The sequence below is a fragment of the Amia ocellicauda genome, chromosome 15 (assembly GCF_036373705.1).
Source record: "Amia ocellicauda isolate fAmiCal2 chromosome 15, fAmiCal2.hap1, whole genome shotgun sequence".
Taxonomy (NCBI): Eukaryota; Metazoa; Chordata; class Actinopteri; order Amiiformes; family Amiidae; genus Amia; species Amia ocellicauda.
The window spans coordinates 10034300-10095247 of NC_089864.1; the positions used below are offsets into that span (position 1 = coordinate 10034300).

At 46.4% G+C, this 60948-nt stretch overlaps 2 protein-coding genes across 2 annotated transcripts; both read left to right on the forward strand.

The window, feature by feature from the left end:
* The first annotated feature begins 47591 nt into the window (after positions 1–47591).
* Positions 47592–50461, forward strand: LOC136771870 (troponin I, fast skeletal muscle-like). Its single transcript, XM_066724421.1, has 6 exons — positions 47592–47663; positions 47983–48114; positions 48552–48641; positions 49202–49378; positions 49555–49654; positions 49880–50461. The coding sequence occupies exons 2-5, from the start codon at positions 48010–48012 to the stop codon at positions 49648–49650; spliced, it is 468 nt and encodes a 155-aa protein (XP_066580518.1). The 5' UTR covers positions 47592–47663; positions 47983–48009; the 3' UTR covers positions 49651–49654; positions 49880–50461.
* A 1827-nt stretch (positions 50462–52288) lies between these two features.
* bpgm (2,3-bisphosphoglycerate mutase) lies at positions 52289–57940 on the forward strand. The gene is made up of 3 exons (XM_066724140.1): positions 52289–52391; positions 53281–53929; positions 54892–57940. Exons 2-3 carry the CDS (start codon positions 53329–53331, stop codon positions 55068–55070), a joined length of 780 nt encoding a protein of 259 aa, XP_066580237.1. The 5' UTR covers positions 52289–52391; positions 53281–53328; the 3' UTR covers positions 55071–57940.
* Positions 57941–60948: the final 3008 nt, after the last annotated feature.

Sequence of the window (60948 nt, forward strand, 5' to 3'; positions counted from 1 at the left end):
AGACAAACCCTAAACAGCCACCTGGACACAATGCAACCATCAAAGACGCACCATACACAGCCACCTGGGCATAACGCCACCACAAAAGATGAACCCTACACATACACCTGGGCACACCACCACGACCAAAGACGAACCCTACACATCCACCTGGGCATAACACCACCACCAACAAGCTAAGCAGCCACCTGGGCACAACAACACCAAAGACACACCCTAAACAGCCACCGGGGCACAACTCCACCACCAATAAGCTAAACAGCCATCTGGGCACAACACCACCAAAGTCGAACCCTATACAGCCACCTGGGCATAACGCCACCACAAAAGACACACCCTAAAAAGCCACGCGGGCACAACACCACTACCAACAAGCTAAGCAGCCACATGGGCACAACACCACCAAAGACACACCCTACACAGCCACCTGGGCATAATGCCACCAACAAAGACACACCCTAAAAAGCCACCCAGGCACAACACCACCACCAATAAGGAAAACACACACCAAGGCACACCACCACCAAAGACACAACCTACACAGCCACCTGGGCACAACAACACAAAAAACGCACAATATACAGCCACCTGGGCACAACAGCACAAAACAGGCACAATACACTGCCATCTAGAAACAACACAACAACCAATAAGCAAAACAACCATCTGGGCAAAACACCACCAAACACACACCCTACACAGCCACCCGGGCACAATGCCACCATCAAAGACGCACCCAACACAGCTACCTGTGCACAATGCCACAAAACACACACACTAAACAGCCACCTGGGCACAACGCCACCACCAAACACACACCCTACACAGCCACCAAACACCACAACCAACAAGCTAAACAGCCACCTGAGCACAACGTCACCACCAAAGACACACCCTGCACATCCATCTGGGAACAACACCACCACCAAACATGAACGCTAAACAGCCACCTGGGCACAATGCCACCATAAAATACACACCCCAAACAAACACTGAACACCACCACAAATAGCTAAATAGCCACCTGGGCACAACACCACCCACAAAGACACACCCTACATAGCCACACGGGCACAAGGCCACCATGGAAGACACACCCTAAAGAGCCACCTGGACAAAACACCACCACCAAAGACACACCCTACACATCCACCAGGGCACAACGACACAACCAAAGACAAACCCTACAAAGCCACCTGGGCATAACACCATCACCAAAGACACACCCTACACATCCACCAGGGCACAACGACACAACCAAAGACGAACCCTACAAAGCAACCTGGGCATAACACCATCACCAAAGACGCACCCTGCAAAGCCACCAGGGCACAAGACAACCACCAATAAGCAAAACAGCCACCTGGGCACAAGACCACCAAAGACACAACATACACAGCCACCTGTTCAAAACACCACCAACAATACGCTAAACAGCCACCTGGGCACAAAAACACCAAAGACAACATACACAGCCACCTGGGCACAAAGACACAACCAAAGACAAACCCTACACAGCCACCTGGGCATAACTCCACCACAAAAGATGAACCCTACACATCCACCTGGGCACAAAACCACCACCAAAGACGCACACTACAAAGCCACAAGGGCACAATGTCACCACCAACGACAAACCCAAAACAGCCACCTGGGCATGACGCCACCACCTAAGACACACCCTACACAGCCACCTGGGCATAACTCCACCACCAAAGTCAAACACTACACAGCCACCTGGGCATAACGCCACCACAGAAGACACACCCTAAGCAGCCACGCAGGCACAATATGACCACCAACAAGCTAAGCAGCCACCTGTGCACAACACCACCAAAGACACATCCTACACAGCCACCTGGGCGCAACAACACAAAAGACTCACAATACACAGCCACCTGGGCAAAACAACACAAAACAGGCACAATAAAAAGCCATCTGAGCACAACACAACAACCAATAAGCAAACAAGCCACCTGGGCAAAACACCACAGAACACACACCCTAAATAGCCACCTGGGCACAACGCCACCACCAAACACACACCCTACACAGCCAACTGGGCATGAAGCAACCACCAAAGACACACCCTAAACAGCCACCAAACACCACCACCAATAAGCTAAACAGTCACCTGGGCACAACACCACCAAAGACACAACATACACAGCCACCTGGGCATAACGCCACCACCAAAGACACACCCAACACAGCCACCTGGGCATAACGCCACCACAAAAGATGAACCCTACACATCCAACTGGGCACAAAACCACCACCAAAGACGCACACTACAAAGCCACAAGGGCACAACGTCACCACCAACGACAAACCCTACACAGCCACCTAGGCACAACACCACAACCAAAGACAAACCCTAAACATCCACCTGGGCATAACACCACCACCAACAAACTAAGCAGCCACCTGGGCACAACAACACCAAAGACACACCCTAAACAGCCAACTGGGCATAACTCTACCACCAAAGATAAACCCTACACAGCAATCTGGTCATAACGGCACCACAAAAGACACACCCTAAGCAGCCACGCAGGCAAGACACCACCACCAACAAGCTAAGCAGCCACCTGTGCACAACACCACCAAAGACACATCCTACACAGCCACCTGGGCGCAACAACACAAAAGACTCACAATACACAGCCACCTGGGCACAACAACACAAATCAGGCACAATACAAAGCCATCTGAGCACAACACAACAACCAATAAGCAAAAAAACTACCTGGCACAACACCACCAAAAACATACCCTAGATAGCCACCTGGGCACAACGCCACCACCAAACACACACCCTACACAGCCACCCGGGCACAACACCACCAAAGACACACTCTACACAGCCAACAAGGCACAACGCCACCCACAAAGACGCAGCCTACAAAGCCACCTGGGTACAAGACCACCACTAAAGACAAACCCAAGAAATCCATCTGGGCACAACAACACCAAAGACAAACCCTAAGCAGCGACCTGGGCACAACAACACCAAAGACACACCCTACACAGCCACCTGGGCACAAAAACACCACCAAAGACACACCCTACAGAGCCACCCAGGCAAAACGCCTCCACGGAAGACACACCTTAAAGAGCCACCCGGGCACAATGCCACCACCAAAAACACAATCTACAAAGCCACCTGGACACAATGCCACCACCAAAGCCATACCCTAAAAAGCCACCTGGGCATAACACCACAACCAATAAGGTAAACACCCACCTAAGCAAACCCCAACCAAAGACACACCCTACACAGCAACCTGGGCACAATGCCACCGCCAAAGACACATCCTACAGAGCCACCTGGGCATAACGCCACCACAATAGACGAAACCCTACACATCCACCTGGGCACAACAAAACCACCAAAGACACACCCTAAGCAGCCACGCAGGCACAACACCACCACCAACAAACTAAGTAGCCACCTGTGCACAACACCACCAGAAACACACCCTACAAAGCCACCTGGGCACAATGCCATCATCAAAGACACACCCTAAACAGCCACCTGGGCAAAACACCACCACCAAAGACACACCCTACACAGCCACCTAAGCATATCTCCACCACCAAACACACAACATACACATCCACCCAGGCACAACACCACCACCAATAAGGTAAACACCCACCTAGACACACCACCACCAAAGACACACCCTACACAGCCACCTGGGCACAACAGCACAAAAAAGGCACAATACACAGCCATCCAGAAACAACACAACAACGCATAAGCAAAACCGCCATCTGGGAACAATGCCACCAAAGACACACCCTAAAAAGCCACCCAGGCACAACACCACCATCAAAAAGGTAAACACCCACATAGGAACACCACCACCAAAGACACAACCTACACAGCCACCTGGGCATAATGCCACCAACAAAGACACACCCTAAAAAGCCACCCAGGCACAACACCACCACCCAAAAGGTAAACACCCACCTAGGCACACAACCACCAAAGAAACACCCTACACAGCCACCTGGGAACAACAACACAAAAAACGCACAATACACAGCCACCTGGGCACAACACCACCAAACACACACCGTAAACAGCCACCTGGGCACAACGCCACCACCAAACACACACCCTACACAGCCACCAGGGCACAATGCCACCACCAAAGAAGCACCCTACACAGCCACCTGGGAACAATGCCAAAAATCACACACCCTAAACAGCCACCTGGGCACAACGCCACCACCAAACACACACCCTAAACAGCCACCTGGGCATAAAGCAACCAACAAAAACACACCCTAAAAAGCCACCCAGGCACAACACCACCACCAAAAAGGTAAACACCCACATAGGCACACCTCCACCAAAGACACAACCTACACAGCCACCTGGGGATAATGCAACCAACAAAGAAACACCCTAAAAACCCACCCAGGCACAACACCACCACCAATAAGGTAAACAACCACCTAGGCACACCACCACCAAAGAAACACCCTACACAGCCACCTGGGCACAACAACACAAAAAACGCACAATACACAGCCACCTGGGCACAACACCACCAAACACACACCGTAAACAGCCACCTGGGCACAACGCCACCACCAAACACACACCCTACACAGTCACCCGGGCACAATGCCACCACCAAAGAAGCACCCCACACAGCCACCTGGGCATAAAGCAACCACCAAAGACACACCCTAAAAAGCCACCAAACACCACATCCAATAAGCTAAACAGCCACCTGGGCACAACGCCAACACAAAAGACACACCCTACACAGACACCTGGGCACAACGCCACCACCAAAGACGAACCCTACACAAGCCACCTGGGCACAACAACACAAAAAACGCACAATACAGAACCACCTGGGCAAAACGCCAACACCAAAGACACACCCTAAGCAGCCAACGGGGCACAATACCACCAAAGACACACCCTAAACAGCCATCTGGGCACAATGCCACAACCAAAGAAACACACTACACAGCCACCAGGGCACAACGCCACCACGGAAGACACACCCTAAAGAGCCACCTAAGCAAAATGCCACCACCAAAGACACACCCGACACAGCCAACAGGGCGCAACGCCACGATCAGAGACACACCCTACACATCCACCTGGGTACAACACCACCACCAAAGCCACAACATACACAGTCAACTGGGCAAAATGCCACGACCAAAGACGAACCCTACAAATCCACCTGGGCATAACACAACCACCACAAAGCTAAGCAGCCACCTGGGCACAACAACACCAAAGACACACCCTAAGCAGCCATCTGGGCACAACACCACCAAAGACAAACCCTACACAGCCACCTGGGCAAAACACCACCACCAAAGACACACCCTAAACAAACACCGGGGCACAACACCACCACCAACAAGCTAAGTAGCCACCTGGGCACAACACCACCAAAGACACACCATACACAGCCACCTGGGCACAACAACACCAAAGACAAACCGGACACAGCCACCTGGGCACAACACCACCAAAGACACACCCTAAACAGCCACCTGGGCACAACACCACCAAAGACACACCCTAAACAGCCACCTGGGCATAATGCCACCAACAAAGACACACCCTAAAAAGCCAAACAGGCACAACACCATCACCAATTAGCTAAACAGTTACCTGGGCACAAGAGCACAAAAGACGCACCTTACACAGCCACCTGGGCACAAAGCCACCATCAAAGACACACCCTACACAGCCAACTGGGCATAAAGCAACCACCAAAGACACACCCTAAACAACCATCAAACACCACCACCAATAAGTTAAGCAGCCAACTGGGCACAACACCACCAAAGATACACCCTAAACCGCCACCAGGGCACAATACCACCAAAGACACAATACCACCAAAGACACACCCTAAACAGCCACCTGGGCACAATACCACCATCAAAGACACACCCTACACAGCAAACTGGGTATAATGCCACCGACAAAGACACACCCTAAAAAGCCACCCAGGCACAACACCACCACCAAATACACACCCTAAACAGCCACCGGGGCACAACACCACCACCAAACACACACCCTACACAGCCACCTGGGCATAAAGCAACCACAAGTGATAAACCCTACACAGCCATCTGGGCAAAACACCACCACCAAAGACACACCCTAAACAGCCACCAGGGCACAACACCACCACCAACAAGCTAAGCAGCCACCTGAGCATAACACCACCAAAGATACACCCTAAACCGCCACCTGGGCACAATGCCACCAAAGACACACCCTAAACAGCCACCTGGGCATAAAGCAACCACCAAAGACACACCCTAAACAACCATCAAACACCACCACCAATAAGTTAAGCAGCCAACTGGGCACAACACCACCAAAGATACACCCTAAACCGCCACCTGGGCACAATACCACCATCAAAGACACACCCTACACAGCAAACTGGGGATAATGCCACCACCAAATACACACCCTGAACAGCCACAGGGGCACAACACCACCACCAAATACACACCCTGAACAGCCACAGGGGCACAACACCACCACCAAATACACACCCTGAACAGCCACAGGGGCACAACACCACCACCAAACACACACCCTACACAGCCACCTGGACACAACAACACCAAAGACACACCCTAAACAGCCACCTGGGCATAACTCCACCACAAGAGATAAACCCTACACAGCCACCTGGGCAAAACACCACCACCAAAGACACACCCTAAACAGCCACCAGGGCACAACACCACCACCAACAAGCTAAGCAGCCACCTGAGCACAACACCACCAAAGACACACCCTAAACCGCCACCTGGGCACAATGCCACCAAAGACACACCCTAAACAGCCACCTGGGCAAAAAGCAACCACTCAAGACACATCCTAAACAGCAAACAAACACCACAACCAATAAGCTAAACAGCCACCTGGGCAAAACACCAACACAAAAGACACACCCTACACAGACACCAGGGCAAAACGCCACCACCAAAGACGAACCCTACACAGCCACCTGGGCACAACAGCACAAAAAACGCACAATACAGAGCCACCTGGGCAAAACGCCAACACAAAAGACACACCCTAAACAGCCACCAGGGCACAACACCACCACCAATAAGCTAAGCAGACACCTGGGCACAACACCACCAAAGACACACCATACACAGCCACCTGTGCATAACTCCACCACCAAACACACAACATACACAGCCACCCGGGCACAATGCCACCATCAAAGACGCACCCTACACAGCCACCTGGAAATAAAGCAACCACCAAAGACACAACCTAAACAGCCAACAAACACCACAACCAATAAGCTAAACAGCCACCTGGGCACAACGCCAACACAAGAGACACACCCTACACAGCCACCTGGGCACAACAACACAAAAGACGCACAATACACAGACACCAGGAAACAACAGCACAAAACAGGCACAATACAAAGCCACCTGGGCACAACACAACAACCAAAAAGCAAAACAGCCACCTGGGCACAACAACACCAAAGACACACCATAAGCAGCCACCTGGGCACAACACCACCAAAGACACACCCTAAACAGCCACTTGGGCATAACTCCACCACCAAAGACAAACCCTAAACAGCCACCTGGACACAACACCACCACGAATAAGCTAAGCAGCCACCTGTGCACAACACAACCAAAGACACATCCAACACAACCACCTGTGCACAATGCTACCATCAAAGACACACCCTACACAGCCACCTGGGCATAACGCCACCACCAAAGACGAACCCTACACAGCCAAAAGGGCATAATCCCACCACCAATAATGTAAACAACCACCGAGGCACACCAACACCAAAGACACACCCTAAACAGCAACCCGGGCACAACACCACCACCAACAAGCTAAGCAGCCACCTGTGCACAACATCACCAAAGAAACACACTACACAGCCACCTGGGCACAATGCCAACATCAAAGATGCACCCTACACAGCCACCTAGGCACAACACCACAACCAAAGACAAACCCTAAACATCGACCTGGGCATAACACCACCACCAACAAACTAAGCAGCCACCTAAGCACAACAACAACAAAGACACACCCTAAACAGCCAAATGGGCATAACTCTACCACCAAAGACAAACCCTACACAGCCACCTGGGCACAACACCACAACCAAAGGCAAACCCTAAACATCCACCTGAGCATAACACCACCACCAAAGACGAACCCTACACAGTCACTTGGGCACAACAGCACAAAAGACGCACAATACAGAGCCACCTGGGTAGAACACCACCACCAAAGACACAACTTACACAGCCACCTGGGCATAACACCACCACCAACAAGCTAAGCAGCTACCTGGGCACAACACCACCAAAGACACACCCTAAGCAGCCACCTGGGTACAACAACACCAAAGACAAATCCTAAACAGCCACCTGGGCATAACTCCACCACCAAAGACAAACCCAAAACAGCCACCGGGGAAAAACACCACCACCAAAGACACACCCAAAACAGCCACCGGGGCACAACACCACCACCAATAAGATAAGCAGCCATCTGGGCATAACTCTACCACAAAACATAAACCCTACACAGCCACCTGGGCAAAACTCCACCACCAAACACAAAACATACAGAGCCACCTGGGCACAACGCCACCACCAAAGACACACCCTAAACAGCCACGCGGGCACAACACCACCACCAACAAGCTAAGCAGCCACCTTGGCACAACAACACCAAACACACCCTAAACCGCCACCTGGGCACACTGCCACCAAAGAAACATCCTAAACAGCCACCTGGGCACAACAACTCCACCAAACACACACCCTACACAGCCACCCGGGCACAATGCCACCATCAAAGAAACACCCTAAACAGCCACCAAACACCACAACCAATCAGCTAAACAGTCACCTGGGCACATTGCCAACACAAAGGACACACCCTACACAGACACCTTGGCACAACGCCACCACCAAAGACGAACCCTACACAGCCACTTGGGCACAACAGCACAAAAGACACACCCTACACAGCTACCTGGGCATAACGCCACCACCAAAGACGAACCCTACACAGCCACAAGGGCATAATGCCACCACAAATAATGTAAACGACCACCGAGGAACACCAACACCAAAGACACACCCTGAACAGCAACACGGGCACAACACCACCACCAACAAGCTAAGCAGCCACCTGTGCACAACATCACCAAAGACACACACTACACAGCCACCTGGGCACAATGCCAACATCAAAGATGCACCCTACACAGCCACCTGGGCACAACACCACAACCAAAGACAAACCCTAAACATCCACCTGGGCATAATACCACCACCAAAGACGAACCCTACACAGTCACTTGGGCACAACAGCACAAAAGACGCACAATACAGAGCCACCTGGGTAGAACACCACCACCAAAGACACAACTTACACAGCCACCTGGGCATAACACCACCACCAACAAGCTAAGCAGCTACCTGGGCACAACACCACCAAAGTCGAACCCTACACAGCAATCTGGTCATAACGGCACCACAAAAGACGCACCCTAAGCAGCCATGCAGGCACAACACCACCACCAACAAGCGAAGCAGCCACCTGTGCACAACATCACCAAAGACACACCCAAAACAGCCACCGGGGCACAACACCACCACCAATAAGATAAGCAGCAATCTGGGCACAACACCACCAAAGTCGAACCCTACACAGCAATCTGGTCATAACGGCACCACAAAAGACGCACCCTAAGCAGCCATGCAGGCACAACACCACCACCAACAAGCGAAGCAGCCACCAATGCACAACATCACCAAAGACACAACCTACACAGCCACCTGGGCACAATGCCGACATCAAAGATGCACCCTAGACAGCCACCTGGGCAAAATGCCACGACCAAAGACACACCATAAAAAGCGACCCAGGCACAACACCACCACCAAAGACGAACCCTAAACATCCACCTGGGTATAACACCACCACCAACAAGCTAAGCAGCCACCTGGGCACAACAACACCAAAGACACACCCTAAACAGCCACCTGGGCATAACTCCACCACCAAAGACAAACCCTACACAGCCACCTGGGCAAAACACCACCACCAAAGACACACCCTAAACAGCCACGCGGGCACAACACCACCACCAACAAGCTAAGCAGCCAACTGGGCACAACACCACCAAAGACACCCTAAACCGCCACCTAGGCAAACACCATCAAAGACACACCCTACACAGCCACCCAGGCACAACGCCACCACCAAAGACACACCCTACACAGCCACCAGGGCACAACGCCACCACGGAAGACACACCCTACACAGACACCTGGGCACAATGCCACCACCAAAGACGAACCCTACACAAGCCACCTGGGCACAACAACACAAAAGACGCACAATACACTGACACCTGGGCACAACAGCACAAAACAGGCACAATACAAAGCAACCTGGGCAAAACACAACAACCAATAAGCAAACAGCCACCTGGGCACAACACCACCAAAGACACACCCTACAAATCCACACAGGCACAACACCACCAACAAAGACGCAGCCTATAAAACCACTTGGGCACAATGCCACAACCAAAGAAACACACTACACAGCCACCAGGGCACAACGCCACCACGGAAGACACCCTAAAGAGCCACCTAAGCACAATGCCACCACCAAAGACACACCCGACACAGCCAACAGGGCGCAACGCCACCATCATAGACACACCCTACACATCCACCTGGGTACAACACCACCACCAAAGCCACAACATACACAGTCAACTAGGCAAAATGCCACGACCAAAGACGAACCCAACACATCCACCTCGGCATAACACCACCACCAAAGACGAACCCTACAAATCCACCTAAGCATAACACAACCACCAACAAGCTAAGCAGCCACCTGGGCACAACAACACCAAAGACACACCCTAAGCAGCCATCTGGGCACAACACCATCAAAGACAAACCCTACACAGCCACCTGGGCAAAACACCACCACCAAAGACACACCCTAAACAAACACCGGGGCACAACACCACCACCAACAAGCTAAGTAGCCACCTGGGCACAACACCACCAAAGACACACCATACACAGCCACCTGGGCACAACACCACCAAAGACACACTCTAAACAGCCACCTGGACACAAAGCCACCATCAAAGACACACCCTACGCAGCAACCTGGGCATAATGCCACCAACAAAGACACACCCTAAAAAGCCAAACAGGCACAACACCATCACCAATTAGCTAAACAGTTACCTGGGCACAAGAGCACAAAAGACGCACCTTACACAGCCACCTAGGCACAAAGCCACCATCAAAGACACACCCTACACAGCCACCTGGGCATAAAGCAACCACCAAAGACACACCCTAAACAACCATCAAACACCAACACCAATAAGTTAAGCAGCCAACTGGGCACAACACCACCAAAGATACATCCTAAACCGCCACCTGGGCACAATACCACCAAAGACACACCCTAAACAGCCACCTGGGCACAACACCACCAAAGACACACCCTAAACAGCCACCTGGACAAAAAGCCACCATCAAAGACACACCCTACACAGCAAACTGGGTATAATGCCACCAACAAAGACACACCCTAAAAAGCCACCCAGGCACAACACCACCACCAAATACACACCCTGAACTGCCACCGGGGCACAACACCACCACCAAACACACACCCTACACAGCCACCTGGGCAAAACAACACCAAAGACACAACCTACACAGCGATCTGGGCACAATGCCACCAAAGACACACCCTAAACAGCCACCTGGGCAAAAAGCAACCACCCAAGACACATCCTAAACAGCAAACAAACACCACAACCAATAAGCAAAACAGCCAACTAGGCAAAACACCAACACAAAAGACACACCCTACACGGACACCAGGGAAAAACGCCACCACCAAAGACGAACCCTACACAGCCACCTGGGCACAACAGCACAAAAAACGCACAATACAGAGCCACCTGGGCAAAACGCCAACACAAAAGACACACCCTACACAGCCACCTGGGCATAACTCCACCACCAAACACACAACATACACAGCCACCCGGGCACAATGCCACCATCAAAGACGCACCCTACACAGCCACCTGGACATAAAGCAACCACCAAAGACACAACCTAAACAGCCAACAAACAACACAACCAATAAGCTAAACAGCCACCTGGGCACAACGCCAACACAAGAGACACACCCTACACAGACACCTGGGCACAACGCCAACACAAGAGACACACCCTACACAGCCACCTGGGCACAACAGCACAAAACACGCACAATACAGAGCCACCTGGGCACAACGCCAACACCAGAGACACACCCTAAAAATACACCTGGGCACAACAACACAAAAGACGCACAAGACACAGACACCAGGAAACAACAGCACAGAACAGGCACAATACAAAGCCACCTGGGCACAACACAACAACCAATAAGCAAAAGAGCCACCTGGGCACAACAACACCAAAGACACACCATAAGCAGCCACCTGGGCACAACACCACCAAAGACACACCCTAAACAGCCACTTGGGCATAACTCCACCACCAAAGACAAACCCAAAACAGCCACCAGGACACAACACCACCACGAATAAGCTAAGCAGCCACCTGTGCACAACACAACCAAAGACACATCCAACACAACCACCTGGGCACAATGCTACCATCAAAGACACACCATACACAGCCACCTGGGCATAACGCCACCACCAAAGACGAACCCTACACAGCCACAAGGGCATAATGCCACCACCAATAATGTAAACAACCACCGAGGCACACCAACACCAAAGACACACCCTAAACAGCAACCCGGGCACAACACCACCACCAACAAGCTAAGCAGCCACCTGTGCACAACATCACCAAAGACACACACTACACAGCCACCTGGGCACAATGCCAACATCAAAGTTGCAACCTACACAGCCACCTAGGCACAACACCACAACCAAAGACAAACCCTAAACATCCACCTGGGCATAACACCACCACCAACAAACTAAGCAGCCACCTGGGAACAACAACACCAAAGACACACCCTAAACAGCCAACTGGGCATAACTCTACCACCAAAGATAAACGCTACACAGCCACCTGGGCAAAATACCACCACCAAAGACACACCATAAACAGCCACCAGGGCACAACACCACCACCAATAAGCTAAGCAGCCACCTGGGCACAACACCACCAAAGAAACACCATACACAGCCACCTGGGCAAAACTCCACCACCAAACACAAAACATACACAGCCACCTGGGCACAACGCCACCACCAAAGACACACCCTAAACAACCACGCGGGCACAACACCACCACCAACAAGCTAAGCAGCCACCTGTGCACAACATCACCAAAGACACACACTACACAGCCACCTGGGCACAATGCCACCAAAGAAACACCCTAAACAGCCACCTGGGCACAACGCCTCCACCAAACACACACCCTACACAGCCACCCGGGCACAATGCCACCATCAAAGACACACCCTACACAGCCACCTGGGCAAAAAGCAACCACCAAAGAAACACCCTAAACAGCCACCAAACACCACAACCAATAAGCTAAACAGCCACCTGGGCACAATGCCAACACAAAAGACACACCCTACACAGACACCTGGGCACAACGCCACCACCAAAGACGAACCCTACACAGCCACTTGGGCACAACAGCACAAAAGACACACCCTACACAGCTACCTGGGCATAACGCCACCACCAAAGACGAACCCTACACAGCCACAAGGGCATAATGCCACCACAAATAATGTAAACGACCACCGAGGCACACCAACACCAAAGACACACCCTAAACAGCAACCCGGGCACAACACCAACACCAACAAGCTAAGCAGCCACCTGTGCACAACATCACCAAAGACACACACTACACAGCCACCTGGGCACAATGCCAACATCAAAGATGCACCCTACACAGCCACCTGGGCACAACACCACAACCAAAGGCAAACCCTAAACATCCACCTGGGCATAACACCACCACCAAAGACGAACACTACACAGTCACTTGGGCACAACAGCACAAAAGACGCACAATACAGAGCCACCTGGGTAGAACACCACCACCAAAGACACAACTTACACAGCCACCTGGGCATAACACCACCACCAACAAGCTAAGCAGCTACCTGGGCACAACAACACCAAAGACACACCCTAAGCAGCCACCTGGGTACAACAACACCAAAGACAAATCCAAAACAGCCACCTGGGCATAACTCCACCACCAAAGACAAACCCTACACAGGCACCTGGGCAAAACACCACCACCAAAGACACACCCAAAACAGCCACCGGGGCACAACACCACCACCAATAAGATAAGCAGCCATCTGGGCACAACACCACCAGAGTCAAACCCTACACAGCCATCTGGGCATAACGGCACCACAAAAGACACACCCTAAGCAGCCATGCAGGCACAACACCACCACCAACAAGAGAAGCAGCCACCTGTGCACAACATCACCAAAGACACAACCTACACAGCCACCTGGGCACAATGCCGACATCAAAGATGCACCCTAGACAGCCATCTGGGCAAAATGCCACGACCAAAGACACACCCTAAAAAGCCACCCAGGCACAACACCACCACCAAAGACGAACCCTAAACATCCACCTGGGTATAACACCACCACCAACAAGCTAAGCAGCCACCTGGGCACAACAACACCAAAGACACACCCTAAACAGCCACCTGGGCATAACTCCACCACCAAAGACAAACCCTACACAGCCACCTGGGCAAAACACCACCACCAAAGACACACCCTAAACAGCCACCGGGGCACAACGTCAACACCAATAAGCTAAGCAGCAACCTGGGCACAACACCACCAAAGACACACCATACACAGCCACCTGGGCATAACTCCACCACCGAACACACAACATACACAGCCACCTGGGCACAACGCCACCACCAAAGACACACCCTAAACAGCCACGCGGGCACAACACCACCACCAACAAGCTAAGCAGCCAACTGGGCAAAACACCACCAAAGACACCCTAAACCGCCACCTAGGCAAACACCATCAAAGACACACCCTACACAGCCACCCAGGCACAACGCCACCACCAAAGACACACCCTACACAGCCACCAGGGCACAACACCACCACGGAAGACACACCCTAAAGAGCCACCTGGGCACAATGCCACCACCAAAGACACACCCAACACAGCCACCTAGGCATAACTATACCACCAAAGCCGAACCCTACACAGCCACCTGGGCATAACGCCACCAGAAAAGACACACCCTAAGCAGCCACGCAGGCACAATGCCACCATCAAAGACGCACCCTACACAGCCACCTGGGCATAAAGCAACCACTAAAGACAAACCCTAAACAGCCACCAAAAACCACAACCAATAAGCTAAACAGCCACCTGGGCACAACGCCAACACAAAAGACACACCCTACACAGACACCTGGGCACAACGCCACCACCAAAGACGAACCCTACACAGCCACCTGGGCACAATAGCACAAAAGACGCACAATACAGAGCCACCTGGGCACAACGCCAACACCAAAGACACACCCTAAAAATACACCTGGGCACAACAACACAAAAGACGCACAATACACAAACACCTGGGCACAACAGCACAAAACAGGCACAATACAAAGCCAACTGGGCACAACATAACAACCAATAAGCAAAACAGCCACCCAGGCACAACACCACCCACAATGACACAACATACACAGCCAACTGGGCAAAATACCACGACCAAAGACGAACCCTACACATCCACCTGGGCACAACAACACCACCAAAGACACAACACACACAGCCGTCTGGGCATAATGCCACAACCAAAGACGAACCCAACACATCCACTTTGGCACAACACCACAACCAATGACAAACCCAACACATCCACCTGGGTATAACACCACCACCAACAAGCTAACCAGCCACCTGGGCACAACAACAACAAAGACACACCCTACACAGCCACGTGGGCACAACAACACCCCCAAAGACACAACACACACAGCCGTCTGGGCAAAACGCCACCACCAAAGACGCACCCTACACAGCCAACTGGGCACAATGCCACCACCAAAGACACCCTACACATCCACCTGGGCACAACACCACCACCAAAGACAAAACATACAAGAACACATGGACAAAACACTACCACCAACAATCTAAGCAGCCACCTGGGCAAAACACCACCAAAGACGCACCCTAAACAGTCACCTGGGCACAATGCCACCATCAAAGACATACCCTAAAATGCCACGCGGGCACAACACCACCACCAAAGACGAACCCTACACAGCCACAAGGGCATAATGCCACCACCAATAAGGTAAACAACCACCGAGGCACACTACCACCAAAGACACACCCTAAACAGCAACCCGGGCACAACACCACCACCAACAAGCTAAGCAGCCACCTGGGCACAACACCACCACAGACACACCCTAAACAGCCAACTGGGCACAATGCCACCACCAACAAGGTAAACAACCACCTAGGCACACCACCATAAAAGACACACCCTACACATCCACCTGGGCACAACACCACCACCAAACATGCACCCTACAACAGCCACCTTCGTACAACACCACCACCAATGTCACACCCTAAACAGCCACCTGGGCATGACGCCACCACCAAAGACACACCCTACACAGCCACCTGGGAACAATGCCAACATCAAAGATGCACCCTAAAAAGCCACGCGGGGACAACACCACCACAAAAAAGGTAAACACACACCTAGACACAACACCACCAAAGACACACCATACACAGCCACCTGGGCACAATGCCACCATCAAAGTTGAACCCTACAAAGCCACCTGGGCACAATGCCACAATCAAAGACCCACCGTACACAGCCACCTGGGCATAACGCCACCACCAAAGACACACCCTAAACAGCCACCCGGACACAACTCCAAAGACAAACCCTACACGGCCACCTGGGCACAACACCATCAGAGACACAACATACACAGCCATCTGGGCATAACGCCACCACTAAACATTAACCCTACACATCCACCTGGACACAAAACCACCACCAAAGACGCACCCTACACAGCCACCTGGGCACAACACCACCACCAAAGACGCACACTACAAAGCCAACAAAAGCACAGCGTCACCACCAACGACACACCCAAAACAGCCACATGGGCATCATGCCAACATCAAAGATGCACCCTAAAAAGCCACCCGGGGACAACACCACCACAAAAAAGGTAAACACACACCTAGACACAACACCACCAAAGACACACCATACACAGTCACCTGGGCATAACGCCACCACCAAAGACACACCCTACACAGCCACCTGGGCACAACACCACCCACAAAGACATACCCTACACATCCACCTGCGCACAACACCACCACCAAAGACACAACATACACAACCACCTGGGTACAACGTCACCACCAACGTCACACCCTAAACAGACACCAGGGCATGACGCCACCACCAAAGACGCACCCTACACAGCCACCTGGGCATAACTCCACAACCAAAGTCGAACCCTACACAGCCACCTGGGCATAATGCCACCACAAAAGACACACCCTAAGCAGCCACGCAGGCACAACACCACCACCAACAAGCTAAGCAGCCACTTGTGCACAACATTACCAAAGACACACCCTACACAGCCACCTGGGCACAATGCCAACATCAAAGATGCACCCTACACAGCCACCTGGGCATTATGCCACCACCAAAGACATACCCTAAAAAGCCACCCGGGCACAACATCACCACCAAAAAGGTAAACACACACCTAGGCACACCACCACCAAAGACACACCCTACACAGCCACCTGGGCACAATGCCACCATCAAAGACGCACCGTACACAGCCACTTAGGCATAACGCCACCACAAAAGACGCACCCTACACATCCACCTCGGCACAACACCACCACCAAAGACACAACCTACACAGCCACCTGGGCACAATGCCAACATCAAAGACACACCCTAAACAGCCACCCGGGCACAACTCTAACTCCAAAAAACTAAACAGCCACCTGGGCACAAAACCACCAAAGACACACCCTACACAGCCACCTGGGCATAACTCCACCACCAAAGAAAAACCCTAAACAGCCACCTAGGAAAAACGCCACCACGAAAGACACACCCGAAACAGCCACCCGGGCACAACACCAAAGACAAACCCTACACAGCCACCTGGGCACAACGCCATCAAAGACACACCATACACAGCCATCTGGGCATAACACCACCACCAAAGAAGAACCCTACACAGCCACCGGGGCTAAACACCTCCCCAACAAAGCTAAACGCCATCCAAAAAGACACAACCTAAACGGACACCTGGGCAGAACACCACCACCAAAGACACACTAAACACAGCCACCTGGGCACAACGTCACCACCAAAGACGCACACTACACAACCACCCGGGCACAACACCACCACTAACAAGCTAAACAGCCACCTGGGCACAAAACCACCAAAGACACAACATACAAATCCACCTGGGTATAACTCCACCACCAAACATGAACCCTACACAGCCACCTGAGCATAACGCCACCGCAAAAGATGAACCCTACACATCCACCTGCGCACAAAACCACCACCAAAGACACACACTACACAGCCACAAGGGCACAACGTCACCACCAACGACACACCCTAAACAGCCACCTGGGCATGACGCCACCACCAAAGACACACCCTACACAGCCACCTGGGCATAACTCCACCACCAAAGACACACCCTACACAGCCAACAAGGCACAACGCCACCCACAAAGACGCAGCCTACAAAGCCACCTGGGTACAACGCCACCACCAAAGACATACCCTACACAGCCACCCGGGCACAAGGCCACCACGGAAGACACACCCTAAAGAGCCACCTGGGCACAACACCACCACCAAAGACACACCCTACACAGCCAACTGGGCACAATGCCACCACCAAAGACACACCCTACACATCCACCTGGGCACAACACCACCACCAAACACACAACATACACAATCACCAGGGCACAACGTCACCAACAACGACACACCCTAAACACCACCTGAGCATGACGCCACCACCAAAAAGGTAAAGAGCCGCCTGGGCAAAACACCATCACCAATAAGCTAAACAGCCGCCTGGGCAAAACACCACCACCAAAGACGCACCCTACACAGCCACCTGGGCACAACGCCACCACCAAAGACACACCCTAAACAGCCACCTGGGCATAATGCCACCACCAACGTCACACCCTAAACAGCCACCTGGGCACAATGCCACCACCAAACACACACCCTAAACAACCACCCGGGCACAACACCACCACCAAAAAGGTAAACAGCCGCCTGGGCAAAACACCATCACCAATAAGCTAAACAGCCACCTGGGCACAACACCACCAAAGACACAACATACACAGCCACCTGGGCATAACGCCACCACCGAAGATGAACCCTACACAGCCACCTGGGCACAACGCCACCAAAGACGCACCCTACACAGCCACCTGGGCACAATGCCACCACCAAAGACGCACCCTACACAGCCACTTGGGCATAACGCCACCACCAAAGACACACCCTAAACAGCCACCTGGGCATAATGCCACCACCGTCACACCCTAAACAGCCACCTGGGCACAACGCCACCACCAAAGACACACCCTACACAGCCACCTGGGCACAACTCCATCACCAATAAGCTAAACAGCCGCCTGGGCAAAACACCACCACCAAAGACGCACCCTACACAGCCACCTGGGCACAATGCCACCACCAAAGACACACCCTAAACAGCCACCTGGGCATAATGCCACTACCAACGTCACACCCTAAACAGCCACCTGGGCACAATGCCACCACCAAACACACACCCTAAACAACCACCCGGGCACAACACCACCACCAAAAAGGTAAACAGCCGCCTGGGCAAAACACCATCACCAATAAGCTAAACAGCCACCTGGGCACAACACCACCAAAGACACAACATACACAGCCACCTGGGCATAACGCCACCACCGAAGATGAACCCTACACAGCCACCTGGGCACAACGCCACCAAAGACGCACCCTACACAGCCACTTGGGCATAACGCCACCACCAAAGACACACCCTAAACAGCCACCTGGGCATAATGCCACCACCGTCACACCCTAAACAGCCACCTGGGCACAACGCCACCACCAAACACGCACCCTACACAACCACCTGGGCACAACGCCACCACCAAAGACACACCCTACACAGCCACCTGGGCACAACGCCACCACCAAAGACACACCCTACACAGCCACCTGGGCACAATGCCACCACCAAAGACACACCCTAAAGAGCCACCTGGGCATGACGCCACCACAAAAGACACATCCTACACAGCCACCTGGGCATAACTCCACCACCAAAGACACACCCTAAGCAGCCACACAGGCACAACACCACAAAAGACTCACAATACACAGCCACCTGGGCACAACAACACAAAACACACACCCTAAATAGCCACCTGGGCACAACAACACAAAACAGGCACAATACAAAGCCATCTGAGCACAACACAACAACCAATAAGCAAAACAGCCACCTGGGCACAACACCACCAAAGACACACCCTACACAGCCAAGAAGGCACAACGCCACCCACAAAGACACACCCTAAACAGCCACCAAACACCACCACCAATAAGCTAAACAGCCACCTGGGCACAACACCACCAAAGACACACCCTACACAGCCAACAAGGCACAACGCCACCCACAAAGACATACCCTACACAGCAACCCGGGCACAAAGCCACCACGGAAGACACACCCTAAAGAGCCACCAGGGCACAACACCACCACCAAAGACACACCCTACACAGCCAACTGGGTACAATGCCACCACCAAAGACACACCCTACACAGCAACCCGGGCACAAAGCCACCACGGAAGACACACCCTAAAGAGCCACCAGGGCACAACACCACCACCAAAGACACACCCTACACAGCCAACTGGGCACAACACCACCACCAAACACACAACATACACAATCACCAGGGCACAACATCACCACCAACGACACACCCTAAACACCACCTGAGCATGACGCCACCACCAAAAACACACCCTACACAGCCACCTGGGCACAATGCCACCATAAAATACACACCCCAAACAGCCACTGAACACCACCACAAATAAGCTAAATAGCCACCTGGGCACAACGCCACCCACAAAGACGCAGCCTACAAAGCCACCTGGGCACAACGCCACCACCGAAGACACACCCTACACAGCCAACTGGACACAATGCCAACATCAAAGACGCAACCTACACAGCCACCTGGGCATAATGCCACCACCAAAGACGCACCCTATATAGCCACCTGGGGAAAACGCCACCACCAAAGACACACCCTAAACAGCCACCCGGGCACAACACCACCACCAATAAGCTAAACAGCCACCCGGGCACAACACCACCACCGAAGACACACCCAACACAGCCACCTGGGCATAACGCCACCACCAATAAGCTAAACAGCCACTTGGGCACAACACCACCACCGAAGACACACCCTACACAGCCACCTGGGCATAACGCCACCAAAGACGCACCCTACACAGCCACCTGGGCACAACGCCACCACCAAAGACGCACCCTACACAGCCACTTGGGCATAACGCCACCACCAAAGACACACCCTAAACAGCCACCTGGGCATAATGCCACCACCGTCACACCCTAAACAGCCACCTGGGCACAACGCCACCACCAAACACGCACCCTACACAACCACCTGGGCACAACGCCACCACCAAAGACACACCCTACACAGCCACCTGGGAACAACGCCACCACCAAAGACACACCCTACACAGCCACCTGGGCACAATGCCACCACCAAAGACACACCCTAAAGAGCCACCTGGGCATGACGCCACCACAAAAGACACATCCTACACAGCCACCTGGGCATAACTCCACCACCAAAGACACACCCTAAGCAGCCACACAGGCACAACAACACAAAAGACTCACAATACACAGCCACATGGGCACAACAACACAAAACACACACCCTAAATAGCCACCTGGGCACAACAACACAAAACAGGCACAATACAAAGCCATCTGAGCACAACACAACAACCAATAAGCAAAACAGCCACCTGGGCACAACACCACCAAAGACACACCCTACACAGCCAAGAAGGCACAACGCCACCCACAAAGACACACCCTAAACAGCCACCAAACACCACCACCAATAAGCTAAACAGCCACCTGGGCACAACACCACCAAAGACACACCCTACACAGCCAACAAGGCACAACGCCACCCACAAAGACATACCCTACACAGCAACCCGGGCACAAAGCCACCACGGAAGACACACCCTAAAGAGCCACCAGGGCACAACACCACCACCAAAGACACACCCTACACAGCCAACTGGGTACAATGCCACCACCAAAGACACACCCTACACAGCAACCCGGGCACAAAGCCACCACGGAAGACACACCCTAAAGAGCCACCAGGGCACAACACCACCACCAAAGACACACCCTACACAGCCAACTGGGCACAACACCACCACCAAACACACAACATACACAATCACCAGGGCACAACATCACCACCAACGACACACCCTAAACACCACCTGAGCATGACGCCACCACCAAAAACACACCCTACACAGCCACCTGGGCACAATGCCACCATAAAATACACACCCCAAACAGCCACTGAACACCACCACAAATAAGCTAAATAGCCACCTGGGCACAACGCCACCCACAAAGACGCAGCCTACAAAGCCACCTGGGCACAACGCCACCACCGAAGACACACCCTACACAGCCAACTGGACACAATGCCAACATCAAAGACGCAACCTACACAGCCACCTGGGCATAATGCCACCACCAAAGACGCACCCTATATAGCCACCCGGGCACAACACCACCACCAATAAGCTAAACAGCCACCCGGGCACAACACCACCACCGAAGACACACCCAACACAGCCACCTGGGCATAACGCCACCACCAATAAGCTAAACAGCCACTTGGGCACAACACCACCACCGAAGACACACCCTACACAGCCACCTGGGCATAACGCCACCACCAAAGACGTACCCTACACAGCCAACCAGGCACAACGCCACCACCAAAAAGCTAAACAGCCACCTGGGCACAACGCCACCACCGAAGACACACCCTACACAGCCACCCGGGCACAACGCCACCACCGAAGACACACCCTACACAGCCAACTGGACACAATGCCAACATCAAAGACGCAACCTACACAGCCACCTGGGCATAATGCCACCACCAACGACACATTAGAAACAGCCACCCGGGCACAACACCACCACCAATAAGCTAAACAGCCACCTGGGCAAAACAACACCAAAGACACACCATACTCAGCCACCAGGGGACAACACCTCCACAATTAAGCTAAACGCCATCCACAAAGACACAGCCTACACTACCACCCGGGCACACCACCACCACCAAAAAGGTAAACAGCCGCCTGGGCAAAACACCACCACCAAAAACACAACATACACAGTCACCTCGGCACAACTCCATCACCAATAAGCTAAACAGCCACCTGGGCACAACACCACCACCAAAGATGAACCCTACACAGCTACCGGGGCACAACGCCACCAAAGACGCACCCTACACAGCCACCTGGGCATAATGCCACCACCACCGTCACACCCTAAACAGCCACCTGGGCACAACGCCACCACCAAAGACGCACCCTACACAGCCACCTGGGCACAACGCCACCACCAAAGACACACCCTACACAGCCACCTGGGCATAACGCCACCACCAAAGACACACCCTAAACAGCCACCTGGGCATAATGCCACCACCACCGTCACACCCTAAACAGCCACCTGGGCACAACGCCACCACCAAAGACGCACCCTACACAGCCACCTGGGCACAACGCCACCACCAAAGACACACCCTACACAGCCACCTGGGCACAATGCCACCACCAAAGACACACCCTAAACAACCACCTGGGCACAACGCCACCACCAAAGACACACCCTACACAGCCACCTGTGCACAACGCCACCACCAAAGACGCACCCTACACAGCCACCTGGGCACAACGCCACCACCAAAGACACACCCTACACAGCCACCTGGGCATAACGACACCACCAAAGACACACCCTAAACAGCCACCTGGGCATAATGCCACCACCGTCACACCCTAAACAGCCACCTGGGCACAACACCACCACCAAAGACACACCCTACACAGCCACCTGGGCACAACGCCACCACCAAAGACACACCCTACACAGCCACCTGGGCACAATGCCACCACCAACGTCACACCCTAAACAGCCACCTGGGCACAACGCCACCAAAGACGCACCCTACACAACCACCTGGGCACAACGCCACCACCAAAGATGAACCCTACACAGCTACCGGGGCACAACGCCACCACCGAAGATGAACCCTACACAGCTACCGGGGCACAACGCCACCACCAAAGACACACCCTAAACAGCCACCTGGGCATAATGCCACCACCGTCACACCCTACACAGCCACCTGGGCACAACGCCACCACCAAAGACACACCCTACACAGCCACCTGGGCACAATGCCACCACCAACGTCACACCCTAAACAGCCACCTGGGCACAACGCCACCAAAGACGCACCCTACACAGCCACCTGGGCACAACGCCACCACCAAAGATGAACCCTACACAGCTACCGGGGCAGAACGCCACCACCGAAGATGAACCCTACACAGCCACCTGGGCACAACGCCACCAAAGACGCACCCTACACAGCCACCTGGGCACAACGCCACCACCAAAGATGAACCCTACACAGCTACCGGGGCACAACGCCACCACCGAAGAAACACTAAACACAGCCACCTGGGCACAACGCCACCAGAGACGCACCCTACATAGCCAACTGGGCACAACGCCACCACCAAAGACGCACCCTACACAGCCACCTGGGCACAACGCCACCACCAAAGATGAACCCTACACAGCTACCGGGGCACAACGCCACCACCAAAGACACACCCTAAACAGCCACCTGGGCATAATGCCACCACCGTCACACCCTACACAGCCACCTGGGCACAACGCCACCACCAAAGACACACCCTACACAGCCACCTGGGCACAATGCCACCACCAACGTCACACCCTAAACAGCCACCTGGGCACAACGCCACCAAAGACGCACCCTACACAGCCACCTGGGCACAACGCCACCACCAAAGATGAACCCTACACAGCCACCTGGGCACAACGCCACCAAAGACGCACCCTACACAGCCACCTGGGCACAACGCCACCACCAAAGATGAACCCTACACAGCTACCGGGGCACAACGCCACCACCGAAGAAACACTAAACACAGCCACCTGGGCACAACGCCACCAAAGACACACCCTACACAGCCACCTGGGCATAACGCCACCACCAAAGACACACCCTAAACAGCCACCTGGGCATAATGCCACCACCGTCACACCCTAAACAGCCACCTGGGCACAACGCCACCACCAAAGACACACCCTAGACAGCCACCTGGGCACAACGCCACCACCAAAGACACACCCTACACAGCCACCTGGGCACAATGCCACCACCAAAGACACACCCTAAACAGCCACCTGGGCATAATGCCACCACCTAAGACGCAGCCTACACTACCACCTGGGCACAATGCCACCACCAAACACACACCCTAAACAACCACCGGGGCACAACACCACCACCAAAAAGGTAAACAGCCACCTGGGCACAACGCCACCACCAAAGACGCACCCTACACAGCCACCTGGGAACAACACCACCAAAGATACACCCGACATAGCATTGTAGTGTTTTGAGCCTGGAAAGTGCACAGAGGCTCAGACAAAAGAGTACAACACAGTGAAAATTCAAAGAATATTTCACAAGAAAGCAGAATACAATGAGACAACATTCTGTCATCACAGAATTGTATGCTCTTTCAGAGCACTGTAAATATGGAAATCTAAGAGACAAGCTCATCAGAGATAGGACTGGTGTTGGGCTACTGCACACTTAAATATCAGAGCGACTTCAGCTGCATGCCAATCTTACATTAGAAGAGAGACATCACTATGGTCAGACAGGGTGAGAATGTCCGCCAACAGCAGGCAGAGCAACATAAAGAAGCTAGAAGCTGTACAAAAGGAAAAGTACAGACAGGGTGCATTCAGAAAACCTACTGAAAGAGGTGACAGTAGAGCACAGCCCAAACGAAACAAACAAATGAAACAAAAAGGAAAAATGTCCAACTGCATGAGATGTGGAAAGTCTCCATTCCATGTCAGTGAGCTCTGTCCAGTAAAAGAAACACAATGTCACCAATGCAACAGAAAAGGCCATTACAAGAGTCAGTGCCACTCAGAAACAGTTCTCCAGGAGGTCAATGAAGACCATGACTCAGATGAAGGGAGAGCCTTCCTTGGAGCTCTGGTTCTAACAGACAAGGCTGGGGTCTTTCGTATGATAATAAGTCCTACTAACGATAGAAACTCCATTAAGACCATTGCATAAAACAGTCTTTCCTTAGAAAAAAACATGTCGGATGTTTCTCTAAAACAGCGATGATCACAGTTAACTGATAATCTATGCTAGTTATGCTAGTAATATAATGTAGAGAAATGTATCAATTGGGCGTCATTTTCAGAAACTTTCACTAACGCATTCAAACACAAGGTGTGGGTTGAAATGAAGAAAAAGTTTACATCATCAAACCGTTGTGTGTGCGCTGTGCAGTCTGTAAAAGACGGGAGAAATTATTAAATAATATGCTAATTTAAGAGGAAACATCCACGTACTAAATGCAAAGCAGCGCAGAGTTTATTATTATTATTATTATTATTATTATTATTATTATGTATTCCTTTGCCATGTGCCCTTATCCAGGGCGAATTAGGATAGCAAATAGCAAGACAAAAGTGCTAAATACAGCACACAATTACTAATCGGTCATAATACAAATTAAAGTTTCGAAATTACAGAAGTGCAGGTAAAATATACAGTTGGTTATTGAAGTGCATCGGGAGGGGTCTCAATGTTTGTGGGGATTGCAGTGGGTGGGAGGCTCCGCCTGTCAGCATCAGTGTCACAGTGGTCACGGGCAGCATTTTCAATGGAAAGATAGAAAGAAAGAAAAATCGGCCCGCCCAGGGGTGTGGATAGAGGACTAGGGGGCCGATTTTCAGCCCCAAATTCCGCCCCCTTTTTAGCCTTCAAATGTTTTTTACTGGACAAATCTACATAGCAGCAAATTATTTTAACCAATAGCAGAGATGTTCATTGAGGGAATGAGCCATTCAAAAGACTTTGAAAATAAACAGAGGTTTTGTATTGGTTAAAAAAAAATACCTGTCTCTTAGAGAAGGCGGGAAAAGATGGTGGCGGCCTGATAATGCACACTAGATGAGAGCGCTTTTAAAGGAGTCTAATGGGGGATGTTTTGAAAATTGTACTGCATCTGAGACCAGTAACACTAAATTAAACTAACTTTTTAGTATTGTAAACTTTTAATTTAGACCTTTGATTTGTATAGTACACATAGACAGGTGTGCTCCTTTCAAAACTTATTATATCTCTTGAACAAGTATTTGTAAACATCTGCATTTTTTTGTATTTTAAAAAGAGCATTCTGGCGATTCATATCAATATGATTTTTTAAGTGTTTATAAGCCAGGTTATTTCTGAAAACTGGGTTATTTTGAAAATAAAAATGGCATCTGTATAAGTTTCGTTTCTTTGCCAATGCACATTTCTGTATTCATTTGAAAAATAAATAAATTATAGAAGAATGAAAAACGTCAGTGTGTAATGTTTCTTGTGAAATATAGGTTTCATATTATGCTTATATGTATTTGTGTAAAATTAAGTAATTTGCTGCGCTATGTTAAGCGCTGTGATGTTTTTGAGGCCTGACGCGTAGAGCACCCCCTGTGGGGCTAGTACTCTGAGGGTTAAGTTCCAAGTTAGCCTGGGGGTGAGGGGGCTTACTTTTCAGGCTAAGTCTTAGTCAGTCTTAATTTTTATGCAACTGACTAACTTGCATAGACTAGTCTAACTGTCAAATTAAGACCAGTCTAATGGCTTAGACCAGTATAATATAGTTTTATGCAACCGGCCCCTGGTCTACTACTGTTCAGCTGCAAAATGAGGCAATGATGTTCAAAATGGACACTGGAGCAGATGTTACAGCCATCCCTGAATCTCTTCACAAAATTGGCAACGAAAACAGGCATCAAAGAAAGTGCTCATGGGGCTGGGGAACACACACTCAACTTAAGAGGTATGTTTACCACTTCCATCCTGAAAAATTTGAAAAAGATCAAAGAGGACATCCATGTCGTTCAGAATCTCTTCTCAACCTTGCTGGGACGACATGCCATTGAGAAGCTGAATCTCATTTCAGGGCTGGATTCACTCTGGCCACAGCGAGGCGAATACCACTTCCACTGATGGCCAAAGTTAAAGCTGAACTTGCGAGAATGGAAGAGCTCAATATCATCGCAAGAGTGAATGGGCCTACTGACTGGTGTGCCGGCATCGTTCCTGTTCCCAAGCCGGACAACACAGTGAGGATCAGTGTTGATTTAACAAAACTGAACAATGCAGTGAGGCGTGAAAAGTTAATTCTGCCCTCTGTAGATCACACGTTGGGTATGCTGGGAGGAGCCCAACTTTTCACCAAGCTGGATGCCAACGCAGGATCCATTTAGCATCAGAGTCACAAAAACTCATGACTTTCATCACACCATTTGGGCGCAATCCCTTAAAGAGACTTCCCTTTTGGATTTCATCTGCCCCTGAACTCTTCCACCTTTTAGAGGGATTGGAAGGAGTAGTCTGCCAAATGGATGATATACTCCTCTTTGGAAGCTCAAGAGAGGAACATTCTCGAAATGAGAGATGTATAGCCACACGGGGCTGGAGAGAGAAAGAGACACACACAGGGGTGGAATGAGAGAGAGAGATGGCTGCAAACTCCCCATCCTGCTCGGAGAGGAGCAGCGCACTGCGGCCATCGCAGCCCAATATGTGTCCACCTGCCACAGCCTGCGGGACAGAATGTGACACCGGCCTACGGGACTCCGGGACAAAACTTTTAGATTAATCTGTACCCCACCCCCCACATTTCTCCAGTCTCTCGTGTATTCTTCTCAATTAATTCCTGTTACACTATGTAAAACTGATGTTGATTGGTTATATTGTACATGCTTTGGCAATACTGTTATGTTAGTCATGCCAATAAACCTCCTTTGAATTAGAATTAGAATTTGAGAGAGCCACACGGGGCTGGAATGAGAGAGAGAGATAGAGAGAGAGAGAAAGAGAGAGAGAGGTCATGTTTAACAAGAGCTCCTAAAGTAATTTATTAATATGCTCCTTTGGAATTAGAAAATTAAACTTAAATAAATTAAACAAAATACAATACAACCCTTTAATAATAAATACATCTAGAAGAAGACGATAATTTTTATCAAAAAGAAGCTTTGGACACAGCAAAATCAAACTGAAGTACTTAACTGCAAAGAAGAGGATAGATACCAGAAAGAAAACTGAAAAGAAAGAACACCAGAAAAGAAAGGAAAAGAGAAGATTCTAATAAAGGAAAATAAAGAACACAAGAAAGAAAAAATAGAAAACAACACTCAAGGAAAGGATTTATATCTGCAGCCATAGAAAGGATTAATTAAGACATAAGGTAAGCCTCTCACCTTATACATGTGTTTATTCCCAATATTATACATATATAATCAACACAGAGCTGTGGCTATACTGAAAAGCTGTTAGAGTGACAGTTAGAGGTTTGAATTTGAAACTGGCAGTTTCTAAAAAGTATCAATTTATAAAAGATACAAAGAGCAGCTCAGCAGCACAAGCCCCTGTGCAGGAGCTGTGCGATCCAGTACCCAGAGCACCTGAAGAACGCTCAGGCCAGGAAGAGTCTCAGACAACACACACTGAAGGACAACCCAGAGACTCTCAGAGCCGACTTCTCTCAGACTGGAGACCAGCAAGTCACCAGCAACCTGGTCTTCTACACCGAGCACACCGACGCCTGGCACGCTGCCATCTGTCAACTGTACAGGCACATTAAAAAGAGAGGCATCAGTAAAGGAAGGCAGGTGTCAATCAGTGAGGAGGACGACCCAGACACCTCCATGCTGACAATCAATCTGTACCACACTGGAACAGTCTTAATACAGGGCAGCGAGGGCAGCCTGGGCACCTTCGAAAATCAGTTCCACTCACTGAAAACGCTGGCTGACAGAGAGAAACAGGAGAGACGTGTCCAAAAGAGCACAGACGCAGCCACACAGGAGGAGAGTCCAGCCCCACACTGCCCTGCCAACGGAGGGGAGAGCGCCGTGCCAGAGAACAGCGAGGAATCCACACGCAGCCCAGCGCAGGACACCCCTCAGACACCCGACACAGTGTCCCAGCTGAGGGAGAACATGTCCCTGCTGGAGGTGGAGCTGATGGAGCTATAAGAGCTGGTGCTGGCCAAGCTCACAACCTCCAACACCACAGAGCAGCTGACAGACCAGCTCAACAGAGTCCAACACGAGCACAAGGTCACAGTGAGGAAGCTGAGGGAGGAGGTGAGGGAGCTGCAGCAGGACAGGGAGGCCATGAGGAGGGAGATGACGGCCCTGAGAGAGGAACTGCAACGCAGAGACAAGACAGTGCAGAGCCTGAAGGAGCAGCTATACAAACTCACTGCCCACAACAACCAGCCCTCAAGAAACCCAGCAGTGCACACTGTGCAGAGCCCTCCCACCCCAATGACATCCAGACATACTGACTCTCACACAACACACCACTCACACACTGCACCCAACACACACCCTGAGCCTGACACACACACTGCACCCAACACACACACACAACCCGACCCGAACACACAGAGTGCACCCAGCACACACACACACCCTGAGCCCGACAAACACAGTGCACCCAACACACACACACACCCTGAGCCCGAAACCACTCACAAAACCTGCACACCCCACACACAGGCCAAACCAAACACAGATGAGACCCCCTCACGCAGAAAGACTACCAGGAAGAAGAACACTGAAGTAGCCCTGCTCAAATGGCAAACTCATAAATGAGAGGCGGCTCTTCCCTGATGACAAGATCTCCAAGGTCTGGTGTCCGACCACAGAGAGGGCCATGCAGCAGCTGTCCGAAGAGAGCCTCGGCTCCCCCAGCCATATTATTATACACACAGGCACAAACGACCTGAGGACCCAGCAGGACAAGGTGGTCAGCTCCATCAGAAGAGTGGTGGGGAGGGCCACCCAGACCTTCCCCCATGCCAAAATCATCATCTCCACCCTGCTGCCCAGGAAGGACTTCCACCCCAACACCATCCACATGATCAACGCCGAGATCTCTCTGGGATGTGCTCTGATGCCAAATGTACACCTGGCACACCACCCCACTCTTGGGGCCCACAGCTTGTTTGACCACGTCCATCTCCACAAACAAGCAGTGAGCGTCTTCGCAAAGACACTCAAAGATGTGCCCTGTGCCGAAACCCAGCCAGGCCCCCACATGGCCACAGAAGGGTCTCCAGCACCCACATCACCCAGAACAACCCCGAGCCAATCAGGAGAGCGGCCCCTGGGAGCCCCCGCCCTCCACCTGCACACCACCTTCCCCAGCCCGGACACCGCAGACCCCAGCCTGGATACGCCCGACCACAGGACAGCAGACCCAGAGTGGAGCCCATCCAGAACATGCACAGAGCAGCGCAGCAGCACAGCCAGCGCAACTACACAGCAGCGGTCAGCAGAGTGGCCGACACCGACACCGGGGAGCTGCAGGAGATCCGACACCTGCTCAACCTCATCTGCACCCGACTGATGAGATAAGTAACTGTGCATAACAAAGAAACCACTGCAGGAGGTGACTATCTATTACCACATCCGAAAATCACCCCTGTATATATGTAGTTATATACTGATATATATGGACATATTTTCTAAAAATTATGTAGATCTATGGATGCTTACATATATGTGTATATATGTATGAGGGTATATATGTAGATATATGTGTATATATATATGTGTATATGCGTATGTATATAAGAGTGTAAGTGAGGAGGGTTTTATTTTATTTTTATTTATTTGTTTCCTATTTTTACATATCACCAGTATTACTATTTATTTATTTATTTGTTTACTTTTCACCTCACACATTTCCAGATATATCTCATTCCAAAGGAGTATATAAATTGCTTAATTAGAGTAGAAAGAAATGCGATCCCTATCTATCACCATGTGGAACATCCAGGGCCTGGACTCCTCAGTGTTCGGGCTGAAGAGCACAGACCCGGAGTTCAGAGAGAGAGTGAGAGACAAGGATGTCATCATCCTGCAAGAGACATGGTGTCGGGCAGACGTGTCCAGTCACTGTCCCTCAGGCTACAGAGAGGTCATAGTGCCATCCCTCAGACACGGCAGGGACTCCGGGGGCATAATAATCTGGTACAAAGCAGAGCTCAGTGACTCCATACAGCCCATCAAAACAGCAGAGTCACACATATGGCTTAAAATAAGCAAAGAAATCATTTCTACACAAACCGATGTGTTCCTGTGCGCCGTGTATGTTCCCCCCTCAGAATCCCCATATCACAATGAGGAGATCTTCCCCAACTTCCAGACTGAGGTCTGCCACTTCCAGGCCCAGGGAAGTGTGCTGATCTGTGGGGACCTGAACGCCCGGACAGGCAGCCTGCCTGACTTCACCAGCATACAGGGAGACAGCCACATATTCGGTCATACCCCCTTAAACACCCCCATCAGCTCCCTCAGACACAGCCACGACAGGGGAGTGAATAAAAACAGGCAACAATTACTGCAGCTCTGTCAGGGACTGGGCCTGTATATCGTGAATGGCAGGATCCGGGGAGACTCTCTGGGAAGATACACCTACAGCTCAGCTCTTGGCAGCAGCACGGTAGACTATGCCATCACAGACCTAGACCCCTTCTCTCTCAGTGCATTCACCTCTATCAGACCACAGCCAAATCACTGTGTTCCTGAAGAGGACAGAGCAGAGCAGCAGCAAGCTGTACAGCCTCGGACACTCCTACAGATGGGCTCCAGACAGCACACAAGAATACCACAAAGCAATTGGCAATCAAGACATCCAATCACTAATACACACCTTTCTGGTCACCCCAAATCAACATAGTAAAGAAGGAATAAATCTGGCTATAAAAAACTTAAATCATATACTTGAAAAAGCAGCTTTACAGTCAAAATTGAAAATTAAAAAGAACATCCCAACAAAATACAAAGAGGAGAATTGGTTTGATAAGGAGTGCAATACAATAAGGAAGGAACTGAGGAAACTATCAAACCAAAAGCACAGACTTAGTTACTGTGAAACACTCAAACATTACAAAAAAAAACACTTAGATCAAAAAAAGAACAACACACCCGAAAGCAACTGACAATAATCGAAGAGTCCATTAACACAAATAGATTCTGGGAAAACTGGAAAAAATTGTATAAATTAAAACCTGAAGAATTGGCCATTCAAAATGGAGATATTTGGAAAAACCACTTTGAAAAACTTTATGAAAACATTCACCACACTGAGAAATCACCTCAGCATGACATCAGTGTGAAACTAAAAAGAATGGAATTGGCATTTAAAGACACCCAGAATCCCCTGGACTCAACAATTACTGAGCAGGAGTTGCAGGTGAAGCTGCGCGCCCTGCTGCCCAGGAAAGCCTGCGGGCCTGATGGCATCTCCAACGAGATGCTGAAACACAGCAGCCCTGAGCTGCAGCAGGCCCTGCTACGGCTGTTCAACCTGGTGCTCAGTGTGGGCCACTTCCCTGACATCTGGAATAAAGGACTGATCACCCTGATTCATAAGAGTGGAGACAAATTGGACCCTAATAACTACCGGGGCATCTGTGTGAGCAGCAACCTGGGGAAGGTGTTCTGCAGTATCATTAACGCCCGGATACTGGCCTGCCTTACCGAGCACAGTGTCCTGAGTAAGAGTCAGATTGGCTTCCTCCCAAAACACCGCACAACCGATCATATTTACACCCTACACACCCTCATTGACAAACACGTCAACCAAAATAAAAATAAAATATTTGCTTGTTTCATAGATTTAAAAAAAGCATTTGATTCAATCTGGCACGAAGGTTTATTTTACAAACTTCTCCAAAGTGGTATAGGGGGTAAAACATATGACATCATCAAATCAATGTATACAGGAAATGAGTGCGGAGTTAAAATTGGCAATAAAAGAACAGAGTTCTTCACTCAGAGGCGTGGGGTGAGGCAGGGCTGCAGTCTGAGCCCAAGACTGTTCAACATCTACATCAATGAGTTGGCAACGGTGTTGGAGCAGTCTGATGCCCCTGGCCTCACCCTAAATGACACAGAAGTCAAATTCCTGCTCTATGCAGATGACCTAGTCTTGCTGTCGCCCACAGAGCAAGGGCTTCAGCAAAACCTGGCACTACTAGAGCAGTACTGTCAGTCCTGGGCCCTGGCAGTGAACATGAAAAAGACAAAGATCATGATTTTCCAAAAAAAGGCCAGACCTCAGGGAAACAAATACCACTTCACGCTAGATAACACTACCCTAGAACACACCTCACACTACACCTACCTGGGCCTGACTATTAGTGCGTCAGGGGGCTTTAACCTGGCAGTGAAGACGCTCAAAGACAAAGCAAGAAGAGCTTTCTATGCAATCAGAAGAAGATTCTATAAAATTACTATTCCAGTCAAAATCTGCCTCAAACTAATTGACAGTGTGATCCAGCCCATTGCGCTGTACGGTAGTGAAGTATGGGGTCCACTCATTCAACAGGACTACACTAGGTGGGACAAACATCCAATAGAGACCCTGCATGCTGAACTCTATAAAAACATACTGCAGGTGCACAGGAGCACACCAAACCACGCATGCAGGGCAGAATTAGGCCGCTTCCCAACCCTCATTAATATAAAGAAAAGAGCACTGAAATTCTGGATGCACCTGAAGAAAAGTGAGTCAGACTCACTCCAGTACAAGGCCCTCCAAACCCAAGAGCTCAGCCCTGAAAAGAGTCCCCTGAGTCAGCTGGCCCTGAAGCTCACGGCACTGACCCCCGCTAATACTGCGAACAGAGACCAGCTTCAGGTCAGCACTGCTTACCTGCCCCCAATTAGAGTCAACCAAATCATAAAAATAACCAAAACCTCCTATCTGGAACATTGGAACAATGAAACCAAATCCCAAAGTAAACTGGATTGCTATCGGGCCCTAAACAGAGAATACACCCTGGCAGAGTATCTCTTCACTGTCAGAGATATGAAGCAGAGATGGATCCTGACCAAGACCACAGCCTGGCCATTGAGACGGGCCGACACAGGCAGAGCTGGCTGCCCAGAGAGGAGCAGCGCTGTGGTCACTGCGAGACAGGAGAGGTCGAGACAGAGATGCACTTCCTCCTCCACTGCAATAAATATGCCAAATAAAGGGGGACATTCTTTAATAAATTCATTAATATTACAAAATCATTCTCTGAATTGATAAATGAAAAAAAATAGCTATCCTCCTGGGGGAGGGACATACAGCCCCCCTGGCCGCCCAATATGTAGCCGCCTGCCACAGCCTGAGGGGCTCACTGTGAAAACACACATGAGCATCAGCAACCTGATAACTATAAATAAAGTAAATGTACATGTCTCTTAAGATTTTATTTATAAATTATAATGTTACTGTTTCATTTATTTTTATTTTTTTTCTTACCTTTTATTATTTTTCAATGTATGTATATAATATCAACTGCTTTGGCAACACTACGAAACTGTTTGTCATGCCAATAAAGCAACCTTGAATTGAAAATTGAATTGAATTGAGAGAGAGAGCCACACGGGGCTGGAATGAGAGAGAGAGAGAGAGAGAGCCACACGGGGCTGGAATGAGAGAGAGAGAGAGAGAGCCACACGGGGCTGGAATGAGAGAGAGAGAGAGAGAGAGAGAGCCACACGGGGCTGGAATGAGAGAGAGAGAGACACACGGGGCTGGAATGAGAGAGAGAGAGAGAGCCACACGGGGCTGGAATGAGAGAGAGAGAGACACACGGGGCTGGAATGAGAGAGAGAGAGAGAGCCACACGGGGCTGGAATGAGAGAGAGAGAGCCACACGGGGCTGGAATGAGAGAGAGAGAGCCACACGGGGCTGTAATGAGAGAGAGAGCCACACGGGGCTGGAATGAGAGAGAGAGAGAGAGAGCCACACGGGGCTGGAATGAGAGAGAGAGAGAGAGCCACACGGGGCTGGAATGAGAGAGAGAGCCACACGGGGCTGGAATGAGAGAGAGAGAGAGAGAGCTACACGGGGCTGGAATGAGAGAGAGAGAGAGAGAGCCACACGGGGCTGGAATGAGAGAGAGAGAGAGAGAGAGAGCCACACGGGGCTGGAATGAGAGAGAGAGAGCCACACGGGGCTGGAATGAGAGAGAGAGAGAGAGAGAGCCACACGGGGCTGGAATGAGAGAGAGAGAGAGAGAGCCACACGGGGCTCGAATGAGAGAGAGAGAGAGAGAGAGAGCCACACGGGGCTGGAATGAGAGAGAGAGAGCCACACGGGGCTGGAATGAGAGAGAGAGAGAGAGAGAGCCACACGGGGCTGGAATGAGAGAGAGAGAGAGCCACACGGGGCTGGAATGAGAGAGAGAGAGAGCCACACGGGGCTAGAATGAGAGAGAGAGAGAGCCACACGGGGCTGGATTGAGAGAGAGAGAGAGAGAGAGAGAGAGAGCCACACGGGGCTGGAATGAGAGAGAGAGAGAGCCACACGGGGCTGGAATGAGAGAGAGAGAGAGAGAGAGAGAGAGAGAGAGCCACACGGGGCTGGAATGAGAGAGAGAGAGAGAGAGCCACACGGGGCTGGAATCAGAGAGAGAGAGAGAGAGCCACACGGGGCTGGAATGAGAGAGAGAGAGAGAGAGAGAGAGCCACACGGGGCTGGAATGAGAGAGAGAGAGCCACACGGGGCTGGAATGAGAGAGAGAGAGAGAGAGAGAGAGAGAGAGAGAGAGAGCCACACGGGGCTGGAATGAGAGAGAGAGAGAGAGAGCCACACGGGGCTGGAATCAGAGAGAGAGAGAGCCACACGGGGCTGGAATGAGAGAGAGAGAGAGAGCCACACGGGGCTGGAATGAGAGAGAGAGAGCCACACGGGGCTGGAATGAGAGAGAGAGAGAGAGAGAGCCACACGGGGCTGGAATGAGAGAGAGAGAGCCACACGGGGCTGGAATGAGAGAGAGAGAGAGAGAGAGAGAGAGAGCGCCACACGGGGCTGGAATGAGAGAGAGAGAGAGCCACACGGGGCTGGAATGAGAGAGAGAGAGAGAGAGAGCCACACGGGGCTGGAATGAGAGAGAGAGAGAGAGAGAGAGAGAGAGCCACACGGGGCTGGAATGAGAGAGAGAGAGAGAGAGAGAGCCACACGGGGCTGGAATGAGAGAGAGAGAGAGAGCCACAAGGGGCTGGAATGAGAGAGAGAGAGAGAGACACACGGGGCTGGATTGAGAGAGAGAGAGAGAGACACACGGGGCTGGAATGAGAGAGAGAGAGAGAGAGAGCCACACGGGGCTGGAATGAGAGAGAGAGAGAGCCACACGGGGCTGGAATGAGAGAGAGAGAGAGAGCCACACGGGGCTGGAATGAGAGAGAGAGAGAGAGAGCCACACGGGGCTGGAATGAGAGAGAGAGCCACACGGGGCTGGAATGAGAGAGCGAGAGAGAGCCACACGGGGCTGGAATGAGAGAGAGAGAGCCACACGGGGCTGGAATGAGAGAGAGAGAGAGAGAGAGCCACACGGGGCTGGAATGAGAGAGAGAGAGCCACACGGGGCTGGAATGAGAGAGAGAGAGCCACACGGGGCTGGAATGAGAGAGAGAGAGAGCCACACGGGGCTGGAATGAGAGAGAGAGAGAGAGAGAGCCACACGGGGCTGGAATGAGAGAGAGAGAGAGCCACACGGGGCTGGAATGAGAGAGAGAGAGAGCCACACGGGGCTGGAATGAGAGAGAGAGAGAGCCACACGGGGCTGGAATGAGAGAGAGAGAGCCACACGGGGCTGGAATGAGAGAGAGAGAGCCACACGGGGCTGGAATGAGAGAGAGAGAGAGCCACACGGGGCTGGAATGAGAGAGAGAGAGAGAGAGAGCCACACGGGGCTGGAATGAGAGAGAGAGAGAGCCACACGGGGCTGGAATGAGAGAGAGAGAGAGCCACACGGGGCTGGAATGAGAGAGAGAGAGAGCCACACGGGGCTGGAATGAGAGAGAGAGAGAGAGAGAGCCACACGGGGCTGGAATGAGAGAGAGAGAGAGAGAGAGCCACACGGGGCTGGAATGAGAGAGAGAGAGAGAGAGCCACACAGGGCTGGAATGAGAGAGAGAGAGAGAGACACACGGGGCTGGAATGAGAGAGAGAGAGAGACACACGGGGCTGGAATGAGAGAGAAAGAGAGAGAGCCACACGGGGCTGGAATGAGAGAGAGAGAGAGCCACACGGGGCTGGAATGAGAGAGAGAGAGAGAGAGAGAGAGAGAGAGCCACACGGGGCTGGAATGAGAGAGAGAGAGAGCCACACGGGGCTGGAATGAGAGAGAGAGAGACACACGGGGCTGGAATGAGAGAGAGAGAGAGAGCCACACGGGGCTGGAATGAGAGAGAGAGAGAGAGAGAGCCACACGGGGCTGGAATGAGAGAGAGAGAGAGCCACACGGGGCTGGAATGAGAGAGAGAGAGAGAGAGAGAGCCACACGGGGCTGGAATGAGAGAGAGAGAGAGAGAGAGAGCCACACGGGGCTGGAATGAGAGAGAGAGAGAGAGCCACACGGGGCTGGAATGAGAGAGAGAGCCACACGGGGCTGGAATGAGAGAGAGAGAGAGAGCCACACGGGGCTGGATTGAGAGAGAGAGAGAGAGAGAGAGAGCCACACGGGGCTGGATTGAGAGAGAGAGAGAGAGAGAGAGAGCCACACGGGGCTGGAATGAGAGAGAGAGAAAGAGAGAGCCACACGGGGCTGGAATGAGAGAGAGAGAGAGAGAGAGAGAGCCACACGGGGCTGGAATGAGAGAGAGAGAGCCACACGGGGCTGGAATGAGAGAGAGAGAGAGAGAGAGAGCCACACGGGGCTGGAATGAGAGAGAGAGAGCCACACGGGGCTGGAATGAGAGAGAGAGAGAGAGAGAGAGAGAGAGCCACACGGGGCTGGAATGAGAGAGAGAACAGTATCATCCTGCTTGTCATAGTGCAGTTGAGTAAAAACAGATCAATGTGCATTTAATGTTATAACAGGTTTATCAACATTTTTTCAAAAGTAATCATTAAATAAATGCTTAATATACACTGCCGTTCAAAAGTTTGCGGTCATTTAGAGATTTTCTTGTTTTCCATGAAAACATACATGAAATTAGTTTGAATAGGAAATATAGCAAAATGAATAGGAAATACAGTCATTGATAAGGTTAGAAATAATGATTTTTAATTAAAATAATAATTGTGTCCTTCAAACTTTGCTTTCATCAAAGAATCCTCCATTTGCAGCAATTACAGCCTTGCAGACCTTTGTCATTCTAGGTGTCAATTTGTTGAGGTAATCTGAAGAGATTTCACACCATGCTTCCTGAAGCACCTCCCACAAATTGGCTTGGATTGATGGGCACTTCTTAAGCACCATACAGTCAAGCTGCTCCCACAACAGCTCAATAGGGTTGAGATCCGGTGACTCTTCTGTATTCCATTATACACGGAATACCAGCTGACTGCCTCTTCCCTAAATAGTTATTGCATAGTTTTGAACGGTAGTGTATATATTATAAACAGTAGACAACTGTTAACAAAAAAGATTTGGACATTTACTTTTATTTATGTTGTGCCTTAATGTAAAGTCTGACATAACTTACATTTGCTAGTGTATGTAATATGCTACAGTATTGTGAACATAATGCAATATGAAAGATGTGTAGACTTTTTGGTTTTGTTTCCTTCTTGTTTCCTATACATATAAATAATGAATAACAATGCATTTACTACGCAGACTCGAAAGTTGTCCGTCAATACGGAAGTATTTGGAAACTCTGTTTTTTTACGATTAACAGTAAATTAAGGAATGTATTGCACTGTTTATTTACTATGTATAGTGTTGTAAGACTATAAATGGACAAGCTTTTGAGCATTTAAAAGGTCCATTCGCCGGTTTTTGAGAGTCGGCGTCTCCTTCCAGCAATTTTGCTCTGCTAACGACAAGAAAAAAGCACTTCAGCCTGGAGCACAGAATGAAGGTTTCTGTGGATTCGTGTGACTCTGTGAGTGAGACATCCGGCTCAAATGACAAAATACCTAAGTATCCTTTTAATAGTGCGTGTGAAATGGCATTAGTATTCAAACACCAGCTCGGCTGAAGTAGAATGCTTTGTTTGACTTACTCGTCTCCCGATCGGTACCCTCCTTCAGCCGTACTGCACAACAGACGACGAAACTGCAGACGTGTCCATTTTCGCCGCTTTTTGGTGAAATAGCGTCCGAGGAGGAGCGGCAGCGCCCCGCGTCCAGCGGCCGGCCTCCGCGCAATCAATGCGCTGCTAGGCGATGGTCAACACACACGTCACACCCTCTGCCTACGTCATAAGAGCGGGAAGCGGGATGACGTTCCATCGTGGCTTCGGCGTTTAATTATAAACAAATCATGTTTTGTAATGAAAGATATAGACATATATCTTTACAATCGAGTTGTAACCTACATATTCACATTAGTTTGAATATAAACAGTGTACAACGCCACTGACACAATCCAATACTTTAATTATATAAATACAACATTTGGGCGTATGCTATCAGTATTTTTTTTCTAAAGAAATAAATGTAAGGACTCTAACCAACCTTCACTTTTGGTTAGAATCCTTACTATGTTGAAATGTAAGAAATCCTTTCCTGAACAATGTCCTAACTGAGGTCACTGCATTATGCTGAAAAATGTAGTGTAGCTGTGCTTTTATTGTGATTACTGTCCTGTGTGCTCCAACAAAACAAAACCATTACTGGATTTCGTTTCCCCCTAACAGTATAGCTACTGTATTACTTTTTAAAAACCTATGTGCACCTGAAATTAGTTCCAAGTTAAATAAGACATTTTTCTTCCCTGAAAATGTGAGGATTTTAGTGCCCAGGGCAGACCATCAAATCTCAGCTCCCCAGCTGAGATTTGATGGTCTGCTCTGGGTACTAAAATCTCCAGTTCTGTCTCCGTTTTTTTACCAGCCCATGAACATATACTTTTACATTAAAGAGTTATATTCTGAAATATGTTCAGGAAGGCTTTGCCAAATGTGTCCTTGGTGAAAAGATCAAGAACATCTCTGTTAAATAATGAATTACACAGCCCTGATTTTACCTCAGAAGGCCCAAGTGAATACATGTTTTTAGGTCAATCTTAAATCTCAATGACTAAAGTGCCCATGTTTGTTCTTTTGTTTGTTTGGTTTATGATTTATCTGAGTGAAATAACAGATTAAAGTCAGTATCTTTTAAACAATAAATCAAACATTTTTAAAGACAAAAATCAAAACCTTTTATATGTATTCAAAAGCAAGCTGTGTTAAAATATTAATTTTCTTTGAGACAGCTGTTCTGTAATAAAAATAGAAACAAATTGGAAAGACACAATGTTACCTTGAAGAAAGTAATCTTATCAAATACTAAGATAAAGACATATATACCAATCTAATTGAAAACCCTTCAGATTTGAATGGAGCTTTTCTTTCTTTGAAAAGGAAATATAAAATATAATTTATTAATTAGGACTACAAATTGGTGATTAATACTATCTGCAATATAAAAGGCATGCTTATACATAAAATACCACAGTATGTAAAACTGTATTTATGCATTTATTTTAAATGGCTGTTTCTTTACCACATTTGAATATAATCAACCGTTTTTTAAATGTTTCCGAAGCAGATAAATGCTTTTAACAAATATTCATGTATATCGCATTTTTTTATGGATTAATTTGTTTGCCTGAAACAGACCCCAGTCTGAGAATCAAAAAGTCCTTTTGTGATATTAAATTTGTTTAAACAACTTTTTTTAAATCAGCACATGCCCAGGGCACAGTTACTCTGAACCAAAGTCCCATCACTATTACTAGTCAACCTTCGCTTAATAAGCAAAGAGCAATACAAAATTACAGTGCCGCCTAAGGCCACAGTCTACCAGCATGGGAAACTGAAGTTACCAGATGAAAAGTATTGGCCTTGGGATTTTGTGGGTCCAAGGTACATAATTAGAGAAAATCACATGGGATAAATCTAATAATAAGCAATCATTATGAATGCCTAGTTAAATCTAAACCAAAGGGGATCCGGAATAGCAGCTCATTCAAGATTTCAAACCATGACAGTCTTAAGTAAAATTATGTATTGCTGAATTATAAGGATGAATTGATCTTTAATTCCTTGCATCCACTGTGCAAAGGCCTGTTTTAAATGTATCTATGTAACGTATCTTATTAAGCAGACTGACTTTGCCACACTTACATTTTGCTGAGGTAAGCCTATGCCATAAGTATAGAAAAGTGACAAATAATGGTTGTTTGTATGCATTTTTAAGATTTTAGGTGGTGGGCCAAAATAATTGTCTTGAATGGTGCTATTTCAGAACAACCACCTACATGCAAAAATAATGGGGTTTGGGGCTCCCAAGGGAATTATCTGGTAAAAGCATTTAAAATGTTTTGATTCTTTTGCGTTTAAGTTTTGGACTGCACTGATGACTTCAAAAATCTCTCTCTCTCTCCCATTCTTCAATATATATTTTTAATTTCCATTTAATAGCTGGTGCTGAATACAGCCAATGATGGATGATAGCATAGACTTGATAGTCTTTCATTGCTGAGTGTATTAATACACCATTTGATTTTTCTGGTCTAATTATAATTGTATCTATTTTTTGTGTGCATTCGGGGTAACTGCCGTTCTTGCCTGCTGACTCGGACCAGAAAAATTGTTGTTACTTGTGTGTATTGCCTCCCTGCCCTCCTCACAGTATGAGTACAGAATCATCACATCCTCCCCTCACAGCATTGGCACTAAAACAGTCTGACTTCCAGGCAGAGACGGAGGCTTGCATTACAACCCTGCATGTGCATTAAAGTCCCCTTTCGCAATGCTACAAAGCGCATGGAGAATACTAATATGTGATTACTCTCGAGTGAAACGTAGTAATACAGCTTATTGTCTTTGGTACAGTAAGTCATGGGCCCCCAGTCTGGATCTGAGCCAACCAGATGTGCTAGTCCAGTTCTAATAATGTTATATCTAGGAAGAGAAATAAAGACATTTCTAGGTTTTGCCCACTAGATGTCAGTGTTTTTGCAATTTGGAATGCAAAATTGTGCACCTGTCTTTGCAACACCAGAATTGCTGTCATACGTAGATAAATCACGATTTAAAACCTTTTTTAACTTAAGAAAAACAAAAAAGCAAGGTAACATAAACCACAAAAAAGGTTATGAATCAGTATGCACAACCCCTGCTGACATGTATTTCTCTTAAAGATTAGGCTTTTATTGTATTCCTCACAAATATAGAACAGGAGACCAATTACTGCTCAATATGTTGTATCTTTGCAAACGAACAATGCACAGCAGTGGTCCGCATCTCCCGTCCCCCAGAGTGAGAACACAGCATGTTTATAGATCTGTTTAAACCCTCCATGATGTGAGAACTCAAAAAAGTGTTAAACCGCTCCAATTAAGCCAGTAAGAGTTTGGGTGTGATGAACACCATGCAGTTCTCAAGGACTATAGTAGTAAACCCCTGGTGAATGCACAGAGTTTGGATAGTGAAAGCTTATTTGCAGGTTTTACCTTACTATCAGATAGCAATCCGTATGCTGAAAAAAGCTCCATCATTTATCATTCTCTTTCTGTTTCTCATTTATATGACATCTCTCCACTACAGATTTTGTTTCCCTTATATTATTCCCCCCATTTGTTTTGCAATTGATACCATTACATTTATAATATATTTGACCACGTACTTAAAAGGAATTATTCACAATCCTTCTGCCAAAAGTGAATCTGATATTCCGAGTGTACTGGCAGTATTTCTCTAAGGTGTTATCAAATTAGCTCCACTAAGGATTCATAAAACAAACAAAAAAGCAGCTGGGTTCCTGTGGTCTGCCTTCTGAACGAACGCAACAGCAGACATTGATGTTGACAATCAAGAAATATATCCTTGGATGCTTTCATAAAGAATTCCCTATCTTGGTTTAAAATCTGGTTGTCTTGTAAGAATTAGAAAGAATTGAAAAGCAGAGTGACATTTCTGAATTACATATGCTTTTCTGATTTTTTTTTTTTTAATAGCAGGGGAGAGGGTTCATTTGTAATTTGCAAATGACTAGGTGGAATTTTTGATTTAATGTCATCCTCTGTACAACTTTTTAAAAACTGGTAACATAAGAAATGTTTAATGAAGCAAGCAGTTCAATGAAAGGTTTATAACAGAAGACACAGGACAAAATGAGACTGGATACACCAATTAGACCTTTTGTATAGACATCGTTTTGGACATAAAAAGCAAGTGCCTGTGATGGTAATATGAGAAATTAAACTGCTTGGTTATATTGAATTACCAACATGCTGGCATTTCATGACTGTACACTGTAATGACTTGAGCATTTTCTCTACTATTAGCCTGGCTCTGGCACTAAAAATAAATCTGCAAGGTGCTAACGACTCTTTGTTAAAAGCAGCTTGCTCATCTTACAGACAGGCATGTATAAGCTTTATTGAGGACAGAGCTCTGGACGGGTCGCGTTACATCCTGAAGAGGGAAGTCAGAAGACACCTGTCCCTGTTATTTTAGGTCAACAAATAAATCACACAGAAAGGCTTATACGCATTTGCTCCTTGTCTAAAGGCATGAGAATGGTTAGTTCTCTCATTATCTAAGCTTAAACGCATACACTCGAATCTTTTCAGTGGAAATCATACAAATATCATGATTAGTTGCATCAGATTGTGATGACAGGACAGGACAGAAGCCAGGCCTTGTTCTTTAGCTGCTCCAAAAGTCCTTGAAGAAGTTCAGCAGTGTTTATTAAAAAATGACCTCCGAGTTTTTAATGCTTTTCATCAAATTGTCAGTGATGTTTTTCTGTTCTTGCGTTTTCATAATACGTCTGAGACATAAACAACTTAAATTCTGTTGATATTTTTCTTGTTTTAGGTATTATATCAAAACAGTACTTCACCACACTTTTCAATATTACATGAAACAGTAATAATAACAAAAAGGCTGTTACAGTGGGAACATCTGTGATGCCCCTCCTAGCAGCCATTTTAGGCATTGAGATCTATTGAATACTTCATTCTAAAGATATGATCACATGTGCATTGATTAAATATTAGGTATTTAGTTATTGTCCATCCAAAACATACCATTGTCAGTGAATCAGAACAAGTATATAGGCTATCAGGTCCAAATAGGTCCTTAGGTGGGTCAAGTCCATAATCTCTGCCCTCCCTCCCATAAAAGGACAAACTAAAGGCTCCATTAAAGTGTCAAGAACATGTAGGAGAGAGAGCACAACGTGGTGTGGATGCTGTGGACTAAATGCCAGGACAAGAGTGGCGTAGGCAGGGGTCTATTTTAGTGAGCCATTCACATGAGGGAGAGCATCCATAAATCTGACTGAGCTTTTCTTCTGTACCTTCACAGCTACAGGTTAACTCCTTTGCCTGTTGTTCACCTCAAGGTAAGTGTGAATACAATTATCTAACTGTCTGACACAGCCAATCCAACCTAAACCAAATGAATCAATAAGAATATCTGTAACTATTTTTTTTTATTTTTAATTTGGATTGTTTTAGATATTTATCTTTGTCATGGTATAATGATCTTTGAAGCCAGGTGGTATCACAGCATACAACTAGCTTGTTTCCAATTTGGACATTGTTTCTCAGATGATGATGTTATCTATCGAACGTGGATGTATGTGCAGACTCGGTGAGAGACAGGGCAAACACCTAACCAAGTTAATCAAACAAGTGATTGAAAGACCATTGTAATTTGCAAACTGAACTTTTAGAAATTATCGAACAATAGAAAGATAACTGTTGTGATGCATGAAGTTCAAAAGGCTACTCTCCAAAATCAAATGGATTTAGTGCCTTGGCTGTGTTATACAAAATCCTTCATTTTGTTTATATAATACTTATAAAAACTATACACCACACACAAACATAGGACTTCTGCAGTCACACACATAGTCTCTAATAACTGTATAGGATGTCCAACCTTTATGTGATTTAAGAGATTTTGAGAGGTGTCTGTGGTACTGTGTCAGTTTCCCAGAAGAATCTGATTTGGGTCCTGTGTCATTTTCTAGGACACTTATTTATTGTGCTAGATGGGAGAACCACAGCCCGATCTCTTAAACCTCATGTCAGGATTACCTTTTGGCCTTTGAATTTGTGTTGCTTTAATTGCAAAGGCTTCGTCCATGTCAATATGTAAGTCAACAGGTGCACCACACAGGCATTCATTGTCATGGGTCAAAGAAAGAATGACTCGCATTCTAGAAGCCCCTTTGTCCTTGATATGTGACTTTCAAAATGTTACAGGAGTTCAGCAGAATTCAGCTCATTTATTTATATGACACTTCAACCAACACCGGATATTAATCTCTCTTTTTTAATATACATTTTTTCACAAAATACTGTTCTTTTGGATTTCTTTTAGAGCCCAGAAACCAAGGCAACCATGTCTGAAGGGTGAGTGCTTTTGTTGTTATTATTTGAGCTTTTTCTAAATTGAGTGAAAAGTTGTATGAATAATGCCTCATATTATTAACTAATGCATAATTTCGTTTTATCCTTTTGTCATCCAATTGTGAAACAGCGGAGCGGTAAGTCATTTCATATTTCTGCATATGATTTATATTAGAAGACTTAAATGCAAGAACAAATTTAATCTATTAAATAATATTTGTGTTTTTTCTATAAAAAAAATGAATGAATGTGTGTTATACAAGGCCTTCCATGTTGCTTATTATTGTGGTTTTATGCTTTAACAAGCAACCCATTCAAAATTAAACAAAATAAACAGTTTATGGTCACATGAAGCTTTCTCTGCATGCCCTGTATACTTTGACTTTGCCACCAGACATGACTGCATTCAAATATATGAAGCATACAAGTCCTTGAAAAATAAAATTAATCTCCAGAAACATTCAATAATGTATCAAACAGGTATGCAATAACAGACTTTTTACAGTTGACATGTCTAATGAACTGCATATTTCACTAACTGCAATTCTTCCCCTTCATCTTTCAGAAGAAACCAAAGATCCCTGCATCTCGCAGGTTATTCTTAAAAGTAAGTGATTCTGTGTAGACTGAAGAAGCATGTTAACTATATATAGTTATTTTCAAATTCATTGCAGTAGGCTGTATGTTTATGACAGGAACAGGTTACAGTTATACAGGAATACTATGAATACATCTACATAGAAAATCTTGTCAGCAGACTACTTATGTATACAAAATATGTTGATAATGACCTCATTACCATATATCTACTAATCGTAAGAAAATATATTTTGTGTTACAATATTGTTGATTCTTCATGAACTGTGTAGGCAGATTTCCTGTCCTATCCTTTGCTCATCCTTTGCCTATCTTTTGCATTCACACAGACCAGGCTGCTGGAGAAAGCAGTAATAATGCTGGAAAATGAAAAGAAAGAGAAGGAGATAGAGAGAGAGAATGCTCTGGCTGAACGCGTCCCTCCTCTTCAGTTGTCGGGGCTGTCTATTCAGGAGCTCCAGGTACCCACTATGTGAATCATTTGTGTTAAGCAAGACCATCCTTCAGTTCAATTGCAGGGGATATTCATGCCATACAGACACTACACTTTAACGTCTTTTTCAGCGTTCATAAATCTGAGCATATCTGCCCGTGTACATTAGACTAGAAATACTCCCTTGTAGTGCTAGCTCTTCTGTTTCTTCTGGTTCCACCTAAGCTGTTATGATTTAATTTACCAATGTTTCCATGTAGTTATTTTAAGTAAAACCCGTAGATGTCTAGGATCAGCAGTGGATATCAACGACTAAATGAATATTAATGTCCTGTAGATAACTGTTTTTAAAGCTGTGTACAAATGAATAAACAGACATTTCTCTAGATTTCCAATGGACCTATCATTATTACCTTTGAACGTGGGTTTCGATATGCAATTCATCATATGCGTTTTTTCTTACAGGATCTATGCAAACAGATGCACCAGAAGATTGATCGTGCCGACGAAGATCGTTACGATATTGAAGTCAAAGTGGTGAAAAATGACAAAGAGGTATTGAAATGTTAATCGTAATTGGATTAACAACAGGATACAATTGACAATCCAGTGTTTTGTAGAATTAATGGTCAGATTTGCTTGAGCAAACAAGAGGTTTAATCCTGCTAATGCTGACCAACCACTCGAACAAATGTGTATGCATCAAAGAGCCCTGCGAATTCACATTCTAATCCTGTTCCTGCATTAATTCCACAAACAAGCAAAATGATCTTCTTTAGGAAACGTAGGAACAAAACTTTTGCCATATGCTTTATAATGTCTAGAACCAACAATTAACAAAATTAATTGTTTGTTTTGTTGAATATTCTGTTACAGCCAACATATCTGCTGAATACTAATCACAACTATTAAAACAAAAAGATTAAGCATTGTCATGTTTTAGAACATCTGTAATTGTCTTGGTTATGTGGGAACAGACAATAAAAATAAACCTTTGCACAATGCAGCTAAGTGTTACGCACAATCGATAGTGTTGTATAGTGACCTTTGTGTGTTCTGGCGCTATATCCTTCTCAGCATTTCCTTTTCTTATTTGATTGCTTTGTTGACGTTAGATTGAGGGCCTTGCTCAGAAAATCTTCGACCTGAAAGGCAAATTCAAGCGCCCGAACCTGCGCCGAGTGCGGATCTCTGCTGATGCTATGCTGGGCGCCCTGCTGGGCTCCAAACATAAGGAATCCATCGACCTGAGAGCCAATCTCAAATCGGTGAAGAAAGAAGAGGAAGGAAAGGTAAGACTTTATATGAGGAGTAGGCACACTTGAAAATATTATTATGAATTCGGCACCAATAAATGCAATAAATGATCTTTATATAACTGGGAAAATTCACAGGTATTCCTAATTCCTATGTTACTGTTAATTTCAAAGCTCACATGACCTTAATATTCAACTTTCTCCCCCCGCAGGAGAAGGAAGTAACTGATTGGCGTAAAAATGTGGAGGCCATGTCTGGGATGGAGGGCAGAAAGAAGTTGTTTGATGCTGGCAGTGCTGCTCAATAAGAAGGTAAGGTTGTCTAGGAATATCTGCATTATATTTTAAAAACAGATCTAAATTCAAGGTTTTATTTCGTAATATTCTTCAAGGACTTGATAGTCCATTCAATACAATATAATTATAAGCATTCTATAAGGAGTAGGTGTACAAACTAATCGACTTGTCAGCCTATTCATGTGAAATACAGAAGGAAAATGTTTATTTAAAATAAGTAAAACACAAATTCTCTTTCAGATACAGATTTTAATTTAAGGAGTTGTATTTGCTGAAGAAAAAACATCCTCTGCAAGATGTGAACAATTCACCGAACTTCGGAGAGACGACTGTGAATATTTTCTATTAACCATTGCCTTTAGAACACTTTAGATTCATTTCCCCTTGTTTGCAAAACAGTTATGTATATGAAATAAGATGCAGACTAAAAAAAAAATGCTGCCATTCTTTTCAATAATTCTATAGATGATCAAATATGTAATTTTTAAAAATGTAAGGGTTTTGAAATGTGTTAAGTCCCAGCTAGTGACACACATTTTATGCTATGTTTTTTGTAGTCCGGATAGTGTATGGAATCACTGTGACAAAATATAATGCTTAACTGTACATGGAGCTTGGTTTATATTTTTAAGACATTTACAAATTGTGGGTAAGATTAGTATTTATTTTGTAATGCACTTTAAATTCTACATTACCGTATAAAAAAAATATCAAATTATACAGAATGCATGTCTTTGCCATTATGCTACGCCAAGTGTAAACAAAGGCCTTCAAATAATGCAATTCATAATATAGGTCACTTGTTATTAAAATATATATATGAAAAAGATGCATCAAAAAGTGTTCAGTGCCTTTGTTCTTCCCAAATCCAAGAATCTTAATTGTTTTGTCTGTTATCCCATCATCTTTTCCATAGCCTCGTCACAGAGCTGTATTCCCTGCATGCATTTTTTATTCAGAACAGCAGATGGAGATGTAGACCAGATTTCACAGCGTGTGGCCGAACAAGAAAGCTCTTCAGGGGGTTATTCCACTTGGGCCCTCAGTTCTAGGTTGTTAGCTGTTGTTTAAATCATTCAAAATTTCTAAGGAATAGAGTTCACCACTCTAAACCAGTTCCAGATTATTTATTTTTACGTTTTACTTCAGCATCTGTTGTTTAGAGTACTATTCCTTCCTTTAATGAATCTCCCTTCTTTCACTATGAATGCCAGTACTCTTTTGAAGTCAACTCCAGTTCCAGTCAGGCAAGTTGCCAGTATTTGTATTTTTTTTGTAATCCAGCTTTCTATATTCAGTTGCATGGATTGTTCTTTATTTTGTTACAAAACTCAACTAGACTTTGGATTAACAGTAGAAAAAATAACTTGTGTAAAGCTGGTACACTGACTATTTGTGACCTTAACTACTGTCAGTCACAAACACACACACACCCACATAAAACACAGCTCTACTCCAAAACATGAGAAACATGCAAACTGTATCTCAGTAATTTCATTATATACAGTGCCTATAGAAATCTACAGCCTCTTTTCACCTTTTGCTGTCTTATTGCCTGGAATTAAAATGCAGTAAAATAGTTTTAAAATGTATCTACACATCCTACACCACAATTTCCAAGTGAAAAATACATATTCTAGAAATTTGTAGAAAATAATTAAAAATAAAAACTGAAATAGTTTGGTTGGATAAGTGTCCACCCCCCTTGCAATATCACAGATGTAAGCAACTGCCTTCACAATCCCACACCAACCTAAGTGGCCTCCACGTGTGTTGAATTGTAGTGATTCCCATGATTTCAGGATCAATTCAGCAGTTTCTGTCAGTTCCCTCTACTGGATAGAGCATTTCAAAGCAAAATACTCAACCATGAGCACCATGGAGCTTTCAAATGACTCTGGGATAAAGTTGTTGAAAGGCACAGATGAGGGAAAGGTACAAACAAATATTGAAGGCCTTGAATATCCCTTGGAGTACAGTCAAGACAGTTAGTAAGAAGCAGAAGGCGTATGGCACCACCAAGACCCTGCTTAGATCAGGGCATCCCTCCAAACTGGATGTCTGAGCAAGAAGGAAACTGATCCGAGAGGCTACCAAGAGGCCAATGGCAGCTTTGCGAGAGTCATTTAAATGCATGAAACTGTGAGGCACTGACATGACCAAATGTGAAAACATTAAAGGGGGTGTAGATAATTATAATGATAGATAATCACTTTGTTAGTCCCAAGCCACATTTCCTTGTCAACTGTCCCCGGCCCATCACATACTTAGTCCTGCCTAGACTGCATTCGCAACAGTCTTCCCCTTTTCTATAGGACTTCTCACTGTTCACTTCCTAAAATGTGCAATCATATGGATTCATATTGCAACCAGCTAGCATACCTTTAACAACCTCTGATACCAAAGACCATAGGTGGTTGCCAAATGTAAAGCATTCCCAGCTGTGCGGGCTTGCACCCCTGTATTTAAGGGGAATGTGACATGCACAGTGTAGAGTGAATGACAACTCGTTCAAATGCTTGCTATCCGCCAGCCCTGGGAAGCCACACACCTTTGTTACGCAGGCAGCGCAACAGCTCGACCCAACGCTCACATATAGACGCGAAGGCCCGCCTCTGAACGCGATTGGTGAGCCGTCAGCTGCGGATTGGTCGGGGCCGGAGTCAATCAGCGCAAGGACGGCTGCTGAAAGGGAAGCCTGTCTCCAAACTAGCACGAAACAACAATATACAAAAACAGGAAATTTGCTCGGGTAAGTCGATAGTGATAAAACTATCATGCATACGGGGATTATGCATTCAAATGCGATGTTTAATACACATTTGGCATGCATGGTTGTCTTGTTGTCCTCTATTTTCCGCGCAGTTATGTTTGGCTGCACCAGTTACTTTGTGACAGGCCATGGGCGGCATCATGTGTGTGCTGACCTGCACGAATAGCATTCAATTCAATGCCTACATTGCATTTCCATTATTACTAATTATAAGAACATTACATCGGTTTAGCTAAATCCGATTCAACCTCAGCACGATGCCAGCGATGTGTGCATAATGCATGAAATACGGTGAAGCTGTCTGTTTTAATATAATAATAATAATAATAATAAATAGTACAGCTGTGCACTGCTCAGTGTTTGTGTTCTCTTCATTATTTACCTGTCGATTATACCATACGTGCCTTTTAAATATATAATTATCTAATATAGCTGGAGACGACAATACTGTATTATTATGTTTTCTTTAAAAGAGTAACCTTTGTTTCTTAAAGTTCATACAATGGGTTCAGCTAGTAACACCACTTAGACGAGATATAGTAAGAAAAGGGAAAACTAATGTGTGTGTGTGTGTGTGTAGCTCTGGGTAAGAGAGGGAGGACATGTTGCTGTTAAACTTCACTCAAACCAAAAGTGCCACCAGTGCTATCAAACTGAATTTTAGTCTTACTTTGTTTTAATTGAATTAAACATACACAGATTGTGGACTATTCTCCAGTGTGCGCTGAAATTAATATCAATCAATGTGTTAATAACATAAAAAGCACTTGAGTTTTGTATTGACCCTTTTTGTTTTTATGATATAATGAGTAAACGTTGTATGTTTGTGTTAAATTGTCTGTATGATATTGTTGTATTGTGTCAACAGTGTCGGGGCCTGGGAAACCCATCCAGAGGTGCGGGATCTTGCTCCACAATGTCGAAGTATAAGCTGTTCCTGCTGAGGCACGGGGAGGGCGCCTGGAACAAAGAGAACCGGTTCTGCAGCTGGGTGGACCAGAAGCTCAGCACCGACGGTGTGAAGGAGGCGCAGGACTGCGGGAAGCTGCTGAGAGAGCAAGGATACGAGTTCGACTTGGTGTTCACCTCCATCCTCAGCCGCTCCATTCAGACGGCCTGGCTGGTGATGGAGGCCATGGGCCAGGAGTGGGTCCCGGTGCAGAAGTCCTGGAGGCTGAACGAGCGCCACTACGGGGCCCTGATCGGTCTGAACAGAGCCGAAATGGCCTTGAACCACGGGGAGGAGCAGGTGAAAGTCTGGAGGAGGAGCTACGGGGTCATGCCACCTCCCATTGACGAGTCCCATCCCTACTTCCACGAGATCTATAACGACCGTAGGTACAGTACCTGTGACGTGGCCAGGGAGGCGCTGCCCCGCACCGAGAGCTTGAAGGAAGTTCTGGAGAGATTGCTGCCCTACTGGAACGACGTGATCGTGCCAGAGATCCGGAAAGGCCGAAAAGTGCTGATATCGGCCCACGGAAACAGTTGCCGCGCTCTGCTGAAGCACCTTGAAGGTGATGTGCTTTTGAATAACTTTAGAGACGGTTAATGTGGGCAACTCTCTCCCACTGTCGTATAGTGTCAACAGTCTGGGTGTCTGTGATTAGAACTGCTTGTTTTCACTTGAGAAACATGGCCAGACATAAAACCTGCCCGAAGAGGAAGGCTCTAGAATTGTTGGTTCATTCTTTCGTCAGTCCCCCTCCTGCCTGTTGTCATTTCCTGTGTGTGTCAGCCTGCCAGATAACAAACTCATTCGCTTGTTCAAAATGCTGCTGCCCAATTACTAACTGCACTCGTTTGTCTGATCATGTCACCCCTGTGCTTCAGTCTTTACACTGGCTCCCAGTGAATGATCAGACTAGTAGCAACAGTAAAAGATGGAGTCCTCTGAGGATCAGGCCCTCCTATCCTCATGTGGTACTCAGTTCATCCTTACCCAAGATTTAACTGGGATCGTTGGACGCAGACACTTGACACCCTGCAGCAAGATATAAAATAGTGTGTGTGTATAACTGGCACCTACCAGGCCTTAAAGTGACGTCCGTGACCCTATCGAAAAGGGCAGTCAGTTTGTGTTACAGTAAGGCTGCTATTATAAGATATTGTGACCTTTAATGACAGCACAGTACTGTAGGTTTGACACACATCCTTCTTAGCAATTCACAAAATAGGAAGTGGTATCTCTTTAATTATCATCATCATCAATATCAGAATAAATGACTGCCTTTTTATAACATAAAAAGATCTAATACATCCAATGTGTTTTCAGTCCCATATCGTGAACTTTAATGCTGAAGATGATAATTGTGTTTTTTGTTTATTTTCATTCCCCCCCCTACCCCCAAACAATATGTCAATTTGTGAAGTGCGGAACACATTACATTAACAAGCATGGGAGAGGTTTCATAGGCAATTATAAAGAATTGTGTTTACAGTTTATTTATGTTTTGTCTGTTTGTTGTCATTCTAAAAGGAATCTCAGAAGAGGAAATTGCTAACGTTACTTTACCCACTGGGGTACCAGTTCTGCTCGAATTGGATGAAAACTTGCAGCCCACAAAACCTCGCCGGCTCCTGGGAGATCAGGCCAAGATTCAAGCAGCTATCAAGAAAGTGGAGGACCAGGGGAAGGTAAAACAACCTAGAACATAAGGGATGACGTAGTGAAAAGACTGGTCCGGTGTGAAATTAAATGTGTTAGTTACCTTTATTTGGATGTTGCACTTTTGTTGTTCTGTACCCTTCCATCTTACACCTTTGTCATTTTCAAGATAAAAGTTGTGATTGTGGCTGCCTTTCAAAGCAACTGATGACATTTTAGAGGGAGGGGATTGTTGGGTAGGTCATTACTTGAATGTTAGCTGAGTGCTGTAGACTGTAACATCATTTTTTTTTTTAGTTTATTTTTTCTGATAGCATTTGTTTTGGAAATAAGTTCAATGACAAAGGCCTGGATTAAACCAAAACTTCTGGCCACCTGCCTGAAGGCGCATTTACACTGCCATTATTTTGTTATTTAAAATGCTTTTGTTGCAACAAAATATGCAAGTGCGTTGGTTTTACTAGTTACAGCAATTCGTAAAGACATAGAATGCTTAATCTATAGATATAATTAAGTTTGGATTTATGTGGTAGTGCGTATGCGAAGAACCCTGAAGTGGCTGACAGTTGATCTGGATCAAATGGCAGTGTAGACGCGACACCACTGATCCGGATCAAATGTTCTGATGCTCAGAAATGGCCACGTAGAAGCACCTAATAACAAACATTATTCTTTTGATTTTAATCTTGGCCATTGTCATGTTTTTGTTGTTGGAGCCAAAACCATCTACTTTGTAAGTCCATAAATGTTATGTAGGAAGTGGAGCGCACTGTATTCTCAGAAACGAGTCTTAAAAAACGAAATAGAAATGTGGTCAGTATATGTTTTTGCATGTCAAGCGTGGTAGTCTACACTGTGTTAGGTCATATGTCGTACATGTCTTTACTTCCAAAGTGAAAATTGAAATTGTACAACACTAACAATATCTTGTACTATTGTACTATTGTACTATCACTGCAGGTCTGTCTTGTACTGCATTACAAAATTCAGGTCAAATTATTTATGAAATTGTACTTTCTTATCCTGACTGCAGGATTTTCTAATGTAATTCAAGCAAATGTTAAATTATTAAATGTCATTTGTCTGTAAACCCATTTGTAATGACCTGAGGAGTAACATTAATCTGATGATTATCCCGCAGAGTACTGTAGTAAGAGAAAAGGTTTTACGGCAAGTCGACAACTAACTAGTTACTGTTAATCTGAGTCTTTTAAATTATTTGTTGTCTTCATTTGGTACATTAATTCATATTTTGTATCCATCTGTCATACATACCAAATTTCCTAGCCTTTAGACTAAGTATACAAGTTCAATGTGTCAAGATATACAGGGATTGCTTTCTTGGCCTTTTTTCACATCATAAATGCTACTTTCTTTTCAATCAGAAACATTTTTTTTCAGAAAAGATTCTGACTTCAGTGCAAGTACTGTTATAAGTGAGTTTTATTAATGTAATGTATTATTGTCACTAATGATGTTAAGTACCTGTGTTCATTTAGATTGTTAAATATCTGTGTTCACCACATGGGTTTTGGTATTTGAGATTTTTTTTTTTTTCACTTTCTGGAGTATAAAGGAATGAAAAAATATTATTTTAAATAATATATATATTGCTGAATATTGTATTTTTTCTTATGTGACATGCTCCACATCCTTAAAAATGTAGTTCTTGTTTTCACATTGAGTTGAAGGTTGAAAGAATTAAAAATGCAAAAATAGTATTATATATTGGTGTTTAAAAGCAGGTTTATTTAATATAATTATTTAGACAAACTGTTTGCAAAATTGTTTATGTATTAGAAGATTAACTATATTTTTCCAGTTTTAATAATATCTTCTAACAAACACCAGTTCATACATATGGTCAGGTCCATAAATATTTGGACAGTGACACATTTGTCATCATTTTGTCTCTGTACGCCACCACAATGGATTTGAAAGGAAACAATCAAGATGTGCTTTAAGTGTAGACTTTCATCTTTAAGGCATTTTACCTTCAGTTTTGCCTTAGAAATCAAAACAAACCAATCAGAGAGATCGCACAAACATTAGGTGTGGCCAAATCAACAAGGCAAAACGCCCCCAGAACAAGCAGGAACTAAAGACAGCTGCAGTGCAGGCCTGGCAGAGCATCACCAGGGAAGAAACCCAGCATCTGCTGATGTCTATGGGTTCCAGACTTCAGGCAGTCATTGACTGCAAAGGATTTGCCACCAAGTGTTGAGACTCACAATTTAATTCATGATTATATTAGTTTGTCCAATTACTTTTTCAGCCCATAAAATTGGGGGGACCACATATACAAATGGGTGTAATTCCTGCACCGTTCATCCACTTTGGTTGCAACTACCCTTAAATTAAAGATGAAAGTCTACACTTAAAGAAACAATCAAGATGTGCTTTTCAAATCCATCGTGGTGGCGTTCAGAGCCAAAATGACAATTGTGTCACTGTCCAAATATTTATGGACCTAACTATGTATTGCTATGATAATAGTTTTAAAATTATTTATATAAAATTAAAACTATTAGATCATAGCCATACTTCATTTTGGCACTATAAGTAGAATAAATAAACAAAAAAGGCTTTGTTCTATATATAAAATGTCAATTTGTTTTTGAGAAACATTTGTACATAATTTATTTCCACAGTACTATTAAAGACAAAATAAATCTTTATTTCAAGCAAACTTATATTTAAGTGACCCCCCAGACATTAAAATATAATGTCTAACTTGTTAAAATCTGCTGTATGGCATTAAAAAACGAAAATGTAAAATGTGATTTTTTTTATCTTTATAAGATGTAAACTGTTTTTGAGTTAACTGTTTATTTGAAATTCCCTTGTAATTCTCCAAACTCTCCAAATTCTCCAAAATAGACAAAGAAATCTTTTTTTAAAACTGTTTTTTAAAACTAAAGTTTGTGTTTTATTTCTGCTTTCTTATTTTCCTTTCCCTGATTGAGTTTATCTGAAGCAACTTGCCAACTTGCATTCCATAACAATATAGTATATTATATTTTATTGTGGTAGCATATTTTCAAGAATACTTCTTTCACCTTTTTATCATTACCTTATGTTTTCTTGTAAGATCTTAGTTTATAATGATTTATAATCTATCAAAAATCCCCAAAATGTAATTGTAAACAATGTTGGGATGTTCAGAATACCTCTCCTCATGCATTGAGTTGATAACCAGGTGATGAAGATTTACAGCTCTTGTAGTTGTGATGTACCATGGTAAAAAGAAAAACATAGTATTGTTCACTGTGGTGAAAACGTGGTAAAATGTATTGTGTGGTGTAACATGCTAGAAAAAGTCACCGTAAAGTATCGTGTGATTTACATGGCAAGCTAAATTAACATTGAGACGACTTGAATTGCATTTCCAGATATCTGGAAATATTGTGATTTATTTGGTTTGACTGAAACTTAATTATACTTAAATAACAAAGTCACAGTTTGCTGTTTTATCTTATTTATAAAACATATCCCAAAAATATTTAATGACTTATTACGAAATGTATATTCCCACAATGTGTTTGTCTTTTGAAGAGCTATCCCGAAGAATAAATAGTAATAAAAGGCATGCTTCGCTTCACCAGTAGGAGGCGCCAAAGTATTTTCCATATGAATAACTTTTGGACATAAATACTCAAGCTGAATGAAGTCTAATGATAATGACTTTAACATATAGCCACCTGTTTCCATATAAAAGACTAACATGAGGATTATTTTTTATAAATATTTCTAAAATCCTGCTGAGCAGTATTAGGTGCTGCTTAGACCAAATTATGAAGTGCTGCTTTTATCTACAATGTGCACCATTGAGGGGCCCAGAAACTCAGATTGTACCTGTAATTATAACAATTGTAATTAGACAATTACACAACACTGCAAGCATTATCACAGCACACACAAAAAAGAAAGGAATTAAGGTTTCTGCTGTCATTTTTGAATTCTTTTTAGACGGTTGCTTGCCATAGAGTTTTGATTTTACCATTGTAAGAAAGCAGACTTTTACAGCTTTGGATATGGACCTAAGTGAACAATAACATCAGTCTTGGCATGGATGCAATACCACCATTTGGTTAGCTCTGGGCCATGGTTTGTGTTATGGAAGAAGTTAGAGTCTAGTTAGCAATACTGAGTGCTTTCCAGAATGCTTCTTGCATGATGGGCCCAATTTACATTTGGCTATCCCTTATGAAATCTGGCATCCTTTGCTGTCCCACCGGGTTGCCGATCCGGGCCTAAATGTATTCTGTCTGGGGAGGAAGGGAGGGGGGTGGGATCAATCTCTTGTACAGGAAGTGTGTTGAAGGAAAAGAGTGGAGTATTGCATTTAGATATACGTAACACCATCCTATTTGGCAAACTATTGCTTCTGACATCACTGCTTATTGACAGCTTAGTTTTAAATATGATTTCATCGAAGATTGTGTACTCTTTGTGGATTTCTAGAACTTCTCAAGCCCATCACTGGGGTACTTAACGAATGGACAGCATGGCAGTAACTATGCATATTTCTGTAGCACCTGTTATACTTTCATGTGCAAACTACTGAAGATAACCTGCAAAGAGTCTCTGCATGCTTAGTTTCCATAGCATAGAGCTCTATGTGGCTGCAACATTAAAGTTGTTATGTCGAATGTGAAAACTGTCAGCTGTGGCTGAGACCAGTACAAGATAGGGAAGTAAAATATTTACCTCAAGATCCACATGGAGTCATTTTGTAAAGGTGGAACCCAAGCCGTGTCTCCCTGAAAAGTCTGAAGTCTAACACAGTAAGGGGCTGTTGAAGTTTTGGTTAAAAGTAATATTTCTTGCTTTCTGCTTATTGTAAAATATATTTGTTGTCTTGTTACTTGTATAGAGCTTGAAATACCATTAGGTGCATTGGAAATAATTGTACACAGTCCTGATATGTTAGCCTGCTTTTGGAATTCTAACTTTCTGATATACAATTTATAGTATGTATAGGTTAGACATGGTTCAGTTTCACATTAATTAATATTTGTGTTTAGTTTAAAAGGCACAAGGGAACAACCTCTTGTTATTTGTGAACTAGATCATTGTATATTATACCTAAGATGCGTTTTGGTTGTTTAATGGGCAGTTTAACTCATTTGGTACGATGTAACAAAAGTGTACAAAAACTGAAAAGGTACCAAACAGATTTAAGCAATTGAGGGAATATGAACTTTGCTTCCAAGTCCAACAGACAAATGAGGTTCATCTGTGACCACAAAACGGATGTAGGAGGAAGTTGGCTCTGCATTGCTTGGATGTTTGATTAACATATGAAGTAGAAAAACTGCCAGAAGCCATCAGTCTCTATAATGTCTTTATGCGATGAAGACACCATACGGTCTAGAATTTCTACAATTACAGCAAGTTCAAACAGGGAACCACATGGCCTGCCACTGTAAGAAAAGTGATGGGGTTAAGATTTCAGTAATTGTTATTTAAAGTGCAACTATCGCAGTTTCTAAAAATAATTATCATGTCTGCGTGGGTTGTTAGGAATGTGCTAGTAATATCTGTGATTTGTTTTTTCTGTTCAATTCTATCATATGAGCAACATTTAAAAGTTGAACAGATTTGTCCAAGTTTTTCCAGATTTTTTCGATCTTCAACGTCTGGAGGCGTGGGCTTCAGGTATGTCATATGTAAAGGCCTTCATCCAGTCATGGTTTGATCAGATCTGGTAAGGATGATAATTTGTGTTTATATATGACTTTTCAGCCTGATGATAATAGTGTATTTTTGATTCAGATCCTTTCTTTCAAAGTAGACATTTGTTTATTATATGGGCATGTCCATAAGAGGCTTTAAAACATGTTCTCAAACCTTGACATGATTGTTTTATAAATAACTCATTTCCTATTTAGGTATACCGGTAGTTTTATTTTTCTTTCTTACCTT

Bases quoted from the DNA above. Each gene is read 5' to 3' on its own strand.
- bpgm (XM_066724140.1), top strand. From the start codon at position 53,329: ATGTCGAAGTATAAGCTGTTCCTGCTGAGGCACGGGGAGGGCGCCTGG. The intron at 53,930-54,891 runs GTGATGTGCTTT...TCATTCTAAAAG, and splicing joins TCTGCTGAAGCACCTTGAAG to GAATCTCAGAAGAGGAAATT.
- LOC136771870 (XM_066724421.1), top strand. From the start codon at position 48,010: ATGCTGGAAAATGAAAAGAAAGAGAAGGAGATAGAGAGAGAGAATGCT. The intron at 48,642-49,201 runs GTATTGAAATGT...TGTTGACGTTAG, and splicing joins TGGTGAAAAATGACAAAGAG to ATTGAGGGCCTTGCTCAGAA. The intron at 49,379-49,554 runs GTAAGACTTTAT...CTCCCCCCGCAG, and splicing joins AGAAAGAAGAGGAAGGAAAG to GAGAAGGAAGTAACTGATTG.